We start from the raw sequence: 72,089 nt of genomic DNA on the forward strand, positions 1-72,089 counted from the left end.
GAATATGAGAAAGAACTTCTTGAATGTGGGGCTGATTGAGCACTGGAACAGGTTGCCCAGAGAGGTTGTGGAGTCTCCCTCACTAGAAATATTCCAGAACTGTCTGTATGCAACCCTATGCCATGTGCTCTGGGATGACCCTGATTGAGCAAGGAGGCTGGACCAGATGACCCATTCTTTTGTGAAAAGCTCACAACAGCTTCATGGAGATAAAAAGCACTCTGCTGAAGCCAGGCAACCACGTGAAGACAAAACCACAAAAGGTCTCTTCAGTTCTAGTTAGCTCACAATCCATCAGATATCATGGGCATGAACACTGTTGAGAGCTTTTGAACTTGATTAATTTGGCAAATTAAACTCCCAAGTATACTTGTTTCTAAGGAGATTCCCATCCACACTGAGAATGGCTATCTTTTTGACACCTCCAAATCCCTTTCTTTTCTAGTGATTGTTAGAAGTGTCTTAAGCCCCCGCTAGGGTTTGGGCATATTTTTGAGAGACAGTTTCTCTAGACAGATCTTGCTGAAGCAGCGCAACCTTCCTTCCCTCTTTGGTGGTGACTCTGAGGAGGTTTTCAGCATCACATATCTAATTAGCCAACCACAGACACCCAAATTCTGCTTGATGACCATCCATTGATTTATACAGCTTCTCTCAAATATTTTCAAGCTGCACTTCAGTACTTTGGTTTTCTCAAGTCACAGTTCCCTGCCTGCTGATCTGCGTAAGATTATGTGGAATGACTCAGCTATCACCCCATTTGTATTATTTCAGTTCCCATTTCATAGTACCTTGTAATGGAGTTCAGATGGTGGCTAATTTCCTTTCTACCTGCATCTTCATTTACTTAGCTGTACTCTTTTAAGAGGACTTAGAAATTTCCTAGTATCTGCAAAAACACTGAATCTGTGGTATATAATTTTTCATTCATGCTGTTGGCAATGTGCAGGACTGAATATGATTTTGGATCTGTGAAACCCTTGTGAAAGTATTCTGTGAATATATGCCTTGAATGGTATTAGATTGGCTCTTGTACGTTCTGAAGATGCCAATTACTGATGCTTTCCATGCTTGCTTGGCTTTCCTTTCTTCACTCTTCAGTTTCACAGATATGACAAAGACATTTCAAACCTACAATCAAAAGTAATATGAACTGTGAACTGCACAACAATAAAGAAATCACCAACATCTTGTAAATAAGAGCATCAGTATTAACTGCACAGGGTTGTCCAATGTTGTGCCTTTTTCTGTTGGGCAACTATTTAGAAAAACTATTCATACGGAACAGTGAGCATGTATTAAAAAGCCTCTGCTAAATCACACAAATGAGTCAGACCAATGTACCACTTGTGACTCACAGATGATCTGCAGTGGCAACAAGTAAGCCCTGTTGAAGATGCTGCCTTCCAGATGAAATACAGCCCTGAATTTCTAGTTGCTAATGATGACCCATCTCTTCTTGCTCTAATTACCGGAGGCATTAAGTCTGTGGCATTAGCTGAAGCATGTACTTGGGTCAAGACAGACTACTAGACCAAATGATCCCAACAGATTTAATAATCTCTGACAGTTCTCTTGCCTTCTTAAACTGTTGTCCCATTTCTCCCCATTAGTGGATTAAGTGACTGTGCAAAATGAGTAATTGTAGCTTGAATCCCCTATACCATTTATGCTGTGACAGTCGTTAGAACTGTTCAGCCTCCATTCAGAGGATAGCAGCATAACATAATCAGGCTTTTTGGGGGCAAAAGTTCTGGGAATTTATTTGGGTTTTTTTCCACTTTGTCTTTTAATAAGTTGATATGAGCAAAGGGGATACTTCAATGACAAAAGCCTGGGATGGGCTAGAGGGAAAAGAAAGTCCTGCTAATTCACTGTGACAGCACCAGAATCACATATGGGTGCCAAATTGAAATGCTTCTCCTCTCATTCTCTCCCATTACCAATCAATACTTGGCAGGCTCAAAAATGCTCCAAATGCTTATGCTGCTTGTTCTCACTGCCACACATTCTCACATTAGCCTTGGGTCTGCTCTTCATATCATGGCAAGTTAAAGGTTTATATCCTTTCCAAACTAAGTACAGGATTGGATCAGGTCCAGTCATTTATAAAACCTGGTACCTTTTTTCCATTCGTGGTCATACCAGACACATCAGAAAAAGGCAGACAGTTTTTGCTAGAAATGAGTTCTCTTCATCTGGGAAGAGATTTTAAACCCCGAATTGTTTACAACCTGAATGTTTTCAGGCTGCAGTCTAGTATTTCCAAAGAAAGTGATCACTCCAGGATCACCAGCTGAGGGTGTGGGGGATTCTGAAAAATGCTGAGATTATAATGCTGCTACTCACCACCAACCAGCTTCAACGAGGAAATTCATCAGAATCCAGTCCATTTTGCAGCTGCTGTTAAGCATCAAGCCACTGGGCAACAAATATAAATCACACAGCAGTGCTTCTAGTATTGCCAACATCACTGGGACAAAGTGTGGTGATGTGCCCAGGGTCTGGAAATTTCCAAGTTTAAAATGGTCAGCTCAGAAGATGGCAGGAGAGACAGCAAGCTGGGAGTCCTGGGTGCATCAGCTCTGAGGCTTCCAGGAGAGTTTACTGAGATGTGGGACAGGAAAACTGGCATTTTGAGTTCTGAATCCATGTACTGTCCTCTGAATGTTCACTGAAATAGTGTAATTTCAGTGCATCATAATCTAAACATAAAATATTCTACTAGACCATTTCTAAGGATATTTTTCCTCTGTGTTTTGTCCATCACTAAACTACAACTACTGTTCTACTGTTTCAATCAGGATGTTCCACCATCTTGAAAACCTACCTGCAGCCAACATCCACAAAAATGAGAAACTTCCAGCACTTTTATTTATATGCCTACATAAATAGCCTGCATGCCAAAAAGGAAATACTTGATACCACTGATTTAAACACATGGTTAGAAAAACAGCATCTGGAAAAAACATGTTTGGCAGAGCACAGTGCAACTGGGAAAACTTTTAGCACTGGAAGTCTTTTCAGGTGAGAAAAAGCTGCCTCACTTTTGATGTCAGCATAGGGTTGCTGGTTATTTTCAGGTGTCAAAAAAAGGATTTTAAATTTAGGGGCACAGTAACTTGGGACAGAGAGACCAAGTCCAAGATTTAAAAGAGCCAAACCAAGAAGCATGCTTGCAATGGATGCTCTTTCAAGAGGGGCTGAATGAGACTGGATCACTGCATTTCCAGGAGCTGGTGATTTTTTTCATGACTGCTCTCAGAGCACAATGTTCGCTTGCATTATTTTTACACTTTGCTGTTGTGTCCAAATTGACCCGATTCAGAACTTATTGCTTGAGTCCACAGCAGTTTGAAGTAAATTGAGTAAATTACCAGTGCTAAGTGAGAACAGTCACTCCAACACAAACTCACTTGGGAGAGAGAAGACTCAGACTGGCATCCCTGTTTATGTGCTTCATCCAGTCACTGACTAATAAAAAATGTCCAAGAGTTCACTGGAGCCAGAGCTAGAAACTAGGTCTCATATATCACAGACCAACAACAGCTCCACACCCATAAGATCTACTGCCTTCTCTTGATCAAAATACAATTACTGCAGAACAAACAGGTCAGCTTGAGCAAGGAAACTGAGGAGGTCTCCAGGCCCAAAAAAGCCTGGTCCCCGGGAGCTATTTTAGAGTGCTGGAAGAAATACTTGTGTAGGAGGAGAGTGAGATTAAATAAAAAGCTAAACCAAACAAATAAAACAACAAAAAAAAAACCCCAACAACAATGAAGCAACCCCCCCCCCCCGTCCTCTCCCACCCAAAACAAACAAAAACCCACAAAAAGCCCCCAGCAGAGTGAAGACAGCTGACAATTACATTCTATCTGAAGACAGCTGACAACCACATGAAAAGCAGATGTGTTTTTGTATGATCTTGGTCAGCAGTATTGCCAATCTCCTATAAAAGCTGTCTGATCAAACTCCTCAGTTGCCACCCTATACACAAGGTCAAAGATACCAAATTTCCCAGGTGATCCTTAGGATATGTCAACTTGGACATTGCGTTGTGTCCTGGGGCTAATGTGGCACTGTGGAGAGGACAGAAAGGAGAAGCTGAAGAAGCAGTCAGGATTAAAGGACGAGTTTGCCAATATTCCTGTAGAAGTGTCTCAAGAAAAGCACAGGGGAAGGCCCAGACAACTACATGCTTTGTGTGGGAAGAAAGCAGAGGAGGAGTCACGGGGACTCTGCAATGCATGGGCCCAGAGGGTAACAATTGCCGTGTGGGAACAATTACTGTACAATGAGAGCACTGGCAGAAGTGAGAAATAATTTGCCTTTTATTGGAAGCATGATGTATGTACCACAAAGCAGACCAAGATAATCAGCAAACTAGTGAGAACAAGCCTTGTCAGAATCTCTACAGAGGCTTCAGTCAAGTATTTTCAGAGAATTTCTAGACAGATCAGATAATGACCTCCATAGCTACATACTCCAGCTTCAGTCACTGGAAGATGAGCTTACAGCCTCCAGTCCAAGCTATGTCTGGCTAATACATATGCTATTCTTCTAGACTATAACTTTGAAAATTTGTCATCTGAATAGCAGGTAGCAGGAGAAAGCAAGCAAGCAAGCAATTTAATTCTCAAGCAAACACTTCCTCCTTTATCTCAGACCAATAAAACTATACAGCAACAAGCTAATTCCCATCAGCTGCCCAGCCCTTTCCCCTTTATTGGCTGTTTGTGCAGTCAAAGCCAAACTGCCAAAGGGAGAGAGTCAATCGTTTGTGCTGTATCTGCTCCAGGCAGTGACAGGCCACGGGACTGATATTCAGGGCTAGAACTAGTTAAATGCAGATTAAGGGCACTGAAAACGGGAGTGGGGGAGGAGAAACAATAGTGGAATAAAACCAGAGCAAGTTGCTTGGCCAGGCTAGTGCAGAAAGGAGCAAGCCATCTCTGCTCATTGGGTTTTCATGGAGGGAAGGAAACAAGCAGATGTGCTTCAAATGGAAAATGGGGTGAATAATGCTACCAGTCATCTGGTGGGAGAGGGACAGTTTGGGGCAGGAGGGAAGAACAGCATTCACAGGAGCACAGAGCTCTTCAGTTTCTGCTACCAGGGACTCTGTGCTCTTTAACAAAGCAAAGGCTGGCAGAGAAAACAATCAAATGGCAGTTTAGAATAGAGCACTGATCCCTATTCCCCTACAGTCACTTTTTCCACGTTCTGACAATATTTTCTTTGCTACTGGACAGGGGACAGGAAATGCAGTCAAGCTATTTATCACCTCATTGCCAGGTAATGAAGACAAATGTTCAAATTTTGCCATTCCCTGACGAGATGTTTTGGCAGGAGCACTGAGGACAGGGACCATGGCCTTGTGCATCTGCATCCACTTTAAGAAGGGGTGTTTAAGAGACAACTAGAGCTCATGGGAACCCCCCCCAGTACATGTTAGTAACACCACCACAGACATTTGGCTATGCTAAACCCCCCAAAGTATTTCCAGTCTTTCAACATCAATCAGCACAACCGAAGCCAGTAGTAAATTGATTCTCACATTCCACTGGTGCCAGTTTTTGTTAGAAATGATTTGTGATAGATATGGTGGAATATATTGATTAGTACTGACAGTCCCAGTTTCCCAGGCGCTTTGTAGCACTGCCTTTCCAAAATGACCTGCTTTCCACCTTGTCAATTTTCTTCTGCAGAGTCCATTAGAAATATCTATTCTATTCTGAGAGCTTCATGTCCCTCCAGAAAACAAAACAAAAGGGTCAGGCAAGTAAAAAAATCAGTACAATAAAATAGGTTTGTGGTGTTGCAAAAGAACTTGTTTTTATTGAGACATTTTGTGTCAGGGGAAGAAAAGGCACAAAATAAGTTACAAAGACATTGGATGAACTGTATGAGTCAGAGGCAGTATCAGAGCTGTTACAAATCACCTAAAAGTTGGTTTACTAACATAGGTTAGCCTCTACAAAATTCTTAAAAGAAAATACGTATTTTTAATTATTGAAATAATTCAGAAATTAAAAGAGAAACTAAAGACAACCAACATTAACTTTTTGACTAAATTCACCTGGGCTTACCCATCATCACCCTCTCTTAGTAGACAAAGATCACTGGAAAATATTTAGTATTACAGAATTATATTAAAAACTCATTAACACATTGTAAATTAAGAACCTGGTATTGACTTTTCGTACCTCCAGTGAAGTACAATACATACAGGTAAGGCAGTATGCATAGGAAATACATTAAGAAAACAGAATAGATAAGTGCAATTATTCTGAATATTTCAACATTTGTTATGGCCCCTCACTATGGCAAAGAACATCTTAAAAAGATGGATCCAACAGCTGTTCACAGAACATATGAATATATCACCATAAAAGGTCCACTGTGGAAAAGCTTATGCTGTCTTCAGTTGTGACTTCTCAGATGAAGTATTCTACAAACAGACTTTCCAGCAGTACAGCTCTGAGTTAACAACAGCACATTAATACAGTTAGAGAAAAGAAAGTACTTCCGAAATATATCAGTCCTCATTTTAACATGGGAATGCTCGTAACACTCAGTATTCCATTAATCCAAATGAAATATTTAACAGTACACACATCAACTATATACAACTTCATTTTTGAACTGAATCTGCTCCCCCTGCCCCCATTACCAATTTCCTGTTACTCAGCTCTCAACTGGCAAGGACTTTTGATTGTTAGTTCAAATTAAACAGGAATGAGAAAACAATGCAAAAGTCTACAGCATACAGAGAATACACAAAGATTTGTTTTCATGATGATGAAAGGTGGAGCAGCAAAAAAAGTAATTTACCCCTCTGGTCAAGAAGAGGTCTAAGTTCTGTCTTCTGAAATCAGCAAGGATGTAAATGCACACAGACAGAGCTTGGCTATAAATGTCTGTTCATGTCCTTAGGAGTTACTTGACCCAAGACAACAGCAACACAGAAAGGCAAGACAGTGCCAGCCACCTGTCAGCCTAGGCCAAGGACTTGATGTGCAAGAAAACCCTGTGGAGTGGTGTATGAGCACGGCTGTCAGGGCTTGGGCAGGGTGTCCTGTCAGGGAAGATGCCAGGGACTGCCTGTGCTGGTCCCAGACAGCTCAGCAGCAGCCAGCACAGGAATTACAGAATGGCTGAGGATGGAAGGCACCTCTGGAGGTGGCACCTCTGGTGGTGCCCTCCATCCTCAGAGGAAGGCAGGCACCTCCTCTGGAAGTCACCTAGCCCGACCTCCCTGCTCAAGCAGAGCCAAGTACTAAAGCAGACTGCCTAGGACCATGTCCCAGTGACTCCTGAGTATCTGCACACATGGAGACTCCACAACCTCTCCAGGCAACCTGTGCCAGTGCTCCATCTCCCTGACATTAAAAAGGTGCTTCCCTATGTTCAGATGGATCCTCCTGTGTTTCAGGTAGTGGCCACTGCCTCTCAGGCCCAGTGAGCACTGACCCACTGCACTCCTACACTGCCAGAAGAGCTGCTGGCACTTGGATAAAAGCACTTTTAAAACAGGGCTGTAAATGCCAAGAAAAAGAGATTACAGTGCTACAACAGCACAAGACAGAGAGACAGCTGAGCAGGAGAAACACCAAAGGAAAATCAGCCTGAGCAGAGGCTGAGAGTAGACTCAAAAGGAGCTACAACTCTAAATGGACTGTGGCTGGTGTTGGAACCCACAGGAGAGCAGCGGAACAAGAAACACAGAGCGGTGAATAAACAGAAGCACAACAGACTGATCCCAGTCTCCTGCGCTGGCTGTTGCCTTGCTAAAGGGACTGAGCATGACAAGCAGCCAAGGAACTGGAGGATGGCATGGGTAGAAAGAAGGAAGACCAGTGTCTGGAGAAAAGCAGCAGTATTTTCCTTAAGTGTTTTCATTATTTTTAATTCCAATACCAAAGCAGTAGCAAAAAAAACTCTAATTGGCAATAAATCAAATTGATTAAAGCCCCCCAACTCAAAACTTACTGTTCCTGAAAAGTCATGCCTTCAGCTGACATTAGTATAAAATTAAGGGCTTTCTGTCCCTTTAAAGGCAAACAACACATACAGAGAAGCCATATTCTAACTGTGTAATTATGAAGCTCCTCAGAGGTTTTAAGTCTTTTAGCTAAATTTAAAAAGCCTTTGACAAAACCTTTAAAAGTGAAGGATGACTTGAGGACTAAGTCATGGATTCCCACACAAATAAAAAAAAGGAAAAATTTTGTTGTTTCCCCAAAATCAATTAAATACAAAAGTGACAACAAAAAGCTCAACATAAAAGAGGTAGCCTAAAAGATCAAAATACTATTTGATTCAGGAAGCAAAGGTAGTGCAATAAAAGTATCCATATGAAAAACATACTTCCCATTTCCACATTACTCAAATTTTAACAAGAATAAAATAAAATTTGGGTTGGATTTTGAGGAGCAAAAGGGATCAAATACTAGAAACCAGTATTTTAAAGGTATATTTGAAATCAAAACATACACAATTCTCACCACAAATTCCCTAGCAGTTTCTGCTCTGTAACAGTTTTCATCAGTATCTGCAAAACTGATTTTTCCTACAGACTAACATCAGAAATGCACATTTCCCAATCAGGCTTCCATAATTTAAAAGCATTTTGTTTGGAAACAGATGTACCAGATACCTCTCCCAGGAGATTTTTCAGTAAACACAACTTTCAATACTGGCAAAGGTGTTCTTACCACCAGAATTTTGCCTGGCTTCTGACAAAGTAGGTACAAAATGAGCACCTCAGATGTGTTGGTGGGAAGCAGAAGCATGCATGATAAAGACAGATTTCCTCTAGAAACCTTCAGTGAATGAGGGCAGGCAAGTATTTAAACATATTCCATCCTACAATCTTACTGTATACACCCCATGGTCCCCCTTTATTCTGTACACATAGCAGAGAATGGCTTGAAAGAGATAATCTTTCTTCTGGGCCTAATCAGCCCTTGCTGCAGAAAGTTTTATCCACCTGCTTTTTTGCTGTCAAACATGCAGCCATAACAAGGCTGACTTGCAGTGAATATTAGTTGTAGTAGGGATTTAAAATCCATACGTTATTATTTAGCAATGCCTCAGAGTGTGCATTTTATAAAAACCTGCTAGATCCCATGAAGCTCCAAGCAAACTATTTACTAGCAATGCTAATTTGTAAGATAGATGAATGAACTAACAAATTCCAGTGTGCAGTTTTTAACCAGGTTTTATCAGTCTTAGAGAGTAAACTTTGACACTTGCAACTCAGAATCAAAAGAGGTTCTGCAGATTTCTCTGTAATGGCTACATATCAACTCTGAATGTTCTACAAAAAGAACACTTTAATCCTTCATTTAATTTCTTTGGTTTCTCAGAAACAAAAGCTACTTAAGTGAACTAAGCAATGAAAGACAAACAAAGGTAACTCTCTGTCCCTATAGTTTCAGGGATGCTTGTAAATACCAGTTCTGCAGACCAGTTCTGCATGGATGAAGTCTAAATAAAGGCAGCTAGAACTAGTTTTGGACTATTGCACTCTAGCAAAAACTGTCTTTGGCACACATATAATCCAATTCTATGATGCTACTTTACACATAGTCCCATATAAAATTGACGGAGGAAATTAAAGACTACTTTCACAAAACAGGCACTTCAAATTAGAACAAAAAAATCTGTTCCCTATTAGGCAATACAGGAGCATTTTTCAGAATGACAGAAACAGAGAATAGTACCAAAATTGGGATGAGAAAGTTCAGTAAATTCAGACTACCAGGGTAAAAGTTGTACCCAGCTCTACTAGCCTTAAATAACAGTAGCACCTGGAAAATCTGAAGGCTACAACAGACTAGACAAAATTAAAATACATCAAAATACACAGCATGGAAAAATTATGTATAAATTTGTTCACCCTCCAATTCCACATTTAGATCTGTCAGAGAGGTTTTCTTATGTAGATGTCTTTCTCCCATGTATCTTGCAGTAAGATACAACAAATGAGACTCAAAATACAGCTATACCCTAAGTCTCCTGTTTGGTAAACAGCTGAATATAGACATTTCTGATACAAGCATTGTGTCAGGCCAGACTAACTTCCACCATCAAATGACAGCACTGCTCTTGGGCTTTTCTGACATCTTTACTGCAAGGCTCACAGTCTGCAGTCACAGATTCAGCTGTGTCAAAGAGCTGGACCAGAGAAGCGCTCATGGGATGGGAAAAGGGAGAAATAGCACACAACCTTCAGCTAAATCAAAATACTGCTCACCCAGTCTGCATTCAGTGATTATTATCTGCATTCAGAAGACTCAAGAACAAGAGTTTTAGTTCTAATATTCCCTTTAACACACTCCAGGAAAATTTCCTCACTTTCCCTTTTTCCTGAGTACAAGAAAAACATTCTCTTGCAAACTGCTTTTACATGCTTAGGTGAAATATGCTGTAAAATGTATGGCTCAACTGCATTCCCCGTGGCTCTGTAAATCATATCCTACTAACCTCAGAACATCCACACAGTTTGGAAAAGCTGGCATGGATTGCACACTTTGAGCTAATGAACACATGGCTCCCATCCTTAAAGCCTTGACTGTAACTGTGGTGGAAACAAGCTGCAACCTGCGCCATGTTAGTTGGGTGTCTCTGGAGGGGCTCCTTACTCAGCATCCTGACCTGAACAGAGTCACCTCTGGCTCTCCTTGAACACAGAGCTTCCAAGTTTCTGGTATGTCAGGGGTCTCTGAACTTTCCCAATTCCTCATTAGAGAACACTATCTTTGTTTTCAGGAAAAAATTAAAATTGTATTGTATTAAAGGGTATTTCTACCCAACAGCTATTTTGTGTTTTCACTTACCCTTGCCTAAAGTGTTTCAGTTGAATCCTCCATTTTTTTTTTCACTTCTTCCAGCTCATTCTCCTCCATGCTGCCTCACATGACCTGTCACTCTCCTTCACTCTTAGATCTATTCACTCATCACTTGTGAGCTCCCCAGGAAGGTGAGGTGTGTTTGGGATTCTGCTGAGACCTGACTAATCAGCACCATGGGAAAACCTCTCCTCTCTAGCATAATCCCAACTAAATGAGCTACCTGAAAAAAAATAAAAGAAAAGGGAAAAAAAATCACAACCAAAGGAATCCAGAGAAGAAATTCCACCTTGGGAAAAGCGGTATCTCAGTGCCTGCACAACATGAAAATGGCTAACAGTACTGGTTACTCTAGCAAAAAACATGGCAGAAGATTATCATACTGCACTAAACTACAGCAAGAACCTTGGTCTCAGACTCCTAGCACTACAACATGTAGTAAACTGACGTACCCAGTGTTCTACTTTCCAGCAGCTCCTCATAGCAAACTCACTACCCAGACACTAAGATACAACTATCTCAATATTGTAAAGCATTACATATCATGGGTAAGAAGAAAAGTGATCCTATAGGTTTCTGTACCAGAAGGCCAGCTCATACTAAAAATGAACAGCCTCAGAAAAGAAACTTAATGCACCTAATAGATTTGAACTTCAGAACACAAAGCTGGAATACAAAGTTTGATGATACATTACTGAGCTCCTCCTGCAGGGATTCTCTCGTCTAAACTTTCTGAATTAATTGATATGGGAAAGTAACAATGGAAGATTTATAATTCCTTTTTAAATATTCCCTTTAAAATTCCAAAGGTGAAAACATGGGACAGATTTTAAAGTTAAAAAAGAGCAGCAATTCCTATGCAAAAAAAAATTGCTAATTTTGTCTTCACTCTTGTTTTTGCAATTTTACATATGTATACCAATAACATAAAAGTGCATGAGTAGAGAGGTACATTTAATTTTTAGTTGAAGACTCCCAAAATCTAGCTCAGGTCCTGCAAAGAGTAATCTTCTCCACCTGAACCATTACAGCATCTTACTGTTAAAGAAAATTCTATTGAGGGTCTTGTGGCATTACACAGGGTTGCCAGGAGCAGATAATGACACCTCCTGACTTGTTCCACCCAACATCCAGAGAGGGACAGAGGCAACAAACACCTAAAAACAAACTTCTAAAAACACCTTGGCAACGTGTTATTACTGCCAGGCTTACTGCTGTTTGCCACCAGCAATAAAAAGTCATTTTCCCAGCTGTCCAGAAATTAAAGTGCGAGTAAAAAATTTAAAACTATTTGAATAGCTCCAACTTTTCCAACTATTTCTAAGTACCTTATTTGGTAAAATTTCCTTATACACAAAAGGGCCAAATAAGGCAGAAAGACTACCCACCTGGGTTAAAAAGTGCCACATCTACAACAACTATTCAACAGTCTGGTAGGGAAAAAAAAAGTGAAGACCATGAGTGAGAATTCTTCCAGTGAAGAATAATACAGGCAAAAATCACAACAATACTAATAGACTGTTCATAGGGACTGAACTTCCCAATTTTGCTCACAGTCAACACCTGGATGAAGTTCACACCCAATTGGAATGCTGCATGTGTCAAACTGCAGACTCTGGGCTGCTCTCTGCACCAACCAGGGCAGTTGCACTTTGCTCAGCATTACAGTTCCCAATGAGCAAAGTTCAAGCAGCTAGCTGCAAACTTCAGATGCTGGTTACTTTCACTTTCTTGCAGAGTAAAGGAACTTCCCTCTTTAACCAGGAAATATTCAGCAGACAGCTTTCTGATATTTTTAGACCCACCTTTTTTAATTCTAAGATGTGCAAAAATGACTCGTGAGCCTGAAAATATATTTACTGCCATTGTGTGCCACTTTGCTAGGAACTCAAAGTAGGAAGACTAACATTTTATGGAAACCAATTTTAACAAAGAGAAAGCCACAGGTTAGAGGATGAAGATGACAACGTCATAAAGAAAACTGAATCTCTGTAAGGCCCCATTTTTGTAGTTGGAACATTCCACATGTTTCACACTTTGGGATTCCATATCTCTCTAATGAAGCACTTACAGAAAGTTCAGTGAAACAGGAAAGTGAAGCTGTTTTCCTTAACAAGGTCAAGTAACCAAGTGCTTGAGCAAGCATTGGTTAGAAAACATCAAGTAACCAAAAAGGTCCAAAGAGATTTGCTGTCTTTTTACATTAAAACCTTAGCTACACACGAGATTTTAAAATAAACACTAGCAGCTTCCTGATAACAGCACCCAAAATATAAAAGCACTCCACAGTTCCTCTTACCATTTCAGAGTTAAACCTGTTCCAGAAATAAAGACCCAGACAAGTCCACAGAAGTGAGCTATACATTCTACCACACCACACACACGGTATGTGATAAATGCCTCACCTTTGTTGCACCCAGGAAATGATATCCATCACAGAATTATTTCACTCCACAGAGAAGTTGCTGCGCTTCAATAGTTATGGCAAAGTGAGGACAAGGTAAAAGTAGGCAAAGCTATAAACAGCCATGCTGAGATGTGGGGAACATGTGGCAAACATATGCACAAGACCAAGAAAAAGCTTTTTTGTATGAAAAGAAGGAAAAAAGTCAATAACTTTCCTTATGTTCGCAGGCTTTGCGGCTGCTCTTTTGCATAGTCCTTCCTCCCAACCCTCCATTATCACTCAGTTAAAGCCCAGCTCATGACTAACCACCTGCACCTGTAACTCTGCACAGGTGTGCACACAGAAACCTTTTGTTCACAGCTGCCTCTCCTCTATTGAATATGCAAAAGCCATTTTAACATACAATTTCAGCAATTTGTTCCCATTGGAGTAGCACACAGCACATTCTCTGACCCACTTTCACTTCCATCTTATGGAAAATACAGTGGTTGTTTCCAAGTTTACCAATTTGTACTGAAATAAAATCCACCACCTTGAAAATAAAATACTAAACGTGTACTGATGATCTGTCCAAATCTGTCTAAGCCTAGGGTATACCCTGGGCTTCTGAAATACATCATCTCACTCCTGCTGTCTCACCTGGCTTCAAATGCAGTCTGTGCACTGTATTCTGAACCACAAGAATTGGAATGGCTGCCTCGTATGGAGAGCATCAGTGATGTCATCAGTCTGAACAGTACTCAAATCCCTCTCCAAGCAAGGAAAAACACAGGCACTTGCCCAATGACATTGCCTGGCAAGCAATATTTGTCATACAGTACAAGTACTTGTCATACAGCTGGACTGACTGGGCAAGAAGAGGCATAAAATAGGCCAGTGTTTCTTCTTTTCATTACTTGATCATGTGAGTCTCTTCATCAGCATCATAGAATTCCTCATCTTCACTTCCACTCCCTGTGGAGCTGTCTTTGTCTCCAGACTAGAAGCAAAAAGGAAGTTGTTAGTTAGACTAAAGCCACTAGATCAGTCTCAACATAAAGAGCATTCCACTTCTGTGGAATGCTAGTATAGAAATGTAAGAAAACACAGGTCAAACCACTGTATTAAAACTTTATAAAAGACTTTACGTGAATTCAGATTCAAATCCTTGGTTCTTCAAAGTATCTTTAAAAGACATGGGGTTGTAGTGGATGAACTTTCTCTGCTCCACCAGTACACTAGAGAATATATGCAGGAGACTGGCTAGAGTGGTTCTGAAAGGGCAATCTACTAAGCTTTCTTAAATTTAGTCTAAAGGGCCTACTCTGTGGAGAGCTACTGCCAACATAGTAGCTCACCACAGCTCAGAACACACATACTACTTATTTAGGTAAAGCTTCTCCATCCCCAATTCATACTTTTCCTCGGCTAGCATGGACATTTTACTCTGCAAGTTGAATTAAAAAGATTCCCCTGCAATGCTAAATGAAAGTGTTATGGAAAAGGGAAAATCATTACCATGCTGTATGTTCAGAAGGTAAAATTCCTATTATAGGCATCCCTACTCCAGTCAGAGTCCTTTTCACAACATAATTTATACCACATACCCAAAATAAATACAGCTATTATAGCTAATTGATTTTTATTTGGCCAGTATAGCATTTTTCCACGGAACTGACACAAACGATTCCAGTTAAAAAGGTTCTCCCGCTAGTATAAGCTCCATCTCATTTGATTATTTAGGATTTTTTCCCCAATATGCTTGCATCCATCCTAAGACCTCTGCCCGCCTGTCATATGCTAAGAAGGGTGAGAGAGAGGGTGAAAAATAGAGAAATGGAAATAGTGCTCCTGACTGACAGTACCATGCAAGCAAAATCTGTAGCTTTAGATCTCTCTTCAGAGGAGCTTTGCTATAGCAATGTGCGTTAACTGCAAAGGAATTTCAAACAGTTTGAGCACTACGACCTGTCAGAAGATGTAAAGGGAATCGTGTTAGGCTTCTTTTTTCTAGACTTCTAAAACTATTTGAGGAAAGTGAGGCTATTACTGGATGCTGTCCAACTTGAATATCACATTCATGTATGTTAACAAGAACAAAACCTCCATTCTGGGCAATCAGAACACATGTTATCTTGAAAATGGTACAAAAGGACAATGGATTCCACAGGGGGAATTCAGGGTATGCCAAATAAATTCTAAATCTTTCTCACAACAGCTTCATAAGACCTCTCATGGCCTTGTCAAATAGGGTTAATGTTTAACAGCTTCCCATTTTATCAGCACTTTCTTTGTGAGCTTTAAAATAAATCCCTAATGCATTCCAGATATAACTTCACTGAAGTTACAGGATTAGTTAAGGCCCGAACCAATGACATTTTCATTCAGATTCAGTAATTTTAATCCATCCTGGGCAAAATGTTCCTGAAAACCATTCAGAACAACGCCCCCTTTTTGTGGGTCCTGTTCAGGTTGGGATTTTTAAAACGCCTACAGAAGGACAAGCAAAGAAGATTTAAACTTGACAGGACTGACTGACATAAGCTAACCAATTTGTGGGAATACTAACAGACAATACTTGTCACCTCAAAGGGCAACCAACTAAGGACTGCAGTTGGTTAAAGAAGAAATGAAAAATGTGACTTCCCACCTGTAAGCTGGAACACCTGCACTGCTTACAAAAATTGCTTTCGTTGGTAAACCATCTGCACAATTGAGATGTAATAATCGTGTAATTACCAAAATAACAGCTGATGTCAACGTATATGATGGATTTGTGTAGTCAGCAAGAACATGGTGCCATAACACATTATCCAGTATGGTTGAAAATGTTTATAAAATAAGCATGTAAAGTAGCTAAAATATAAAATTAATGGTTACAGGGCTGCCTTTTTCAGCCTTTCTTCAAGGGTGCTTTTGTCACTAAACTGTGCTGTCCTATCAAGAACTATTACAGCTAAACCTGGTGAACAAGGCAACGCATTGAAGCTTCTGATAGGAAGCAAATGTCCCTATTCTAGAAGTATGTGACTTCTGTGGAAATAAAATTAGTAAAATGTGAAAATGAGTACCTATGAATGTCAGAGTGCTTGACCAACAACTATTCAAATGAAAGTAAAGGTGTTAAAATGATCCTGTCTCATCTCAGCCTAATGGGGCAACTAACATTGTTTGTTATGAGTTTCCCTTCAAGTCTTCTGACCACTTATTCTATTTCTGTAAGTCCCTTCATACTTCAAGTTTTAGGACCAGGATTTAAACTTTAAAACTTTACCCAGATTCAAACATCCACTCCCAGCTCTCTAGCCCCTTCTCTCTAATCCCACGTCATTCACAGAGAATTAACCATGTCAAAAAACCTCCACGTGAGTGGAAGATACAGAGAGGTATCCAGGAAGACACCCAGAGAGGTGTCCAGGAGTTTAATGAAATAAAGTGATGTGAAAATCACAATTCAAGGAAACCTCATTGAAAAACATCCTGCTGCCACATTTATTTATGCTTATACCTGGGAGTTTTGTAGTTCCAGTGTTTTCAATGAATCTCATTTCCCAAAGTCAATAGTGGGAGAGATCTCAGAGGTTAGTCTGGCTTTAACCCATTCAGAGCCTGTCTAGTACAGATGTGCTAACTGGCCCTGCAGAATAGCTGGGGCAGGTCAGAAGTAGTCTGCTGCCTTTGAGAGCAGCCCTTCACAAGCAGGCTTCTGGTTTTGTTAACATCTAAGGCTTCTCAAGCTTCAGTGTCCAGCTTTGGCTGAAACACACTGTAGCAATCAGTCTTTGAGATTAGAGATGCACAGACATCACTTTATCCCAAAGGGAAATGTTGTAAGCTTGTGGCCTTGAAGGGATGAATTAATCCAGCTATATTTCAGCCTGCATCTCCAGAAAACATTTCAGATGTGATGGTAGGACTGCTACACTATCTTCTCCTTGGGGCCTAATCTCCACAGGCTAAGAATCACTACCCTAACCTATTTAGAGTGGCAGATTCAAGCTGACAGCTGAAATAAACACAACAGAAAAGTGCTAGGAAAAGAATTAGTATACCTGTGAGCCATCTAGGGCTTGCAGTGACATGGCTTCATCACCCAGCCTCCAATAGGAGCACACCTGCAGGTCTGAAATAGTTTCTAGCAAAGGGCTGTTTAAGGTCTCTGGCAACAACAAGCTTAAGAGCCCAGACAACAGACCAGTTGCTCCAAACACAATGTAAGGCAGAGACCACTGTACAGATTTCTGGAAAAAATAACAGTTAGGTTGAGATTGATTCCTTGTAGTTGCATATTAAAGGACCTAGCCTTTACAACCATTTCCCCTGACAGTGTTTGTGTTTCTATTTAGCACAAAAGTCATCAATCCTTCTGTCGTGGGTTTTTTTGTTTGTTTGTTTGTGTTTTTTACCAGTATTGCCAACTGTATCTTGTCAGTACTATTAGAACCCCACAGATTTTGTAATGAACTTCAATAAAAGAAACACCTGCTGAATTTGAACTCAATTCTTGCCTCTAATGTATGTACTTTGTAACAAATGTAACATTGCTCTATAGAAGGGAATAGATACCCCAGAAACACAGACGAGCTGCTTGGAGATCTCTTGAGGTTATCTAGACAACCACCTACTCAAAGAACAATTACAGCCTCAATTAGATAAGTCAATCACTGCTTCACATAATCAAATAGCAACCCCCCCCCCCCCCCCCAGTAGATTGTTCCAGGCTGCATTATGCCTCTCAAAAACATTATTTTCTAAATTTCTTATATAACCCCCCAAGCCAAAATTTGTGATAAACATATGATAACAATGTGGGATAGCCTTACAAAAGCTTTCCCTGCTCTCCTCCCTTTCCTCATCCATATTGCCTTCCATGATGAAATGGCTGACTATCAAATCAAGCTGGCTGAGAAGGAATTGTTCTTAATAAATCCATGTTCACTGATCCCAATTACCTTCCTTGCCTTCACATGCTTATAAATAGATTCTCGGAGGACCTGTCTCAGTCCTCCCACAGACTGAGTTAGAGGTGCTCAGCCTGTCACACCTGGGTTCCACTTTCTGATATTGAAGACACACACAGGATGAGCCTTTTTCCTCCCACAGCTACCAGTGATCCTTCACTATAATACTGGTTTACCACAGATGATGAAAACACTTGCTCCACTATCACAACCATTCTTATGGAATCTTACCCCATGGAATGGAAAGCTTTCAGCTGTAAGTGTTCTTGAACCTACTACTCCTCCTACTGTTTGCTGGCCTTCTGCTTCCTCAGCTGTGCTGACAGGCAGAGTATTGGAGAGAAGCTTTGTCTCTCAAGACTGAAGCCCAAGTACTTCAGCTTATTCCATGTCACCCACCAACGGGATGCCCCTCCCATTCATCCACAGGCATATTTTTCTTTAGCTGACAGAACCCCTATTTATGCTCCTGGCTCGTTTTAGCTTCAACGGAGCTTTGGCATTCCTGGCATCACCTGTAACAGCCCAAGCAATGTTTATACTTCTCTTCTGATGCCTGTCCCTGTTTTCACAGTAAAGAAGGCTCATTTTAAAACAGGGAAAGAGTTTAGCTGTTTGTTTCAAAAACTCACATCGTAGAGAGCAATTCTAAATTGATGCAAATAACAGGCTGTGATCAAATAAAAGACCAACATTTCATCTCTTATCTCAGCAGTTAACTTCTCCTATTTTTACTATTATGAGATCTCCAGGCAAAAGACACTGAAAATTCTTTAAAATACCGGAAGAAATGGTGAAACACAAAAATTACTGATTATTTTCTCAAATCAGGGTTCATTTGTTATGCAACCAAAGCTACTTTCATTTTCATGGAACCCCTTCACACATTATGATCCAAGATTTGTGTTTCATACAGTATCAAATGTCTGGCAGACACAACATAATGAATGCCCCAACTGCTACATAAAAGCTGCCTATTAAATCCACCTGGTAGACGGGCAGCACTCTTGGCTTTGCCTGTTGCTCCCCAGAGGTGCTCACGCTCTCACCTGCCCAGTGCTTCGTTCTGCAGATTAAAAGACTCTCTGTGCTCACCTGCCCTTTTAACCTTCTGCCTCACATGTAAAATGGCAAATGGCAGAGAGGAATATTACCTGAGATGAAATCTGTCACATTAAAGGAATTGTCACAGGGCCTCAGCAAACAGCTGGGAAAAACTGGCACACTTTTTCCTGCATACACATAACACACTAAGCACAGGAAAGTAACAGTATCATTCCCATGTTTTGTTCTTTAGAATCTTTCTTTGCCTTGCCAGTGCATCAGATCTCCACATCACCTTCATTTACTGAAAGGCAAACTGCTTTGCTGATATTATAACCCATGGATATTTAATGAAGCGTACTGACATTAAAACAAACTTTTTCTCAAAAATATGAGTTATTGAGCCCATATGCTTAATTTGGATGCAGTAGTTCTTTTAACCACATGGGTGTTTTGTTATTGCTTGTGCAGGGTTTAAAATTTGGTATCACCATCTTGGTGATTTGAAATAATTATATTTTAAGATCCACTAGCTGGGTCCCAAAATTCCTACAGAGCTAAAATATCTTCTAAATTAAATAATGCTGAGGTTCTGTCTAATCACACAGAAGATTCTGCAATGCTTTTGGCCTACCATGATATTTTAAGATAGGCAATTTATGTATCTTAATTTATAAATGAAATTTATCCCACACATTCCCATCTCTGGTGCACCAGAACCACAAAACAAGAATATATGTAACAGAAGTTCAGACAAACCAATGAAGGGACAAAAGGCGCAATGATTCCACCAACACGGGAAAACATGGAGCAGGCACCCATTCCAACATTCCTATGAAAAAAACCAAAAATAATTAATCTTTTGAAAAGTGTTACTGAGCAAGGAAAAAGACTCATCAGTCATGACCCTGAGCACATTAACTGGCAAAGAAAAGTCAAATGTAACTGAAAGCATCCCAAGACCGGAATGAAACATGATTTTTGTGATTAAAATGAAGCAAAAATCCCCTTTAGATTCAAAATTTTTACATACACACATAGGCAAAACAAGTGTGATTTCAGTTCATACATCTTGCCCACGTCTGAAACTCTGGCTGAATTAATTTATTCAAATCCTACTTATCATCAGATTTACCCACTCATGAAAAACACCACAGTATGGTTTCACTGGTGGCTGACCACCACATGCACCTCTATGGCAGAAGCTCCTGTCTTCCCTGTCAGCAAAAGCAGGGGGTGCTTCTGCCCCTACTGCTGCTCACACACAGCCTGTGAAGCATCAAGTTACTTCAACAAAGTTTACTGACCAGCCATCTTCAGTGTTTCTGGTTAAGCGTGTATGATGATAGAGTTGTCTGGTTTTATAAAGCACTCATTAAAAGAAATATCTGCAGTGCTATAGTTATCCTCATTAGTAGAAGGAGTTGTAAGCAGGCCAAGCAGCTAAGGGTCTATTTTACCGTTACATAAAAATACAGTCAGTCTGAACAGAACACTGCAAACTTGATGGAAGAGGGAGTGAGAAGATGATAAGGGAAGAAATTTCAGATGTAAAACTACATCTAACCCTTATATGTAACTGAAAAAATCAAATTAAAAAGTATTGTTAATAGAAAAAAAAAGAGAAATAAAAGATGATCATGTAAGAGAACCAGAAAAACAAAGACTTAAAATTAACTTGTGTTACCTTATGACTGTGGGATAAAGTTCTGATGTGTAGATGTAGACAATATTAAAAGCAGCACTGATTGTCAGTTTTCCCAGCAAAGACAGAGAGCGACTGTTCACCACTGCAAACACTCCAGTATCTGAGAGAGAAAATGTGACCCTTGTAAGGTTTTTGAGCACTCCAATACACCTCAAAGCATTTCAATCACACAATAGTATGGTGTGAAAAGGAATCTAGTGAAGAATCTAAAAGCTGAAGCTATAACTCAGTATTTTCAGTCTACCACTAATTAAATACTAAATGAGTTCTATCAGAAAGTTCAAGAGGAGTATAACAGATATCTCTTCCAAAAGTGAGTAAATTTTTTTTAAACAAGAGTCCTATTCATTGTCATTTCTATAGTATGACAATATTCTTCTAACATTATTACTTTGAAAGGAAGATGCTGTGAAGAATCACACTTAAATTTCCTATCCAGCTTAGTTTATCAGAACAACCAGTGCTTATCTGCTTTTAACAGGCAAATCAGAGCTCATGCCCAGTGAAGACAGGTGCTTGCTTCTGGCCAGTGAGCCCTTTCAGTTCCCCAAGCACTTCAACTTTGCCTGACTTGGGCAGTTCAGTACACAGATGATTTCCTGGGGTGGGGGTCTCATGGTTCCAAACCAGAATATTTCCAAGTGTCCATGCTCAAGGACCTGGAATAATTCTGAAAACTTGAGTTGCATCCCTTTAAAAAAGCTTTACCTATTAGACCTACTGCCACCTAGGGCAAATTCTGTACTCTGTCATAGATGTTTAATTTCTTGAATCACTCTTCAAGCATTTGAAACATTCTCTTACTTTATGAAAGGTAATATACATCCACAGATCTTACAAGCAAGGTGAATTTATCTATCTGGTTTTAAAAAGAAAAATTGCTACATAATCTGAAAATTAACATTAGTGCATCTTCACACAAAAGATCTTTAATTTCACATTTTTTAAAGACTCCCCAATTCAGAAGTTTCAGAACGCTCTCCTGAGCTGTAAATTGTGTAGCCACATTACTATTACCACAACCACACTACTTTTGAATAGTACAGAGCAGTGTGGGAAAGATGGGAACTTGCTCCAGCACTCAGTTCTTCACATCTTCTAATACTGATCTTCCACTTGGAGAGTTATATCCAAGTTTTATGGGTACTACTTACACTAACCTGTCATCTAGCTATAGGAGATACCACAAGAATATAATTCATTGGGATTATGTCAGAAACATTGGAAAGGAGCAACCAATGTGAACAGAAGTAAAGGGCAGAATCCAAAGGCAAAAATTCAAATCCAAACCTTACTAACAAGTTTTCTCTAAGGTCTTAGGGAGGTTAATGCTTATTGTTCTTTTTCTAATGAGTTGGCTCATTAGAAAAATGAGCTTCTCCAGCTTCAAAAATTGAGACTCACATATGGAATGAGCCTAATCTTCCAGCAGCCATCAAATTGTTATGCTGTAGGATGCTGCTTTTACCAGATCTTATCACATACTCCAGAAACAAAAAACTACTTACCTCTCTTCTTAGGCAGAAACATGACAATAAGACAGGCCAATCCTCCCAGGAACAGAAATGCACTCAACGTTCGCTTCCGACCAAACCTGATACACAAAGGTAACAAAGGTTTATATTCTGCATTAGGTTTGTGGGTTGCAGAGTAATGAATCCTCTGAATTCACACTGACTCTTTCTTTGCAGTTGGGAATTCTGAATTCCATCTTCCACCAACACCTCCTCTCACACCGTTTTTAAACAAGCTTCTGCTGCACACTTAACAAAATGAGCGCCAACTTTATACAGCGACTGACAATTTCTAGGATTTGGGGTTGCTTCCCGCTGTGTGTGACATTTGTAAACCTCCTCAGGAGACACAGAGCAGAGACTGGGAGGAAATTCTACAAAAACTGAGAGACACTGGACAATGGCTCTCAATGTATCGTGGTTCAGGAAAAGGCAGAATATCTGCTCTGCTCTCACAGTAGCTCAGAGAGGTACTGCTATTGAAGGAGACCACAGGACAGCCCGGGCAGAGTGGAGTAGGGATAGCTCTGTCCCAGTAGCGAGGATGGGATCACGGGGCAGCGGTGGGAAGGACGCTATCTAGTGTTAGCCTGCAGGCAGCGCAGCTTCCTCCGAGCTACATCAAACCCACCCAAGCCAGAGGGATGGCTCACCGTGAGGCGAGCGACTGAAAACAAGTTATAAACTGCTATTTGAAATAGACATAAATGGCGCTTTCACATCGAAGTGGGAAGCCCCACAAAACAGATACAAGCTAGCAGGTGTGATACACAAAAAAACCTATCTTTGAGAAAATTTATAAGGAAATCCTGAATGAGTTAATAAATTCCATACTTACCATTTTCGGTTAATCAAGTAAATACAGATTGGGTACGCTGGGATTTCTATCAAGCCTGACAGGGCTAAATTGGCATAAATATTTCCACCTAAGTCACCCACATTAAGGGTAAGACCGTAGTAAACCAAGCTGCACACAAACCTGCAAAAGACAGGAGAAAAAAAAAAGTGAAATCAGAGCTGACACTTTGCCTGCCAAATCAAAGCACTGGTCTGGCACAATACACTATAAACTATATCTAGTGTTTCAGCAGATAGGTCTAAAATGTTTCTCTGTGAGTGTATGACGCCTACTAGGGAAATAAACCATTTTGTCCCAGCAAAGACCCAATTCCTGACTTACAACTGAGTAAAACTTAAGTCTATACTTACAAACAACATGCATAAACCAGTATAAAGTTAAAATACAACCATGACTCTATTATTTGACTTCAAAAATGTCCTTGTCCCTTTTGTTTTTATCAGGTTACACTTTCATCAACACTTTTTCCAGTTGTGTGTAAACCAAATTTCTCAAGCAGTTCAAACAACACTTCAACCTTCTTTTAATTTCTACACCCTGGTCCCATTTTATTCATTTGTTCTCCAACTCTGTTTAACTTTTCTTTTGTAACCCTATTGTGATGTTAACCCCTATAAAAGGGAGTTGTCTTTACAGAGAGGAAAGAAACCGGTCACTAATTCATTCAGCAGAAAATCAGCAATTCTCATTTAAGGAACAGAATAATCAACTATTTATTCAGCAGTAAGTACTTTGAAAAGCAACATGAAAACACTCAGTGCTGTATGCTGACAAAGCCATTTGATTTATTCTTAATTGATATATCTTTCCCAAATATATGCATTATAAAAGGAACTATATGAGCAGTCATGCCCAAGAACCTGCATACAATGTCGCACATAAGGTTTTTTTAAAGAAGCAGCAAAAGACCTCAGAGCTACCAAGATATCTGAAAAAAAACAGGCACTTTTGGGGTTAAATTTCTACTAGTAACTGGAGGGAGCATCATGGGCTCCTGGTCCTCACTGCAGCAACAGCAAGCATTTTCTCTTAAGAACTGTTGCCTACAATGTCTACTCATTAGACAAGGTAGGCCACCCACCTGCTAATGTGCTCCTTACACACAAAACAAGAAATAATCCATGAGAAGAGATACTGACAGCTGTGGGCCTAAGAGGAGGACACTGTGACTAATCTCAGCAGCCTTGTGGGTCAGAACAGGAGGGGCAGTTCTCAACTATTTTGAGACTCAAAACACAAGATAGAAATGCAGAGATAAAACGCCTCAGAACTGGACTGTAAAAATGGCTTTGTGCTAGCAATGTACTAAGGAAATACTCTAATAGATACTTAAATAATATAAAGGATCCTTTTTAGGTACAGTGTCCCTAACAATCTGTAGGATGAGGCAATTCTCAGCACCACATTCTCAGACTTAAAGAGGTCGCAGCAGCACAGCTGGGCCTACAAAGCATTTCCAGTACCAGGTGAACATCATGATCAAGGTGCGTCCCAGGAGAATCCTGTACCGGAACAGGTCCAGAAAACTGCCAGCCTCTCTGGAGCTCCTCTCTGCTGGGAGTTTTAATGAAAAAGTGCATTTCTGCTTGCGGTTCCTCTTTGCAATGAGGTAGAGGGCATCTTCTGCCTCGTTCAGACGGCCCTGGGAATAGAGCCAGCGGGGGGACTCGGGAATGAATCTGAAACACACACACACACACAGACACCTTTAGGGGTTTTCTTCTCCATGAGGCTGGACTTGTCTAAAGGAATAAGACTGAAATGCACTTCAGTATAATAAAGAGTTTTCGAACAACCCTTCAGGTATAAAATTCATGTACTGAAACAGAAACAAAGCATGTTGAAAGGAAACGTAAGGCGTACATAATTTAGATACCAAAATATTACACTGAGTGCATACATATATACACACATAGAACGACATTACAAGTATGATTTTATACATATATATATATATATATATATATATATATATATATATACACACACACATATACATGCAAGTATGATTAGGATCCTGTCTGTGGAGAATACATAATAAAGGAGGCACACATTACTACAAGTAATACAGGATGCTTTTTTAAGACCCACTAGTTCCATTTCTCATTTTCCACAAGACCAACTTCCACTTCCCAGATTTCAGCTTTTTACCAAATTCTCTCCTATAGATAAGAAGGCAGAAATTGTGCAAAGGTCATGCTCCTTGTGTGCACTCTTCACCTGACAGGTCTGTAACTCCAACAGTATCTACTACACACATCTTTTATTATATTCAGGCTTCCAGACCTAATTTAAACTTCAGCCTTTGGCCGGAAGCTTTTTATGATTTTTGTCTCAGACCAAAAATTTTATTTTTCCTCTAAATTTAAAAGAATGTGATTCTGTGTTTTCACAAAAAAAAGAGCTTAGAAAAGAACATACTTTCTTCCCCAGGATAAAAATCTGATAGTATTTTCTACATTGAGTAATTTTTAAGCAACGTGGCAGGGAGGCAGTGTGAAATTTGGAATTTAAAAAAACCCTTTTCTTACAGGAAAGACAGGTTTCTGAGCAGAGCTCTGAAGTCATGAGCATAACTCACTTCAAAAAGTTGTACATATCAATCTGAAAGTTAATTTTTTTTTCCAAGGGTGCCTATCACCACAAGTTTTTAAATATCCAAAGTGTCATCTCTGCCTTTCACCTCATGAATAGCCTCAAGGACCCTTCCCTGAGTTCTGATGCTTCCTTTGAAAGGGTTTGTGGATTTTTTGAGGAGCAAAAGTTTTATTCAAAGAGTTACTGGAGTGAAATAGACATTGGAAAGGAAAAGACCTCTAGTTTAAACAGCAGCTAAAGTAATTTCCCTCTTTTAGTTACTGAGATTTAGATGTCAGAAAGCAAGTAAGAAAAGAAGACCACACTGCATCACAGAGCTTTCAGTGCTGAAATTCACAAAGCTCCTACTGTCACCAAAAAGATCACATTTGAAAAATTAAAGAGAGATGCCCATTTTTTCTTTTGCATGTCACTTTTAAGACTGGACAGGCAAGCAATTTTGATGCTGTTCCCTCTGTGTAAACACAGGAGAAGCATCATGTTATCACATAAATATGAGACCATTCCTGTATCTCTTATCATGTATTCAAAGTGCCTCGTAGCACACCAGTTTAGGTCATCTACAGCACACCAGCTAAAGAACAGGATGTGCTTCTCTTCCACCCTAGAGACTGTTCCTATCTACAGGAATACTGCACACACAGTACAGTGTGGACTTACAGGCTCAGATATTGCAGCACTACTATTTGAAGAAACCACATACCATGTGGGGAGGAGGGGATGTGTACAAGTTGAGAGAAATACCTTATTTACATCATTTCATGCCATCCTAGAAAGGCAACTTGAACTTAATAGTTTGGGTACTCAGTTTAATTTTTTTTTTGACATCTTTCTTTATGAAACTCAGTTTGGACAACTTACAGAGAGAAGAGAAAGACGACTGCTCCTTCCAGATTAACCACAACAGCCAGAGTCCTCCAGGAACGAATGAAATACCCTAATAAAGCATATTGGGCAATTCCAACAGCAAAGAACAAGCCACCAATAGAACCTAACACACAATTAAAAACAAAAAACATCAGCACTTCTGTAAAAAACACTAGTAAATCTCAACAAATGGGATCAGACAAGAACTAACTCTTTACTAGCAAAATTCATTCAGCAATTCAGGCAGAACAACAACTCTTTGAACAAAGAACACCCTGTCCTTCATTCATGCAGAGCAGAAGTATTACATCTAATTGCAAAGATCAATAAAAGCCCCTTCTACATCCTCCACACCCAACAAAGCCCTGTGAAAAATGAAGTCTTCTAATTCCAAATATAAGTATGTGTATGTATGCAGCATAAGTATGCACCTTTCTATGTGTAAAAGTAAATACTAGAAAACATTGAAAAACTGGTAGTTTTAGGAATATGTAGTATTCATTTATAGCTTCCATGATTTATAAGACATCCTATTTTAAAACAGGCTCAGCATAGCACTTCTTGGGTTTTGCAAGTCAGGCCCTGGAGCTCTAGTGATGCCTTAGGTTTTAGCTTTCATATTTTTCAGATTCTGTACTGCTTTAGTGTGTAGTTCTGAACTTCATATTAAGGGATGGTAAGCTCTCTTCACAGAATAGCTAGACAAAACAATTCTTTTCTAGCTTGGAACCGAGGACCACTGATCCAAATTTCAGGCCCAAGAGCATAAACAACAGTGGACTGAAGAGAGAAAAACAAGAAAGATGGGACTTATAACCTAAAGCTATAGTTGGACAATTAACTCCAATATGCAAATGGATCAGAACTTATAAAAGTGAGAGACCCTGTGACTGGTCACACGTTTTTGTGACCATTTTGGTTCATTTTGGGTGTAGCCCTGGCTGGGTTCTTGTACTGCCCCAAGGTGCATCCATTGAGGCCTTTTAATAAATACCTACTTTATCTTTTAACTCCATCTAGCCTCTCTTCTAGGTCAGCCTTCACAAGGCACCAGTAGCAGTAGAGGTTACACACATTTCTGAAGGACAGGTCCAACACCAGCAATCAAGACAGTTAAGGGGGTCTGTATCTTCTAAATTCTAAGGGCAATTACTACATGGTACTTTTTTTAATAACATATAAACAACAGTTTTCTCATCCTCCTATGATATAAAAACACTTCTGATTTCTTTTTAAGAACTGCCAGGAAGGAAAGAATTTATATTTAGTGTATGAACACTTGGCTGTGTTTAACAGAGTCCAACATTGTGATTAGTAGAGCTCAGTTGTGACAAACTTTGGATGAGTATTTAGCTAGTAACATTCATGGGAGAGGTTTCAGCTGGATCTTTGTCAACTTGAGTGATGCAGAGATCTGAATGGCCCCAAGTCATCTGCCCTGCTTGTCCAAGGTTCATATTAAACAAGCAGAGTTCAAAGGCTGTGATCAGAGATATGCTCAAGCGGAGCTAAATTTCCAACTGCTTTGCATGCCTCAAGTGGTGTGTGAGATTGAAATCTATGAATTCTGACAATAAAGGCAGTTTACCTGCTAATGCCCAGTAGGCTGTACCCACACACTCATTCAGTAGAACAAAGGCTACCAGGGACATCCCACCATTCATCATCCCTACCAAGAATCGGGAAACGGCAAAGAATTCATATGAGGGTGAGAATCCATTTGCGATGGCAAACAAGATGTCAAGCGCAAAACCTGGAAAACAAAGCAAAAAGTTTCGTTTTAGAAGGGTACCTAAAGAAACAGAAGCAGTTACTGGTATCTTGATGCCCAGTGACATCTGTCCTAAGGCATCATAGTAAACACTACCACCACAGGTTTGGAAAGAAATTTAAATACCTAGAGTCAGTATCAAAAAGGAGGGGACACAGAAGGAGTGGTTTTCTGCTACATAGTTTTCAGTTTGAATCTTTAAATTCAGTTCATAGCAGGCATTTTTTTATACAGTCAGAACCATTGTCTGACTCCTGTTACAGATGGCTTTATATTTATCCCTAATACAGAAGCCATAGGTTAAATATATGACCAAATATCCCTCCTCATTTTTAGAGAGCAGTGTCTAGAAACCAGAGAAGAGAAACATTGCCAAGGGACAATACATGGTGGGTTTGCATGCAGAGCAGACCCACCTTTTTGTGCTTTGAACGAGTGCTGTTTCTTCAAAGAAAAACAAAAAGCATAAAACATTTCTTTAAACTCTACATGCTCATGCATTGACACACAAATTTATACATACACAAAACATGCAGTTTCAAATGTTGTTTCATCCAGGGACAGTTAGAAAGTTTATGAGCTTCAAAACAGTATGAGGATCACAAATACATAAAAATTAAATCATGCAGTCAGGGGATAAAACGTGCAACAAATTCCTAACAGGTTATACAGGTAAGAATGCTGTTACAAAACTACTAAACATACTAATTGCAACTTGCAGAGATCCCATGAGCACAATGTTGCACAAGTGAAAGCCTTTTACGGTGTGACTCACAAACCCAGAACACCTCACAGAAATCCAAATGGTGACTGAACAGTGAAATATTGATTTGTCGTCTCAACTTCTATGGCACAAGTATATTGGAATGCCAAAACAAACAAAATCACAGCACATGATTTACAGCTGCATATCAAGCTCTCAGCAGAAACTGGGCTGTTGCCACTGATCTTCAGGGACACGAGACCTTTGTGCCATTCATTCTGTCGAGGGGTTACCTGTGAGATAGACTTTCTTCCTCCCGAAGCGATCGGACAGCTGCCCAAAGGAGATGGCTCCAACAAACACACCACTGAAGTAGAAAGAACTGGCAGCACTGACTTTGTACGATGCATTGCCAATTAAAAACCACTGGATGGAGGGGGAAGAAAAACCAGAAACAACAAACCAGCAAAAAGGCAAATTAATCAGAATCTGAACAGTTCACCAACAGCTAATAGCTGGAGGGGATGTTACAAATTTTAAAGAAGATCAAACTCTTCATAAATCTCCTAAGCATCATATTCAGTAAATCACCAGTCCCCACTGCTGTCTCCCAAACTCCTTGCAGGATACTAACAATTGCAGTTCTCCCAAATCAAATGCAGTCTGTGGTTCTGAAATCAAGAATAGATTCCTCACAATACTCTAACTTTTGCAGCTTTCTCCCACTTTCCTTCTTCTGCCTTCTTTTACATAAAACTGTTTACTTAAACCGATTCAGCTCTACCTATTGACATGTGTCACTGCAGTGTGTAGAACACACATTGTGAAAAAATAGAAGTGGTTTATGTACTCCTGCACATGCTCCTCTTTATGAACTGTCTTGTCCCTGAGCAATACTTTGGTAGCATTAGACAGGCTAGTCAGGTTTTCTGCACACACTCATCTTTTTTACAGTGTACTTCATCACTTCCAATTCTCTTCAATTCCAGAACAAATACATCTTGAAATGTTTGATTCTTACAGACTTAATGTCTCAAGTTGAACCTGACAAAAATTCTTTGGCCCACAGAAGTGCAGAATGAAAATATGTCATGCTCTCAATGTTCAAAAGTTATTTTCTTTTGTATTCTAAACACTCCACATCTTCTGTTCTTTTCTTTTACTATTCCTCTTGCACCTTGAGATAATGTTTCCTTTTAGTGACAACCAACTCTTCTTCCTGTGCTGGTAAGCTGGTGATTATGTCATTATCCCTGCAATAACTCTCTAATCTTCTCCTCATAATCTCCTCTTCCTCTACCAAAATCTCATTAAATATCCTCTCTAGCAAAGCTTATATTATTTCAAAGCTCAGTTATAAACTACCTCATCATGAGAACAGAGCCATGCAATTAAACCTCACAAAGATTAGGATGCTAACAAAACATCATTCATAAGCTCCAAGAAAATAACTTGCTTACTTTCTATATCTGCTTCATTTTGAATTGTTACTTTAACAGGAAGGTAGTTACTGATAATAGTAGGAAATGCATCCATAAAGTGCCAAGACTGACAAAATTCAACTGAAATCAACCATATGACCATAAATCAGCTTTTGAAGCTTCTGCAGACTTCAAAAACAATTGCCAGAAAAATGCATATGTAAAACAATTGCATATGAGATTAATTTTATCCTGGAATAACATGGTCAGTTTGTTTTATAACAGCTACAAGAATCATGCCCTAACTTTTGGTATAAAAATTTAAAAAGCTGCCAACATGAAAATTGTTGACATGAGACGCTTTCTGAATCATTCAGGGATTAAGGGATAATTTGGTTGTAAAGCAAAATTTCCTCTCAAGATTTATCTCAATGTCTAAGCCCTTTAGAGAGCTCAAGGCTTTTCTACATAAAAACATGCTACATATATGCTTATTCAGAAATCAAGCTTTTTACATCAGAATCTTTTTCAGTGTAAATTTGTAATGGTCATGCTATCAACGATACCACAAGGTTAAGCATTGACATGCCCTCTTTCAATGTAGGAAAAAACTTCTTTACAATCAATCATGAAATTAGATTAATAATGAATTAGTGGTGAAATATTCTCCAGCTATGTATGTTCTCTCTCAAAATGCTTGCGCTTAGCACATAACCTCCAAATACACCAAATATTCAGCTAACAAATTCATAAAAATTGTACTTTAATAGGGGAAACAGAAGGGGTATGAAGATTTTATTCAAATGGGCCTCTACTGAAACATATGCTAAAGAATTAGAAAGCAGACTCTACACAAGTTGCCTTGAGGTTGGGGTTTTTTGGGTTTTTTTTTGGTTGGGGAGATTTTTAGGGTTTTTTCTTGCTCAAGCAGGCTTTGTTCTTTACCTGCATTTCTTATTTATGCAACCAAAATGTATAAGATCAGTATAAAATCTATGTCATATGCTAGGCTCTACAAGCATGTCTGACTTGTCAAGTTTAAGAGAGCAAAAGATTCTTTGGCAAGTTAAAAAAAAAAAACAAAAAAGAAAAACCCCAGAGAAAATTTAAAAACCTTACTGAGTTTTAAATAATGCTTAAGAAATCCACCATCCATTAAAATTTTAATTTAAATGGTATCATAAGTACTCATATCCTCTTTACTGAGAGAATAAGAAGCAATGCCTTTTGTACACAAAGACTTGGTACTGTTCCAAAGCTGGCCATTTTTATTAATATGCTCCTAACCAATAAACTGCTTTACAGGAGTAATCTGGATAGCATTAATACCTCAGGATAATAGCCACAAACAATCAAGTGGTACGACACTTGACTCCACAGTTCAGCTCTACATTCAGGCCTTGTAACCAAAGCACTCAGGGCTCTTGTAAAGAGAAATTTGACATTAACAGATACTGACAGACCCAGGAAGGGCAGGTGTTGCACACATCAATGCAGAGTCTGGAATCATTCCTGTAGGGACTGTGGCTAGACCATGAAAGAAATCACCTAAAAAATACAGAGGTTGTACCAACAAAGCCAAAGCTTGTCTTGGAACAGAATGTGATGGAGCTGCTTTGTCCACCTGACTCCCCACTGCCCATGTTCTTGCATGTGGAGCTGCAAAAACTGCAGGAGCCACTTCCTCTCCAGTTCCTCCAGTGCTTGCTAACTGCATGATGGATGCACTACATGCACTGGACTCAGAAAGGGGATAGCCAGAAAGCAGCTCAGAGTCCATAAAGGATTTTGAGCAAATTAGTAAAATGAATGTCATGATTCCAGCTCAAATGTGGAACCAGGCTGCAGGATGCAATATGTAACCTCCAAACAGAAAAGGTGGGAAGTTTTGGAGCAGAACACTGATCAAGATCTGCACAGCAATATAAAGCTAGCTTTTGTTGCCAGTAAAGACATGAGCACATTACCTGGGCTCTAACTGGAGCTAGCATATTTAATTTGCTAATCAAAACATGCATTAGTATGCAAGAAAAAAGCAGTACAAAGAGACCCCCAAAACCATCTCAGTAAGATTTACTATTCACACACAAGGCTGCAAAACACACCTCAGACTCACCTCAGAGACTATGGATGTGAAGCTGCTGTCGAAGTGTACGTGCTTACGCACCTCGCTGCTGTTGGCAGTCAGAAGCCATTCCCCAAAAGCTCCCTGCTCGCTCACTGAGTGGTTGCCATGGCTCTCATTAGCTGAGAGCCCTTGGAGATCCCAATGGTAGGGAGGAGTTGCACCCACCAATGCGGTGAGGATGGCTTCAGTGGCCACATAGAGCTGGCATGAAAGACAAAAAACATCAGAGATGCTCAGCTTGAATCCAAGTAATGTCTCCTCCACAGCTGTGTGAAAAACGCCAATCACTTGGTTTAAAATTTTAAAATTTTAATAGTAATAAAGTGGTTATAAAAATAGTAATACAATTAGAGAATAATAATTTGGGTAATTTGATTTAGGACAATATGAGACAATAGAAACAAAGAGTTACGGACGTCCGGGTACCTTTTTCTGGACAGCACAAGCCCGAAAAAGGACACCTGTTAACAGAGGATTAATCCTTAAAACCAATTGCCTGTTGCATATTCATACACCTCATACATGATGCATAAATTACATTCAAACACAGAATTCTGTCTGGTCATGGTCAACTTCTTCCTCATAATCCTAATGGCGTCATCCTGCCCGAGTGAGGCAGGAAGATGTTAATTTCTCCTGACAATGGAGCAATAAATTCTCTTTCTCTGAAAGATTTAGGTGTCCTGTGACTGCTACCTCAGTGTGAGTCCTTTCTTTAGAAAAAAAGTATCCTACATAGCATAGTTTCTATTTTAACATTTTGTTATAACCTAAAATTATATTTAACACACTACTTAAGAGAATTAATACAGCATTACTTTCTAACACAACACATATAATATTCATTTTAATATTTGCGAAAAGCCAATCATAAAATATGCATTTTTCACAGCCAGATCGAATCAGTATTAAAAACATTCCTACTTTTGTATTTGTCTTCTACCACTATGAGATGCCATGTATAGCCCTTATCTACCAAACAGCACACACTGAAGAACCACAGCTCTAACAAAGTGGTTCTTGCACTTTTTATGTGTGGGATATTTGAGAGAAGTTTCCCTCCTGACACCTTTTTCCTCAGTCAGACAGCCCCAAACTCCCACCCACAGCAGGTTCAGATCATGGATGAAGGAAAAGCTATTTGATGTAGCGTCTCCTCAAGCCAGGTCTTATAAGCTCTTGGAGATTTATATCACACCCAAGATAGCTCAGCCACCTCAGGTGGCATAAAATCAGCAGGATGGCTTCTGTGGCAGTGCTGGAAACAGAAAAGTTTTAATAAAAGGCAAAATAACAAAGCTCGTTACAAAGAAAAACCAAGCCAGGGCAAGAGGTTCTTGTTCCTGGTAAAACACATCACAAAAGCGATTAGTTCCTTTGCTCTCTTCTTTTTCTAGTAAATTGCTTAGGTGGGACTTTCTGGATTCTGTCCAATTGGCTGTCCTTAAGTTTGAGGTGAAGTTCCCAAGGTCCTATGAGGTGTCTTTTTACCTAACTGAGGAGGCAAACTTCCGGGCTTTTTTACTTTTTTAGGAGACAAAGGATAGTTTTGTTACTCTGTCAACAGGGGGCACATTCCTACAGCTATTAGATGTGCCAAGGAGGAGAAAACCCCTATTCTTTAATGCAATATATTACTCTTCTATCCTCTCCTTCCACCTGTGTTGCTCGCTCCTCTAATTTGGTATTTGGGCTAGATCTCCTCCTCATGTTTTAATATCTAATCCTTCCTAGTTCTGACAAAATGAATTCCTTGCTGGCTTTCTAACTTCTGTGGACCTGTTTTACTTTTAAAAGAGACAGGAACAACACACATGCTTTTTTAATATACCTAAATAATAACAGATACACACAATGTCTAAATAGTGATCAAGTCACTTTTGTTTAGGAAAGAATAAAGAGAACTGTTGGAAACCCACACATTTCAAGTCTGATCCAGAGCTGGGCTGCTGCTGCTTGCTGAGAAGAATATTCATAGGTCACATTATAACTACAGCTCAAAACCCCATGGTTTGAGACCTGTTTGAACACAGAAATGGCACAAATTTGCAAGAGAAGATGGATCATAAAGTCTTCAGAGAGACAAAAGGCACTGTTAGTAACAGCCCCACACTCTCCAAATAAAACTGCTTTATCTCAAGCTCACAAGAAAAAACCCTTATTCATGCCTCTCCATCCTTCAAACCCTGCTTAGGTGCCTCCTGAATAGTCCTTGCTCTGCTCCCAGCATCTCCTCCCCATGCTCCTGGGGAGAACATACCCACAGGAAGTGCGTTCTCTCAGAAGGCTGCTTCACAAATAATTCACTAAACCGGGAGAACCATGGGTACAAAAAAAGCAGCCTGAGGACCTCTGAATTCTGATGCAAGCAACATCAGATAATATTGCTCTGAGCAGCTGAGCAGCTGCAGTTACACCCAGATCTAAATGAGAATTATTACTAAACTAAAACAGAGCCCCGAGTTATTTTCTGAAAGCAATTTTTACCATTAGCTCCTCTTTGTATTCTACTTGATAAACTGCTACTTTAGTGGCAGGAGGTAGATAAATATTTTTTTAAATAATTCTCTTTCAATTTTCCATTTTCAGAAGAAATTTGGAAAAAAAACCCAGTTAACTGTTATTATTTAAGAACAACTACTAGATTGACAACAATGAAAAGCAAAAGAACTCATCTGGGAAAGAAGGCAATGACTAAGATCACTTGGGAAAAGAGGTTTTAAAAAGCTGAGTGACCATGTTGCTAGGGATGTGTGGATACAGTACTCTCAAGAACAACTTGAAATTACTGAGAAATGAGAATTACAGGTCATGATGTGTGGTGCATCCCCCTACACTGACTCACTCAGACAATTATGTGCCAGGGCTAAGTGATAACATCCTTGCTTTTGTCCTGAAATAATAAGCATACTTTTGAAGTAGGTCAAGAAGCTAAATCCTCAAGGCATTTGGTTTCAAGAAGGAAAACATAACATTTTTCATTTTTGCATGAGGTGAAACCAGCTACAGAAAACTGAATAGAAAAATAAGTGATTGCAGGCACATGCAGAAACACTACAGGGCTTTTTCAATATAAAACCACCAACAATCAGCCTTTGACATCCTAGTGGGTGCAGCAACTAAGGATATCACAAAGATAGAAACACTTTCAATTGATTTGTGCACTCAGCAAACCACATGAAGATGGAGATGTGTTTTGATATTATCAAATAGTATTGTTCTATACTCAAGTTCACTGAATCACTGCTGACACAAAACTCTCTTTCCTAGTGGGCACCTGCCTTGTATTCTGGATAAGAGGTACAGTAAACCCTATGTCATAGTGGAAACAAAACAAAGCCCACAAAACACCCCCCAAAATTCATTGACAATTCTTAAGGTCAGAAGCATTTTCTAGAAGTGATTTTAAAAAATTGACGAAGGAAACTCTAGACTTAATTACAAAATAAAGCTTTCATTTAAGTAAGAGTTGTGTTAATGAATCTGAAGATTTCTCCCTTAAGAACTCTAAATGCTTGCATTTAGTATTAGTAACATACTTGTGCAGACTGGTGAACAACACAAAACAGTAACAAATCAAATAGAAATGTTATATAACAATTGTGTAAAATATAAATGACTACATTATATGCATTGTGGCAAACAAAGCCCTTGATTTTTCATTTGTTCTATAACCCAAATCAAGTCAAATATATGTCATTTAGTGTATAGTTCCTGTTCATAAAATGTTTTAATTGGCTCTATATGTATATTAACAGTTCCCTACCAAATTCCCTGCACTGATCTGTATTAATCAGGATGAATACCAAGTACAGGGGGAAAGGCACCAGCTCCCAGTCACTAATGATGAGATGCTTAGAGTTCTATTAGTTGAAGTTTCTCCTATTTGTCAATATTCTATTTAGGTTAAAATTTTATTGTCTGCCTAAATTAGAAGACTGTGGTGTAAAGGAATTTATTAAAAGGCAATGCCCTAATAACCTGTAAACTTTCATGTTCCCTGCTAAGTAGAAGGGATTTTAGTTAGCCAGTTAAAGCTATTTCACTAATAGATTTTGAAATTAACTTAATATTAATAGAAGTGACCAGCTTTCCAGATGTTTGCTTTCATAATAAATTACATCCAAGAAAGATGCAGAACCTCGAATAAGACTAGCAAGGAAGAGGGAGAATGAATTTAAAGTTTCATTTGTGTATAGTGAAATGAGCACAAAAATAATTTAAGAAACTCTTTCAGACCTCATAATTTACCCATTATGAAGCACAAATGAAAAAAACAAAAGTGAGACTTTGATTCTAGGAAGAGGAGCTTTCTAGTTTTTAGTCAGTTTTTCAGTCAGCTCATCAGCAATTCTCAACTAGCCTGGTCATTCTAGACAAGTATCAGTGGAAGCATTCATTGCTGAACAAAATAATGAGCAAGACAGTAACTTCTGACCTTTCCAATACAGAAACATTAAAACTGCACCCTGAGGAAAGACAGAAATTAAGGAAGAACAATGAACGACCTTGCTCTGGCAGAAGCTTTTGATAAAGAGATTGTTCTAGTTCAGGATTAGAGTAATTTCTTCTAAACCCATGGCAAGCAGCTGAAAAGCTGGAGGGCAACCTAATTTTTGAAAATCTGATGATCTCATCTGCTCCAAATCATCTCCAAAGGGTGATTTGGCTTTAAATCCACATTATTTTTTCTCCTCAATAACTCCTATGTAGAAAAGCCCTACAACGTCTTCTTGCCGCAAAATTATTCTTTGCTGCTGGCAACACATTGCTCCATGAAAGTATCCTTCCCTTCCTGGTGGCATGGTAAGAGGGAGAACACTGTAAGACAGGAAAAGCTGTGGTTAAAGCGAAGAATCACCATGTGCAGAAGAACATGACATCTCAAGTCCTTACCAAGGCCAGACCCACTTTGACAGGAAGTATTTCCCATTTGCAGACAAATGGAGAAAACCTACACAGTTTCGAGTTTTTAAGCCTGAAACTGCTGGCCTCCAGAATCCACAGCAAGAAGTCCAAAGTCTGTCCAAAACCTTAAATAACTTCACCCTAGAAATTCTTTAACATCCACAATGGAGACAAACACAGCACAGCAGACCATAACTCTTAGAGCCTCACCTCCTACTGATTTGTGGAAAATGTCCCTCTAGCTTCTCCCTCCTGTTCCAAATATCCAAACACACCCCTCAGCTCTGTTTCGTTCTCAGTGTTATTTTGGTGGGCAGTGGCAGCAGCAGGGGTTTGCTCTCCTGCTCAGCCTGGGTGCCCATGAGCCAGGTGACTGCTGCCATACACAGACAAGGGCTGCTTTACTTTCCACAGGCAAACAATGGTGCCTGAAGAGCAAATACCTTCATTGTACAAGCTTTCTGCAACATATCCTGTGTACACACCTTTGTCTGACAGGGCCAGGAGAACACAGCACCCTCACTCACATCACAGGTTGACACATCTCTGAACATGAATAATGAAGTTATTTTTCTGCCTTTAGAAACACAAGGCAAAAAGAAAGCTCACGGACTGGTAAGTTAAAGAACCAAGGCAATACACATGAACCAAAATTACAACAAGAACTATCAATACTACCTCTGCTTCAATAGGAATATTCAAGGAAGGCAAACTACATTAATGTGCAATCAAGTGCCACAACTCCTCAGTCAAGTACCAGCTACATAGTTTCACCAATATCACATCAAAAGTGCCACTCCAGTCTTCTTATGAGGAAAAGGACTTAGAAAAGAATAAAGCAAAGAAATGCTCTAAGTTCCTATTCCAGTTTACGAATACAATGCAAAGCCCAGGAGTGGATCATCCCAATGGTATTATAGGGTAACAGGAAAAAAAGTCAGCAACTGCTGGCAAAAAAAAAGCAGGAACTATGGGCTGACAAGTATCAGGCAGGGTTTAGTGCTGCTTCCACAAGCACGATTATTGTTTTGTCTACATTTCATGTTTGCCCCTCTTTCTCTCCGTACTTTCCAGCCTGTGTTGGCTATAAATTTATCTGAGTCACAGGCAGTATTTTAAGAGATCAAAGTCCTCATCTTTGCATGACATTTTGGGACACTGCCAAGGAATATTGGATGAGCATCCTGGTCTCAGAGAGGCAGTTCTGCTAAGACTATAACAAAAGCATACTCTTGGCTAAAGCATTTAACTTGCTAATTTAGTGATTACTTCCAAAGTTTTTGTTTAAGTATCCAGACTAAAAGACAATGCTGACATTTGTATAAGCTACTTTCGTTTATTTATTCATTTTAAGGACCTGTCTGAGGGCAAGCAATTAGATCTACTTGTGTTTTATGGGCTTTTTTAAACTGAAAAATGTCTTCTGTTTACTACTATTTCAGAGCATGAAATAGTAGTATGATGCTCCAGAACTGAAAAAATATGTTTTTCCAGTTTCATTGTGGAACTTGCTAAACCACTGATTTTCAGCTTACAGCCTACAGGCCTCAGAATTCCCTGAATGACTTCTTAAAAGTGCTCAGAAAAATAATTAAGAATTACAAAACTGTTTCAGCACTCTTAAATTTACTGTAAAAAGGCATAACGTCTTCAGGAAGAAGTCTGTCAAGGGTTTACAAATGGAAAGATATTAAAGGGCCCTGGTATTTATACATTTTTAAGACACCAGTAACTAAACATCACACCACAAAGTTTTGTAAGCTATACACACACTCGCTCCATCTTTCCTTATATGAGGATCTCAAAACCTTCATCGAGCCTTCCAAGGCAAATTCTTAACACCCTTTCACCCTGAGCCCACCATGATTGGGAAAATGACCAGGTAAACACTATGTTTAACCAGGTTAAACTGCAAACTTAGTCAGAGATCATACTGTAAACACACAAGACCTAGAAAACAGATGTTATTGCTCCAGAGGGACTCCAGTCCCACTGGGCTAACACTTGAAAAAAGTAAACAGGTTTTGCTTAATGTAAACAATACACAAGAAGCACTGTCTTAAAGTAGTTATATTAACTACTCCAGTTAAAATAAGAAAGACACTTGAGAACACAAAACTTTATCAAAAATAAAGAGCAACTATCTCATGCAAGTGGCAAACAACTATTCTGAGTTCAATGACACACCTACTAATTCTCTCACCCAAGAGGAAAGGAATTTAGAGCCACTAAAATGGAGACGTGTCAGTGAGGAGTGCCTTGATATTGCTAGTGGAAAAACACAGGTAATTTATTGCCTACAAAACACATCAAGTTAGAGACTGTGTGTACACAGGGGCAGAAAAGAAGGAAGAGGAGATAATGTGTCATAATACAAATATTTTTAACCCATAGTGTTTGCTACCCAGTAGAATTATGCCTGTTAACTCCCAGGCTGCTATTCCAAGGGTGCTTAGAGGACAGACTGGCTAGATGGATTGTAGTTTGCCACACTGAAAGGCAAACAGCAGAAGATGGGATTGCTTCAGCAAGTCCAAATATGATCCCATAGCACCAAATATTCTACATAATAACAACTTCACTATTAATAATTTGAAAACATCTCCCCATATGTACCACAGCCCATACAAAGATGACAATCACTATTGACACTGTGCCTGCAGGCACCTTCAATTCCCCGTTGTTAAAAAGACTTTGCAAAAACCAAGGCATTCAGCCACAGATCCAGCAAAGAGCCCCAGAGCAAGTTCCTTCTGACAACTTCACTCTACACACCATGCAGCCACCTTTCTTCTTTTTTTAAAAAAAGAAAGCTGGATTTTGGTTTGCTTTTAGGGTTGCTTTTTTGTTGTTTTTTTTTTTTTTTTTAAACAGGCAAAATACTCTACTACATTCCCTCTGTAGGTAAGCCTTCAGAATGTCTGCTCTGTGCCTCTCCCAAAACTCATGCTTCTTGCTATGCCCATCAGCAGTAGTTCTGTTAAGTCTTCACAACAGCACACTCAACAGGCATCTTCCTGGACTGAACTGCACAGAAGCTGAAGTCAGCCTTGTATGTTAAACTGCAGAAGCTGAGCAGAGGTGTTTAGACAGATAGACATGCACAGAATGTCTGGTTTAGTGTCACAGTGAATGTTGTAATCATTACAAGAGCAAGAACATCCAGCAACTGGCACTTAAAAACACCCATATATGAGCTCAATTGCATGTGCTTTGCAGTTCAGATACAGCTAAAGAAGGTAAGGTCTTGAAGTTACAGCTCACATTTCTTCTCTCCTCAAGCTTGCTCTGACCATACTCTTGCAGATAAATGTAAAGCAGATAAATGTGTGTGAATGATGCACTAGTTTGATTAAGACACAACATAACTTTAAGGGAAGATGAAGGCGTAGGTAGCTGATGACATATTCCTAACTTCCCTCCACTAGGGATTCTTTTTTAAAAAACAGAAGCAAGTTAGCTTTTTAAAATTAATCAGTAAGGAGGCAACTGTTAGCATCCAGACTTCTGCACTCTATCTGAGAGTTAAGGACCCCACTGCTAATAAGGCATGTCACAGCCCAGAATTCTTATTTCATGTTTTCTGCAGAAAATACTACAATGTCTGCATCAGCTGCATTCATATTTTTAAGGTTATAAATATAATAACATTAAAGGCAGGTGATCGTCTCTCTTAAGGAAGTTAGTTATGGATCTGAAAGAAGGCCAAAGAGACCAAGGATTGTTGGTTAGCGCCACTGAAATCAAATGCCACGTGTGAACCAAGAACTACCTTTTTTTCTTGAAAGATTCGCCCCATCCAATTGAAGTACATGGTAGGATCTGTCTTCACTTAGCAGTTCCATCAACTTTCAGATGGAAATATTCTTAGCTAAATGAGTAGCAGCACATCTTTATGCATCAATAGCTTACATACTCACACCCACCTCATTTACTTGTCCTCCGAAACAGGAGTATGCTATACCAGAACAAGGATTTATATTCAGTGATGCAAGTACTCTACAAGCCTTCATCATATTTACATGGAAAGCAACACCATCCTTCAGCATAAGCATGTTTTGAGTAGGATACAATGCACAAAGAGATGTGAGAATACAAAGCTTTCCTCAAAAAACACTTGGATCCCTACATCTTATGTTTGTATTCATGCCACATTTGAAATCTCTCCTCCACGGAAGTGGCTGCACATGTCTGACACACATTCTGCAACTGCTTAATTGAGAATCAGACAGACTTAAAACTCATACTTCTCCCACATACAGAAAACAAAACAAACATTGAGGAAATCAAACTCAAAAAAGATTACACGGAAATTCTGAAAATCCTTTTTATATCTGCCACCTTGCTCACTTACCTTACAGACACTTGTACTTGAACTGTGTCTAAGTTACAGTGCAAGTAACTTTGGGGAAACACCGTACCTGTCATGATGCCCCTGGAACAACTGCAGCATGCTATACAGAGCTGTAATGCAATTTGTAAAATACCCCTCTCCTTTCTTAATTTTAAATTTTTCATTACATTTCCAATTTGTTTTGCTCTTCCTATTCAGATAAAGTCCAAATAGCATACATCATCAAGGACTGGGAATAAACTGTTCAGTGTACAATCAATTCTGGCTGGTTCAAAGAAAAGTTTAAAAAATTCAAGCAAATGTAAGTATTAAAAGATTCACTGACCAACTATTTCATTACTGTCATTGCAACTACAGAGTGATGTCTCATGCCATTAAAAGAGGCAGAGTATGTACAGGGCATAAATAAGAAATGTCAAGAAACAGTTAAGCAAGGCTACATAGGGGATCACATCTGCATCCTGTCTGAAGACAGACACTATTTCTTCTGAATTATTTCTAGAGATTTGGAATGTACTTAAGCCACATGCTCCAGAATGTGCTTTCCCTCAAAACATTTGTGCAGATGGGATGATTAAAGACCATCTTTCTGCACCGGGATATTGTAATGACATAAGTCCTACATGATATTGCTGTCAACAGTAAAGGGACGTTAGCAACACCACTCATTACAGCTGCACTGCATCACAAACAGTTTAAGGCACAGGTATCATTCATCATAGCAACTTGATGTAACTATCTTAACTGTTTTTACATCCTCCCCTCAGTTAGTAAGGAGTTCCCAAGATGGATGGGAACAACCACCCTTGGTAATTATCCATATTACTGTGCAAAGCACATTACTCAAGGCAAAGGCTTTTTCAGCTGTGCAAACAAGAACTCCCTTCTGAATTTTAACATGTTTTTTAAAGCCTTTTAGTAGAGACACAGTAAGAGCACATCTCCATTCTGTCTGGGCTTGGGCAATCCTGTCGCTCCGATTCACTGGCACAGGCCAGACTCATTCAAGCAGATATGTTGAACCACAAGAGACAAAGAAACCTTTTATTTTTAAGTATGTTTCTGTGCTCTCAAGCATCTGATCATGGTGTGGGATTTTGTCTCACATTGCTACACACACTAAACACCAAAAGACTGTTCTTTAATAATACTTCAGTATAATTTCTTCAAAACGTTGCGACAACCTTTCCAGTAATCAACAGGTATCAAGTATTTACTTTAAGCTCAAAATAAAGTCCTAAGTATTTTAAGAGTTATCAGATCCCTTTGTTTCTTCCTCACTTTCTTAAAGACATACTACCAATGCAAGACTAATCCAGCCTTAATTTCACATCATTAGTCAGTCTTCACATTCTTCAGGTTAAGTCTGGTGTTTCTGTAATTCCATGTCATTTGGAAAAACATTTCTCTGTTGTCAGCTATTGTCAGTCCATTATAAAGTCAGCAACTATTGCTACAGAATACACCAAAAAATCTTCCAAATTCCTATTAACTTGGTAGTGAATAAGCCAGACATACCTTGATATAATAACAGCTCAGCAGGTTAATGAGTAACAGCAGCAGGTAGTAGAGGATAATAGAAATCAGGGAAGATGAAAGAAGGAGCACACAAGACTCACACTTAATCTAGTTTTACACTGATAACATAGAAAAACATTTTTCTAATTAAAAGCAACCTGGAGATTTTTGCCAGAATGTCAGTAAGCTCATTCCACATAACAAGTACCAGTTCATTCAAGCTCACCTGAAATTGACTCATGTGTAAGTCTCACCCCTACAGACAAAAGTGTTTGGCAGAGCCTGACTCAAAGAAGTTCTGTGAACTAAACTATGTCTGTAATTAGAATTCAGAGACCAGATACACTGGTATATCACTAAGGCTACTTGGTGGTAGTAGCTTACTGTAGAAATTTATATTAAAAAACCCACTAAAATGAAGGAAAATACTTATACAGTATGAAACTCAAAGAGATTAATAACATGCAGAGATGAAAAAGCATAAAAGCCTACAAGAAAAGCAAGTGCACCTGCTGGGAATCTCACTGGGAAGGGAAAGCAGTCTAAGCTCTGGATATTGGCTACAAAGATGAAGGGACTTGACACAGCGGACAAATATTTTCACACATTGGGTGTTCTTACCTTTAAGAATGTAGAAATATTTTTTATACCAACAGGCCAACAAAGAAATGTAGGCCAGCTGAGGGAGCACATGGAAAGGGACAGGGAAACTAGCAACAAAATGGAATAATCATGGCACAGCCAGTGATATAGACTACCAGGAATTCTCATTCTGCTGCCATATGCTGCATCTAATCCACTACAGGAGCCCATGATTACCTAGATCAACATTCTACATCACACACACAAGATACATTACTTACCTTTGGGTCCATCCTCCAAAGGCTGATGATAAACCAGACAAAAGATTAACACCAGTCGTGGAACCTGCCTTCAGTCTTGCTCCCGTACTTCCCAGTGACACATTATGTAACTTGGCACCAATAAAGGAACACAAAGAGCAATCAACCACCCAAGCAGGAACCAGATGAATAAGTCCAAATCTACTCATGAACTGAAAGACGCCAAGCTTCACATCTAAACTCCTTACAGACTCCTGTGTCTGCAAGATCTGAAGTAAAGAAAGCCTACGAATCAGGCTATCAGCCTACGAATGAGGATGATACTCATTGGTATAGTTCAAGAATTAAAGATAACATGAGGAGAAAAAAAGCAGACCTGCACACCTGCAAATCTGCTATCCTCCTTTATTTATTCTGAATTAGTTCCAGAATTTGCAAAGATTCTTCTATTTACTTTTCCCGTGAGAAATGCAAGTTAATCCACTAAAAACAAAACAAAATAATACAAACATTACCGAACAAATGACCCATACTAAAAATTCTGGAAACACAAGAGCACTTGTCATGATTTGCAGTTCATTCCAGAACATGACCAGCACTGGAAAAAGAAGTAACTATTGCTTCCTTAATTCTTAATCTTCAGTGAACATATACATTTTCTAGCCTGCTGGCCAGCAGAATAAGCAGTGTCTAATTTTAATGAATTAATCAGCTAAATCAGTATAAATGAAAGAAAGAAAAAAAAAAGAAAACAGTACAATGAAATAGAAACCTACAAAGCTTTTGCTGTTTATCATCAAAACTTTTCAACCAAGTATAGAGCTCCCATCCAACAGGACCGGGCATCTTAATCTTCTTTGGTCATCTCATAAAGCTTCTTAGTATTTTGGTCAGTCTAGGGGAAGTAGGGGGTGCCATGAAAGGACCTCTTCAGTCTCACAGCTCATGACTGAAGTTCTTGATTAGTACAAAACGGGTCAGCAGAGGAGGGAGGACATTTACGATCCCCTCTTCCTTCCTGCAACTATTAAATTGCGACAGCGGAAGTAACCCAGCACCTGCCAGCCTAGCTGAATTCATGACAACGAAGTTTTTGATGCTAACATGGGGTAAACCAGACTTCTGTCAGATTCAAACCATACTTCAGTCCTATGCTTGACTGTGACAGTTCACATGATATTCTTGTCTTCCTTTCCTGTCCTCACAGGAAAATGCACGAGATGAAATGAAATTGAAAGGTGACAAATATGGCAGCAGAGCACATCACTTGTGCATGCAGGCTCTGAAACTCTCTCTCCAGAGAGCCTGTCTCTTCTAGAGCACTAGAAGAGTGTTCTCTTCTAGCACTCTCCTGTTATTTTGGACTCCACTTTTATCACGAAACTTAAGAGAGTTCCAGGTTTGTATCTCACAAACCTGACCATCCAAAATGCAGGGCCTCATCCAGTACCTAATGGAGTGACACTGCCCCTGTACTCTAAGAGTTAAGTCGAGGCAAATCAAAGCACCATAAGCAATCACAACCTGTCAGCTGGTTACACAAGAGCTTCTGCACACAGAGGTATCAGTGGCCACCTGTCACTTTATCAGTGACAATCAAGCCACATGCAACCTAGAAATTCCCAGCCTAGCCCATTAACTCTAGGTTGCGCAGGATTCCCAGCAGAGCCTCTTAGAGAACTCCACGTCTTCCAGTCTAGGTCACGGAAACTTCAGTTTAACCTCAGCCAGCCCTTCCCCTGACCAGCTCCTGAAGTGCTCCAGAGTGGCACAAGGCGTAACCGCCCAGGAAATGCGGCGCAGAGAGCATCAGCTGCCTTCCCCAAATTCACTCCGCACAACTGAGCGCTGCCTTTGGGCAGAGGTCACATGTGTCCCAGGAGCGCAGCACGCTGCTGCAGGACAGACCCAGAGGGGAGGACGTGTTAGTGGCACAGCAGCCCTCAGCAGAAGCCCTCCCACACCAGCCTTCGCACCGGGCAGCACTCCCCGCAGGGACATCCAGCCAACACTCTGGGAACAGCTGTCCACCGCAGCCAGAGCATCCCCCTCCCGGCACTGCTTCCCCCTCGGGACAGGAGCGGGCGGGAAGAGCGGCCTCTCACCTGGAGGAGCACGGCCAGCAGGACGCACAGGTACACCTGGTAAGGGCCCATCTGCCCCACCAGCGGGAACGCCTCCTCCACCTCCATCCCGCTCCCCGCCCGCCGCGCAGCTCCTTCGAGCAGCCGCCGAGCAGCGCATTCCCGGGGCGGGGCGGGGCGCGGAGCGGCGGCCGGGCCCTCGCGGAGCTGGAGCAGAAGGAGAGGGAGGAGGAGGAGGGAAACGAGGGAAGGGCGGGAGGCGCGATGCGGCGCTCATGCGCAGGCTCCGGGGAGAGCAGCCGCGATGCGGCCGCCTCCTGCCTTCCCGGGCGCCCGGCGGGGAAGCGGAAACGCGCGCGGCCTCAGCGCAGGCGCGCAGGACGGGATTCAGCGGTTTGGGATGGGGCGTGAGGGGGCAGCGCCGTGAGGGGCTTCGGGCCGGCCCTCACAGGGAGCTCGGCACTGTGGGGGATGTGCCTCCTGCGGTCACACCTGGGCACAGCTCTTGGCAAGGGGAAAGGGCACAGAGGTGTTGCCTCTGCACCCTTGGTTAGACCAGGGCAGCACGCTGGCCCTGCGAGCTGGGCGAGAAGGCTGCCCTGGGTCCCTGCTGGCGAGGTGTTCCCCGTTCATGGCATTGTCCACGCAGCAGCTGTGCTTCCGCCGCCCAGGTTCATCCAGCAAGGCACAGCGGAGTCACAGTGTGCGCTCAGCGGGTTTGCACCGTGGGAAGCTGTACCCACAGGGTTACGTTCTGTCAGTTCACAGCGGACCCCAAAATATTCTGTAATGATGCTTCATAGCCTACCTGCCGATAGTTGGGGAAAAAAAAAAAAAAAGCCGAATCTGACATTCTGACATAAGGCTATTGTGTAGGTGCCACTAGAGGTCAGTTCGGCACCCACACAAATCTTACTCTTTTTGATTTAATGCCTGGTGAGGACGTGCCTCTCTCCGTTACACCAGTTTCCACAAAACTATAGTTGTAGTGTATTTTATGGAAAAAAATTTTGAGAGCCCACATGGGGTAGAAGTTCTCACTTAGAAGTAATGGGACTGGTTTGGGAAGGAGCATGAACTCTACTGCATAGAAGAGGGAAGGGAGATAAATACAAGTGAAATAGGCATCTTGCAAAATGGTAATGATCTTTTCATGGTCCATTTTCATTACACCTTTACAATAAAGCTCCAGGAACATGAAAAAACTTACATTGTTGAGACTTTTTTAACGTAGCGGTACAGAGAAGCAGCAGCAATATCTTTATGCTTGTAGCTTTTATTGTATGAACAATAGAAAGGAAGAGAGTTGTCATGAGCTGTGACCTTTAGGACCATGCCAGGAGCCTGGGAAATAATACCATTTCTGTGCTGAAAAAATCTTGGCAAATCGACAATCATCAAAGCAATTTACTCTTAAAATGAAATTCACCTTTGCCCTAAGCACTTCTTTTCATATTTGAGGCTTAGTACAGATTGATTAAAGGCAAAACAGCAAAGGATTTCTGAAATGTCAGGACCTTTCTGCTGTTCACCCAACTGCACTTGTCTCATTTTATTGCTCAGCTAAGATGTGGAGGACATGTTCTTGTGTTTGGGAGCCCTGCACTCTTCTCCCTTGCACCCTTCCCACCCTCGCCAGCTCAGCCACACTTTGTGGCAACCACAGCTTTATTCCAGCTTGTCCAGTAACAGGGAGCTTTACCATCAACACCCAGCTCCTCCCTGGCTCGAGCCAAGGTGAACAGACCCTAGGGAAGGAGGTGGTACATGTCTCCCTGTCAGGATTGTACTGCCCCCCGAATTGCTGAGTGTACCCTGCATTCCCCAGGCACTTCTCATCTCTGTCTCCCTTGGGACGTCCAGCACTCCTGCCTGGGGGTTTTCCTCCCTATGCTCCCTGCTTGCTTACAGCCACCCAAGCTCCAGGCTCTGCCTGCTATAGGGGCAGCAATTAAGAACTGCCAGCTTCCTGTATTCCCCTCCATGGGGTGCTGCCTTCCAGCAGATGCCTCTGCTCTGCTCCTGCCACGCCTCTGCTGAGATAACACCTCTGATTCAGCTTCCAGTCCCATAGTGAAGTTACAGCATTGGCCTTACCGGTATCAACACCGTGCAACAATGCCCTGTGCCTGAGGAAAACAGCTGTCAGGGAGCTGTCTCCTCTTGTGCTGCTGCTTCCCAAACTGAGTCCAGCAGAGAGCCATGAAGGGGGATTAAGGGACTGGAGCATCTGTCATGAGAAGAAAGGCCAAGAGCTGGGACTGTCTAGCCTAAACCTAAGAAGGCTCAAGGAAGAACTTCACAATGTGTGTAAATAACCTAATGGAAAGGAATGAAGAGGAGGAGCCCAGGCTCTTCTCAGTGCTGCCTTCCAACAGGACAAGAGCCAATGGGGACAAGTTAAAAAAAACTCACTGGCAATGAAAGGCCAGTGTCCCATGAGGCCAGTGGTTTTGGAGAGGATTGGATGCAATATTTAGAGGTTTCAGTTAACAATAGTACTGCACTCCACTTAGCCAATGATCTGCCCTTGCTGGAGCCCTCAGATCTTCCCAGAGAATTATTGTCTGTGAAGTTCATTAATGTACAATTTGCTCCCTCCTCCTCCTCATTAATAACCATATCAAATAAGAATACTCTTAATAATCCTGTCTGTGGGGAATTTTTCTTTTAATGAGAGCAAATCAGGCTTCTTACTCAGCCATAAATGTGGTGCCCTCTAGGTTTTTCCACATTGCTCCCAACCCTCTCTCTGTTACTACTGCTTCATGGGTTTGTTCCATTAGAGGCTTACACATCAAATTCATCTGGGCAACTCAAAACTGAGACAGCTGCATGGCTTCTTTTTCAGCATTTCTGAAATAATTGTTCCAGATATGTTCTGCCCTTTTCTGTCTGTATGTAATGATGACCCAGAGCATTCAAAGTAGTAGATATATGTAAATGCAAAGGGATAACCCTAAGCTATTCTTCTCTCTGGGAAACAAACAAACAAAAAATTTAAAATAATAGTTAAAAAAAAGTAAAATAAGAGTTTTAGAGCTAAAAACTCATTCTAGTTCACTGATGTTGTGTTTCCAGATTTGCTATATTCATTTGTAGTAGATTCTGATAATGGCCAGTAATTTTTCTTTGGAAACACAAGCAGTAGTAGTTTTAAAAAAGACCTTAAAAGAACTTCTGATGTTCCTACCTTCTGGCTGGGGATTGCTTACCCATTCAAAGGTGTCCACACAAATTGTTCATTCAGCATTTGGCACAGATGAGATCTAAAGAAGTTCTGTTCCTGATGGAGGAAGTTTCAGGTCATCCATGAGTGGATAGTCTGAGTTAGATACAAAACTCTGTAGCCAGACTGCTGTAGATGACAGAAGATAAATGGTTTCAAGTGAAGGATCAACAAGTACTAAACAGTACAGAATTCCTCTGAGGTTTATCTAGAAAAGGAAACATCTCTGACTCTGAAAAGTCCTCAGGAGACAAACTGTTCAAAGCAGATATCTGAAGGAAATATTTACCTTCTCTTGTGAGACTCCTGTGTAAGCATTAGCTTTTGGCCATAGCAAGAGACAGCATTTTGGCCAGAAAGGACATTTGCAGTCCTGTTGCCATTTTTGCAGTCTTGCTCTTCATCAGGTTCCCATCTCCTCATGGCCTCCCCCCCCACCTCACAGGACGTTTCTACCACATCAGCTGTGCTGAATGCTGAACACTGAAAGGCAAAAGACTGAGCTCTGACTGCAGCTGTGGGAAGAGTGGAAATCTCTTCCACAAGAATATTAAAGGGTTGTGGTTCATAAAACCTGTTATTATTAAACAAGTCCAGAGCTAAGAAGGTGTCCCTCCTTTAGGATGAAAATAAAGCAGAGGTTCTCTTGATCTCTTAACTTCATCTGGTCCACAGCACGATGACAGGAGCAGTCAGAGGGTTGACAGTATCTGCCAGAATGCTTGCCTTTGCTGGCCCCTTGTTACAGAAAATGAAGATTTTTTCCAACCAGACTAATCAGCTGCTCGTTGCAGCTGGCTTACCCCATAATACTATGCAAAGCTAGCATATGGCTCATTACAATATACCCTGACTAAGTGTGCAGCCAAACAATCCACCAAGGCATTTTTGCTTCTCTGATGTGTTGTTTGCACTTTTTGCAAACAAAGCAACAAACAATTCCTTTGGAGGCACTTTTCAATTTTAGATGAGGCTTGGGGATACTGAATTTCTGTCTGAACTGCGAATGATGTTAAAAGCTGATTCCCTGTCCCTTCCTAGATGGACAGTTGTCTGTTGCAAAACAGATGCAGTTCAGGTTCCTGAGAAATCTGAGCTTGCTCACATATCATGTATCTCTGGCAGGGAGAGTTGCTCTTAGGATGTCTGCCCTGGTCATGTCCCAAAGTGCACATCTGTGACCAACACCTTCTTGGCCAGAAGCTGCTGTAACTCTCAATCCTGCTCAGTTTCCCATCACTTAGACATTGCCCAGTGTCCGTCCTGGGGTAGGAGCTCTGCTTTCATCACAAAAGGGGGTTTCAGGTTTGAGAGGGGTTTCAGGTTGAGCAAAGGTGTTTATGAAGCCCACCTCTGTGTTTAAACATAGTAAAATCTTAGACATTAAAAAAAAATAAAAATAACAGTGTAGTCTTAAGAAGCAGGATTGGCCTCTGTGGCCTTCCAGCACTGACTGGGACAGAGATGACAATGCTGAACATAAAGGTGAATGCTTGTACCTCTAAATGCCTCTCTTGAACACTTGAGCCACACTGTCTTTGGGAGAACCCATGTGTTCTCTGTAGGTTCTTTTATTTCCAAGCAGTCATCATTTGGCTGCAGTACTGCTTATAATCTTGACATTTACACCATTCATTCTCTGCCATATCACCAGCATGCAAAAGACTTGTTTGGACCATGCCTCGCTCTGGAGATTGATGAAGATCCCAGAGAAGCAAGCAGAAGCACTTACAGGTGGTTTGTCTGGCAGAGGCAACAGCACTCCGGATTTGGAGGCAGAGAGGGCATTCGGCAAGTGATAGCTTTTTCACAATTCCCTCAAAATGCAAAAAGTAAGGATAACCTCATGGATTTCAGCAGCTATTTCTATCCCAGGTGTGCCATGTAGTGCAGTACTGGTATTCTGCTCAGTATGTTTTACCCCCCCATTAAATTTCTTAATTGTCTCTGCTGCAGGTTATCACAGGAGTAATTTACTTTCAACAGCAACTCCAAACTGAAAAAAATTTGTTCTTGTCCTGCTCTTACAAAAGAAGTGTGATAATTTAGGAGCACCCCTCAAAAAGGAAGGTGTAAAGACAGCCAGACACCAGGCAAGTGTTGCTGAGTATAAGGTAGAAGCTCATAGTCAAAATTATCAGAAGTTTGGAGACCTAGGAGCACTGTAACAGCACCATGGAAAGTCTGATGAGGACCTGCTTGTTGGACCTGATGGGCAGGCACAGACTGTGTTATATGGACTGCCAGGCTCTGGCTGGCACTAGCTCTGGGCTATCCAAAGTATGATCTAACGAACCATGTAGATGTACCTTAGGCTTCTGCACAAAACAGGGGAAGCATGCATGGATGATGGGATTCTGTATATTTAGCTCTAGACTTGGGAGGTGGGGGATACTCATTATGTGAATAAGCAGAATTCCACAAAGAGGTTTTTTGTAGGTAGTAGTAGGGCGTTTCTCCAGCAAACAGATTTGCACCTTGGGAGAGTTCCAAAATCACAAAGGTCTTGTGGAATTTGTTTCTCCAAAGAACTGTAGTTCTCAAAGTGATCTTGTAGAGCATCTAAAAAAGATGTCAGCAAGAGAAGACCCTCACTCAATAATACCAGGAAGGGACAGTAACACAATCTGGGTTTTGCAGCAAAGAACTCTTTTGAAATTTATGCATCTAGGCAGTGGAAGAAGATGATCCCAGGTGCTTCCCTTGCTACCCAAGGAAAAAGGAGGTTTCAAGTCATCCTTGTGTTCTGACATCGCAGTTCATTTATGGGTTAAAAAAAGACACACAGGGCACAGTTTCATTGCATCATATAATTGTTAAGGTTGGAAAAGACCTCTGAGATCATTGATTCCAACCATTGGTGCAGCACTGCCATCTTCACCACAAGACCATGTCCCCAAGTGCCACTTCTGGATGGTTTTGAACATTTCCAGGTCCCTGCACAGTCAGTTGCAATGCCTGACCACCCTTCCAGCGAAGAAATTTTTCCTAATATCCAATCTAAACCTACCCTGGTGCCACGTTTCTCATGTTTCTGCTCGGCACCCTCAGCAATTGGCTCTTAGGGTAAAAGAGCAGGGTGGGAAGGAGGCAAAAGCGAGCCCCTCTGTGGTCAGAGACTCCCTCCTGGCCCCCAGCTCTGGCCCGACGCGGGTGGAACAAACGGGAGGGCGGAACCCTTCCACCCAACAGAAGGCAGGAGCCGAGGAAGATGCCTAAATCTCTTTTAAGTTCGGGACAAAACCCATCAATAAATGACCAGCTGGCGGAGGTTCCCTGCGCGCCGCGAACAAAGAGCGGCTGCGGCGCCGGCGGGGGCCCGCAGGGGGCGGCCGAGCGCTGCCGCGCCGGGCGGAGCCGCGGAGGGGCCGCGGAGCGCTGCGCGGGGCTCTGCAGCGCCGCTAATTAGTGCCCTGCAAGCCGCTTATGCAGGGCGGCACTCGAGCATCAGCCCTCTTGGCGTGTCTCCTGAAGCATAGGGCATGACAGCAACTTGCACATCTTGCTGCTTAAATGTGCTATTTAAATAAGGCACGGCTGAAATCTGGGCTTGGATGCTGTACCCTGGATTAATCTTTGACAGAATATGAAAGCGGTCTCGTCGGATGTTTCTGGCAAAAGATATGCAAATTTGCCATTCAGACTTGTAAAGATCTAGTTCTTAATTGCTATGACTATTAGTCACTGTGCCCATCACTACATCACGCTATTCCAGCATAGAGCTGTGATATACAACAAAAGCCAAAGAACATTTTTCTACCAGAGGTGAGAGCAGCAGCTGCTCTGCAAAGGGTTGACTTCCACAACGTGGCAATGATAAGTACCAGTCTTACCAGTATATTGTCTCTTGGCCATGATGGTCATGTTTTCCAGACTGCTGGGGTGTTTTAAATTGTCGTAACAGGTACAGAGTAGCTGCAAAATTTGTTTATGTTGGCAAAACCTAGGAGAAGGGCAGAATGAGGCCCTTCCCAAGTCTAAATCACATAGCTGAATTCATGAAGGTAAATGCATTTGGCAGTTTTATACATTTTTAAGTCTCTGGGCTACTGCACAGAAGCAATTTTATCTTGAGTTAGTGTAGGCTGAATGGGAGAAATCGTTTTAGAAAACTGAAATGGTAGAATCCAAGTCTTATGCAGCAAACTCAAAGACTTTTTAGAAAATCTGGATGATGCTAAAATCTGAGAATCATTCTTGTCCTCCAAATAAAGAAGGATTTCTCCACATTAAAAATACAATATCTTCTGAATCAACATGTTCTAGAGGAATTCAAAATACATTCAGAAAGAGGCAACCACATTTCTGGTCTTTCTGGATTTGTATGATAAAGGAAAGGGAGATCTTATTTCCGCTGGTATTTCTATTGTGTAAAATTGTGGGTGATTTCCTGAACAAACATGGTGACTCTGCTGCATTAATTCCAGGACAGTTTCTGTAGTCTGTAGATCTGCTGGAAATGTGAATGCCTCTCCAAAACATCATGTTGCTGTTGTGGGTGGATTTCAGTAAAAGTTGTTACACAGCTCTATAGGGGTGGGTTTGGATGTCTTCCTCAATCCAGAGTCAAAGGCCACTTCAGTTCCTGTGTCTTATGGCCACAGGGAAAGCCCACTCCACCTATGCTGGCCAGGGCGGGCTGTCTGACTTGGAAATGAGCTCCTTCAAAGATCCACCGAGTCCCATTGACCCTTGCCAGTGTCATTAGTATGCACCTCATACAGAAGTAGCTGTAGAGTGTCTCAACAAAGATCAGTCCTGTCTCTACCATTGACAAGTTGCAGATCCCAAGGTAAGACTATAGGAAAGGTGGAAAGTTTACCACAACATTTCCCAGGCCCCTTTCCCAGTCTTCTTGCAATGTGTGTCTGGTTCAACCACAGCTGATGCCTTCAGGCCTAGTAGGTCTGGATAGGTTCTCTTCCATTGTCCAGTCCCCTTTGGATGTCCTGCCCACTCTTTTGTTCAGTGTGTCTTGTAGCAAGGATTTCCACCATGTCACTGCATATTCTTTGAAAGAGGACTTCCTGTTGCTATCCTGACACCCGCCACCTGCCAACGCCATGTTCTTCATTTGGTGAAATTGGAGGAGATTTTGCATCTTCCATGCCACTTATAGGTCTGTAAACTTTCACAGAATTATAGAATGGTTTGGGTTGAAAAGGACCTTAGAGACTACCTAGTTCCAAACCCCTTCACCATGGTCTTCCACTACACCAGGGTGCTCAGAGCTTCATCCAACATGGCCTTGAAAACTTCCAGGAATGTGGCATCTACGGCTTCTCTGGGCAAGCTGTTCCTGTGCCTCACCATCCTGAGAGTAAAGAATTTCTTCCTAATATCCAATCTAAATCTCCTTTCAGTCTAAAGCTGTTCTCCCTTGGCTTTTCACTACATGCCCTTGTGAAAAGTCCCTCTCCAGCTCTCTTTTAGGCCCCCTTCATCAGGTACTAGAAGTGCTCTAAGGTCTCCCCAAAGTGTTTTCCTCTCCTGGCTGAACAGCCCCAGCTCTCTGAGATTGTCTACTTTGTTACATCTGCTATTGTTTTGGGACAGTGCACAGAGAAAGGATTACCTGGGAAAGCTCCTCAGCTGGAAGTACAGGGGAAAAGTGCATAAAAGGTTCTCAGAGGTGTGATTTTCTGTAACCAGCTCCCAAAGTACTTCTTTCAGTCCAGAGCTGACCATTTGGAGCAATCTGATTTAGGGCTGTTGGTATAAATGAAGTAAAAGCACTTTATATAAGTAAAAGTGAAGGGGAGCACTTTTGCTGTCAAAGGTGGTGCTGAATTCAAGCTATGCAAGCTTTCGTATCTACAGACTTCTAGAAGAGGTTGTAGACAATGTTCCTGCTTGATTTCTTCCTTCTGTGGGAGCTCTGGACTGTGAGAACAATCCATCCAGCTGAGTTTGGTCTCCCAGTCTAATTCTTTCTGGTAGTAACAAGCATGCATTTCTTCTCCCCAAAATCTGGTTATCCACAAGCTGTACTTATCAGTTGGCCTCAGACCCTGCAATTCTTGATGGGATTGCTCTGCTGATCCACCCTCAGACTGATCTCCAGGAGACCTGTGTGGAGCCAAGGAAAGAAGTTTCCTGAGCAGGGGACAGTTCACACAAGGAACTATATTAGATTCTGGTGCCAAACAGCCATCAGTAGGAACTGACATCAACTCCAAGCCCCAGTAGGGAGCAGCAATAGAGAACTTCCCTTCTTCAGTTTCAACTGCTGGCATTCAGGGCCTGAGGCCTCCTCTTGGAGACTGGGTTCATTCTCCATCACTTAGCTCCTCATTGACTCAAACTGCCAAGGAGGACATCTGGTAGCAAAGGGAGGTGGTGCTTTTTCTGAGATGGAAATACAGTGTCTTTATTAGCTGCTGCATTTAGACTTCTAACTAATTTCATCTAGGCCACTGAACAGTTGGAGAATGACAGCAACTCCACTGAGTTTTGAGGGTACAAGTGTAGCTAAAGGCTTCAGCTGTATTAACATGTTTGGCTACTGTGTGACAGATCTGCCGTGGGGTATGAATTCAGGGATGGCATTCTAAGAGGAGCTGGCATTTTTGATCGGTTCGTTGGTCATGACACCTGAGGCAGGAGTTTGCATAAGTCTCAAACCCTATTTCCAACGCCTTTAATGATTGCAGTCACTGAAGTGCTTTGTGTCGAGGGGGCAAAGGCTCCAGTTGGAGGGATAAAGGAAGCACAAGTGTGAACAGCTGCGTTACTCTTCAGTGAGGCTGGGATATCCATCCTAACCCCAGGGTGGGCAAGAGAAAGGGCTCTGAGCTTCGCAGCAGAGATAAACTTCCTCACTGCCTCCCAGTTTATTTTTCAAATCCTCACGTGTGAGTATGGGGAATTGAATTCCTCCCTAAAGTACCAAATGTCCTAGGCGCTAGGGTGGAGCAAGAATTCAAAAGTCAGTTTTAGGAGTCTTAGGGAGATGGAAGCCATAAGCAAAGCTGATTTTTGTAAGCTCTGTGAGATGCACAGAGAGTCAGCAACAGTGCTGGAAGATGTTATGAGATCTTTTTTCAGATCTTTTGCCAGTTGTGAAGTGGACTGCTACCATCCCAGGTCTTTTTGTAAAGACTGGGCTGGCAACCTTCCTGCAAGGAGGGGACCAAAGGTAGAAAACTCACAGGATAGACACATTAGGACAACAGATATCTAGGAGGATAAAATAAAGTCCCTGTTGGGATTTTGATTTTAAATAATTTGTGAGATGCACAGGGAGCCAGATGGGTTTTAAACAAAGATTGTAGGGACAAGCTCACTTCTCAGTCAAAGAGTAACCTGATCCTGTTGATGCTTCAGATGTGTGCCACATTTTTTATACCAAGTGGAAAAAGAAACCCAACTTCTTAGACTTGACTTGCTTTGCCTCCTGTGAAATATGTTTCTAAGGATCAGTTTGTGGAGCTGAAAGAGATGCATGGGACATGAATGGAACATGGTGCAGTGAAGCTAACACACCATAACATTTCCAGTACTCTGAATCGAGTTTCTCTGCATGGCACAGTGTGGACCTGGCAGTTCATTCAAAGCCAGCTTACGACTCTTAGACTTGATATGCACTTGCATACCAGACTCAGCCATTCTGGCCTTGCTAAGCGGGACTTTGACTGTTGTTTCTTCACTGAACATTTTTTTCTCAGTCAAAAACTTCATGTCAGTTCAGCCCTGTTCCATTCAAGTTACAGTGTTGAGAGAGGGAAAGCTACCAATGTTTGCTTTCTGTACTGAGAACAATAATGTTGGAAGCACTAATGAAGAGAAGGAAGGGTGTTTTCATAGAAAACATGTTGCCTACGTTCCATCTGAGAATGCGAAAAAACTGTGGCTGCCAGCTCTAAACTTGACAGGTTGCTGCCAAAACAGAAGCATTGCCAATAAAAGCAAGGAGAGATTTGCTAAGAATACAGGCAGAGCTGATTTTGCTCTTCGTGAGTGGAGAACAGTTGGAAAGTGATTAGTCCACAGTGCCACTTGAAACAACTTTATCATATGTGCCATATGGACTTCAATACAAACTTCTCTATAGTTTAATACTTGCTAATAAAGAAATCAACAGAAAGAAGCTAAGTGAGAAAAGTTACATCTATGTCTATGTAGACTGAAAGAGAAAAAGCGAAAATGGAAATTCAGAAGGCTTTTTTTGGCAGAGATGCACTGCTAAACCTACAAGCAAATAGTCAAGAGGTGAGAACCACAGATCTGCCCATGGGGAGGACGGGAAAACTAACAATCAGCCAGCATGGATGAAACACCTCCCAGGAAAGGGAAGGCAACACTTGAGGTAAAATGCAACACCCCCTTCCTCAAAATGTGCTGTAACTTTAGTCATCTGACCAGAGTTCTGTGTTCTCCTCTGTCATTTTCTGGCCCATCATGCCCACTTAAATTACATTACCAGTTACATTATATATGATCAGTTAAGTTATATTTCTAATACCAAAAGAAGGAACCACACTCCATAACTGAAACAAGGATCTATATTTTCAGTTATTTTAAAGTCAATAAAGACTTGTCAATTGAATCAATTGAGTGCTGTGATCAGAGGCAGGTCAATCTTCTACAAAACACTTGAGCAAGTCTGTTCCTTGATTTTAGGTCTGGGGATTTACTTTTTCTCTATACCAGGAAAATCTGGGGTCAGATCTAGATAATCTAAGATATTTTCACCCCACAAGTCAGAACGTAGCTTTTGCCACCCATTCCATCCGTCCGTCCATCCATCCATCCATCCATCCATCCATCATTAATGCCTCTAAGCAAGATTATTTTAAATACACTCATAAATTACTGATTTCTTTAGAGTTCCAGTTAGGATTATTTATGTTCCATTCCCAGTTATCTGTAAATAAAATGTAACAGCTACAAAGACAGCAAAGGAGGGGAAAGGCAGAAATGGAAGAGAGAATAGTCAAGAGAGCTTTTTAGTTTCAATTAAAATAAGTTTTTCCTTAATTCATGCTATATCAAATCCACATGAGACTTTGGGATTTTTTTAGATTGAAAAGTTTCTTGAAGCAATTTGAATTTTCATTTTGAAGTTTATCCCTTTTCACATCAACTAAACACCCTCATGCCAAGCTCAGTACTTAAAAGATCTATGCATTTATCTAGTGTCAGTCTCAGATTATCCAAGCAGCAGCAGACAAGCCATCTCACCTCTGTCCCTCCATTCCTCCTCTTACCCTTCAAGAGGAACCAGAGTATTCTTCTTGCCTACATGCTAGGATTTTCCAGAACCCGCATATTTCCTTATTTTGTCACTGATCCAAAAGCTACTTAAGGTCAATGCAGAGATTTCAACTGATTTTTGAGCTTTACCTTAGTTTATAAATATACTCACTCTGAAGGCTTTGGACAAACAGCACTGTAAAAATGCACTGTTGGTTGCTGCTGCATCTTACACTGTCTCCCGTCCTTTCTTTAGCTGGCGATAGTCCCACAGAAGACAGACTGAGTGAAAGCCAGGTGTCAAGCTCCAGATTTCACCCATTGTCTTCTAAAACAACTGAGTTGTAATGCAAATTGTTCTGCTTTGTTAGGAATGAAGTGCAGCAACTCAACAGAAGTGTTTATTCTCAGGGATATTTCTTGATAGACAAGCTGCATTGCACCCAGGCAGGGAGATTTAGCTTTTTGTTACATCCTAGACGGTGCAAGCCAAAAGGGAGCTTCCTTAGTGAGCAGAAGTATCCATATTTCCTAAGCAGGGAAGGCAATGACACTTTAAAGCCAAACTCCCGTCAGACAACAGGAAAACTCCCATTAGCCTCAGAAATGCCCAGATTTATCTAATGAATCGGCAGCATAGGCAGGGAACTGACCCAGAGCTCACATGAGCAAGAATAGCTCTGCAGATTGGCCCCATGACTCTGCTCCTTCTTTTAGCATTGTTTAAATGCCTTGCATTCATTTAGCCATGTTGATGAATGGCTGTCAACTTTCGCCATTCATCAGTGCTGAGGCTGGGAAACGGCATGGAGGCGCTTCTGGCCTTTTCGGTCCCATTTGGTTTAACACTCATCTGCTGAGGTCTCTGTTTAATGCTTAAGGCCCTGATAGGAATCTTTCTGTGGTGAAGATCCAGCACTAGTTAATACTGGAAAGGAATCCCGCCAGACAGAGAAACCCTGCAATGCTTCCTCGGTGTCTCCCAGGCTAGAAGGGTTTACCTCTTAACAAGATCGCCGAGATGAACAGATGTGCCCTGACCCGAAAATTCTCAGCGTTTTGATCAGTGTATTAACACACAACACTTGAATTGTCAAAATCATTTACACCTCCAAACACATTCCTTTTGCCAGGCAGTTGGAAGAAGTGTGTTGAATGTTTAAACAAAGGCACTGACCTGTGTGTGAGACTCAGCAAGCTCTTTGGATCGCTCACCCAGTAATATTGCTTGTCAAAGCAAGACAGAGGTAGGAGTTCCCAAGTCTGAATTGCCACTCTGGAGTCACACAATACAAAACAGACATTTCTTTCTGGCATAGAAATGGTGTCATGTGCAGAGAATCCTCTGTAAGCTCGTGCAAGTGCACCGTGTCACGTGGATAAGCCAGGAAGGTCAATCATGCCACTCCTCGAGGTGTTTCCCAGGGCTGGGCAAGAGGGGCAGCATTTATAGTCAGATAAAGGCCAGAAATCAATAGGGTTTAGGGCACATTTCTGTGATCTGTTAATAGGCAAGATCATCTTCAGATCCTTTTACAATAGTGTGTTGCATCATTCTTCATTGAGGGTGGAAGGGCAGAGGTTGAAGATTTTAGTTTCTGTAGCCTGGAATATTTTGTAGAAGCTGCCAATATCTTATTTCTATCTATCAAGTGATCTACCAAAGCCATTGGTTCATCTTGGAGAGTATCCAGGGAATAAGAAAGAAATGGGTAACAATAACTCATTATTAAACCTGGGTTGTTGACTCCTTCCACCAGTGAGTAGTTTAGATATCAGGGATCAAAGGCATTGCTTCCAGCAGGAGGCATTTGCACACACATCTGTTTGGCACTAATAAAATAGCTGCTAGACAAAGTGGAGACTCCAGCCTTTGAAACCTATCCATCTGTTGTTTGGGGCTGAGGGCTCACAGTTCCTTGGGCAGCATTTGGAGTGATTTTGAGGATCCAGCAAAAGACATCTTTTCTGATGTAGCAGTCTGTGTCAAAGTGGGAAGGAAATATTGGAGGAACTGCTAAGTCAGTTTGCGCATGTATTTTAATGTTATTTGTAAAAAGACGTCTTCATCCCTAAGGACTCTTCTTCTCTTTTATAGCTGGAACCTTTCTGGTTCTTACCCAGTGAGCATGTGGCAATATAGAAGAGGATGACTGCCTGCAATCCTGTGAGATCTACAGCAAGAATGAGACTATATGGAAAGAAAGCAGCTTGCAGAAAAGGTGCAGGGGTAGTCTGCTTCAAGTCTCAAAATTATGTGCCCTAGCCTGCAAGGAAGTGTTCCTGCTTTGGTTTTTTTATCATCATTGGTTATGGAGCACATGGACACAGAAGTCAAAGCTATCCCTTTCACATCTCACTGTAGTAAAAGGTTAAGTAGTGAGTGAGATACTCTTGTTGTAAACAAGAGTAACACACTCATACCCCCATGCTATAGGGAAGCCTGCAATATATTTGGTGAGTACAGTAGCCCCAGTGCAATAAGAACTGAGAGAGCTGCTTTTAGGGAAGTTACAATGTATGGGTGCTTATACAAACATACCACCCAGAATAAACATGGGCAGAGGAAGAAACATCAACAACAAAACTCTCAGTGAGCCTCACTAAAGATCCTGCAAGTGATCCTACCTGTGAACTGAGAGAACTCCAGCTTGCCCAAAGACACAAAGTCAGAGACAATTTAGAGAAAGCGTAGCATGGGCTGCTGAACGGAACAAAGAGCAGCATCGAAACCATGGCTGATGTAGAAGAACATGTGTATTTTCCAGAGCTAACAGTTTTCATTAAGCAGGAAAGCCAAATAATGAATCATAATCCAGGACACATCCCACAGAAACAATTCAAGAGATAAGGTGGATAACATACAGGTCATGAGCAGGAGTGGAAGAAGCTAGAGAAACAGCACCATTTCACTTCCCATTGGGATCTCTTCTGCAGAAGGAAAGCACAGCTGTATAATGGATGGTAAGGTACATGACACAGACTTCCAGTGCAAAGGATTTCTGTAGTGTGACAGCAGAGCCAGGGAGATTCACATATGCAAGGCACATCTCTGAAGGCTGCCATTCATCTACCATTGTAGTAACTCTGCTCTGAGATCAATGACCAGCGTGATTTCTGCTGGACTGCTGACCCAGCTGCCGTGCAATACTGAGAAAAATGATAAGCAGGAAAATGAGCTTGGAGAAATACATCCGTGTGCTGATTATGCATTGGCCAGTGGAAGGTAAATGCAATTCATAGTAGAAAATGCATTATTCTGTACAAGAAACAGCAAACTATTATGTGCTGGAAACAGCTAAATATCCTGATCTCAGGAAAGATTCAAAGAAAGCAACATGCTTTAGAAGAGTCAAGCAGACCCGCAACAGCATGCAGAATTTCAGTATTGATGTGTGCAGTGTACTAAAGCAAGGTTACCTGGGTGCCAACATCTCCCTGAAGGTTATAGGCATAATTACTTAATTGTCTCTCTAGATCTACCACAACAATGTTTGGCCATTTCTCCTGATAAGCTGGCTCCTTCCATTCTCCTGGAAAGCTGGCTGCTTTTTATTGCTATGGAGTTGACCAAACAGGATGTGCCTGACAGCACCAACACAATACCTGTCCATGAGCAGCATGATAAGGGCTGCTCTGCTAAGAAGGGCAGGCAGGAAGCTGGAGGTGACCTCAGCATAGGCTGAACAGCACCTTCACCCACATGGTCTCACAGTTCTGGAGCAGGACAGAGCAATGAGAGTCCACTGACTGTCCTAGACAAGATGAAGAGGTCAGAGAGCTCAATCAGAAGCTGCAGGAGATGGGGTCAGAGCTAGGGCAAAGCTGGTTACAACACAGGTCTGGAAAACCAGCCAGTAAGGCAGGATAAGGCAGAAGTACAGCTCAGTGCATCTGTGCCCTGAGCTTACCTTGGGTCTGTGGCAGACAGCCTAACAAAGGCTGTGTGAGATGCTGGTACTCAGTTTATTGTATGGGATCATGGGGGAATGCCAGAACGTCCTTGTCATACGTGAGGATGAAGAGGTTATTGTAGGTCTTACCCAGCTCTGTACCAAAATACTTCAAGAAGGTGCAAACCCTTCAACACTAAGATAAAGTTAGATAGTAACCCCTTTGTGCCATCTGTGAGACTAATTAAGCTGAGAGTTTTGCTGGCCTTGACTATAAAGCCAGAAAACAATGAAGAACATCTACAGATGTTTTCTGACAACATGAAGAGAAAAAGACAGTGGCAAGAAGGTTCCTGGCTCTGTGACAAAAATGAAGTATGCAGTCTGTTACAATTCATGTTCATACACAGCATTAAAATTATAATTTCTGTAAATGGCTGGACTCTTAGAAACTGAGATATGTTAAGGATGTGATGGAAATCAAGGACCTTATGAGAAGATGCAAGAATCAGGCCTCACTCTATGTTTCACGTGCAAATCTGGGTATATAATTAAATCAAACATACTTCATGTCATCAGTACAGACCTAATTCTGCCTTTACTGGGGGCAATGGGAGACACAGTTTCCAGCCTGAGGCTGCCACCATGATTCACATGTACCATCACAGTGACACTGCATGAACTGTGTTGGGCAGAAGAGACCTCTGTTTGATCCTCACAGTGCCACATACCACAAGGGCTCTGGTAATTGTGATCAGAGAAATCATAGGCTGGTGATGGACATGGAGCAGGGTGAAAGAAATGCACCACTTTGCAAAACCAGTTTTTTGCTCAATTCCCAAAACAAGAAACACTATCAAAGGCAATGCAAGAGAACCAGCAGACAGCACACCCAGAGAGACAAGAGCCATGTCCAGAAATGGGTGCACTTGTAAGTAGCCTCTGCCATCAGCTTACTTGATGGGGAGTTAGGAAGAAAAAGCTGTGGGAACAGCAAGAAGAATCAGCTAAATGGATGCAGCAAGAGGAAAGAAAACATCCATCTGAAAACAGGAACAGTGCAAACAATGAGTAGGACAGGGATCCAAAGTCTGGCAGATTTGAAAGGCAGCAATAAATGTTCTTCTAGAGGGATCTGTGTGTTGGTAACTGCAGGTTTGGCAAGGCAGCAAACATTCAAACAAAACAGACCAACAAAAGCAGCTAAAAAGCAAGAAACAGCAAGTTGTGTGGGCCATGGAGCTGTGAGTGCAGGCGTGGAGCAGCCTGGGCTTTGAAGAATGCACTAGGAAGTCTGTCCAGCCACATGCAGACGCAATGACTGCTGTTGCTGCAATGCCTCTAAAACAGCTGGTGTTGGTGAAGCACAGGTTTACTCTTAAAAACATTGCACTTTTCTTTGCTGTGGGTCCTACTAAGCAGTGCATGAAGCCATATCTAAAGCTACAGTCCAAGATGAACATGCTGGCAGTGCCCCCAGAGACATTTAAGGCTCTTTCTTATCTTATACTCCATCAGCTCCAGAACGGTGCATGTGTCTAGAAGAACCCCAGGTCCAAACCATACCAGGATCCCTGGTTTTGATGTTTAGGCTGCTGAGAGTGAGCAAAGTGTGTGATAAGACACACTGGAACATCTGACATGAAGCCCGTCTCCAATCCTTTCAAAACAAATAGCATGCAAAAAAGGAGCAGGTTTTAACCAGCCTTGGTCTGCAGCCAACATGGGCACATGGTTAGCTTTAGCAGGACTGGACAGCATATGGCACAGCGACCTGGCTTGTTGTGAATAATGGAGTATAATAAAACCTGTCAAACTGCTATTGGCAGCTAGGGTGAGGAAAAGTCTCAGTGCACAGACAGTTTGAGAAAACCTACTTGTCACTGCCATGCAAAATATTTTATGGCAGTAAATACACATCATAAAGTGCCTCTCAGCCCCGCGTGTTTTATCCTCAGTCCCTGAAGTTCTACAGGAGTCCAGCACAACTGTGGTGATAGCAAAGAGGGGAATGCTAACAGCTGGGAGGAACAAAAAGCAGGTGCACGAGAAGGTGAAGAAGATGAAGAGCCAAAGTCCAGAAGCAAGAACAGCAGGAAGAGTTAGAAGGGGTAGTAGGAAGACAGAGGAGTGTCATGGCACCAGCAGGTGTGTTGGCTGGGAAACACGAGGGGGCTGCCTGTTGGCCCGGATGGCAGAGGAGGAAATGGTGTGTACTCAAGGCAGGCAAAGGGAGGAGGAGGCAGGATCCTGTTGGAGAGGGCAGCACTGTCTGGCTCTAGGTTGGAGGAGGACTTTGTGGCTGATGGGAGGGCTGCACTTTGTGTGTTAAAGCTTGAAGGCAAGGAATCGACAGGGGAATTTATTTACTGTTCCACCCGCACAGCCAGCAGTGAAATGTGGGATGGGGAAAATGCAGCTCTTTACCTATAAAAGTTCAGCCAGTGCCTGGCCCCTGCAGCATCTCTGCAGAGCATGTGGGGCCATGAACTAGGCTTTCAAGGGCAAATCCAGCTGACATGCAAGGACTCCAAGCCCCAGTTCCATCCCTGGCCTTGGAGGACTGTATAGAATTCTGCCAGAGCAACGCAGGTCAGAATTAACCTCAAATTTCCATGTCTTGAGTCATCAGCCTGAGCTTAATTTTAGGCTGCGTCTCTGGAGAAAAGTGAGTATTGCAAGGCTTAAGGGCAGCTCAGCCTGTACTTCTTTGTGCCCTGCAGTGCTGTTCTCCCTCTGGCCTTGGATTTGTCTGGTTTCTGGAATTGTCCTGCTCTGCAAGAGCATAACAAGGAAGTAGAAGCACTGCTTAGTCATGATATCCTGCCATTTCAAGCATCAGTCTTGGGTTTTGTTTTTTTTTTTTTTGTAAGAAAACACTGAAAGTACTTCCCTTATAGACTTAACTGCCTTAAATATTGCTGCTGCTGCTTGGGGTGCCTTGTTTGTAGTATCAATGGCCTGCCTTAGCTGCACTAAATGCACTTACATGGGAGCAATAGCAACAATCTGGAATTCAGAAAGTCTACAAACAGGCAGGCCTGTTTTAATTAGTTGAGTACAGAGACTAATTAATATGCAAATGAGGAGCTTACCAATATTAATCATCTGTTTTACTAGGCTGCTTTACTAAAGAGTTTCTAACGAATTTGCAGATGAAGTTTCCATGACATTAAAAATCAGCTAAACACCTACCTGAGAAATAGTCTCCCACAATAAAAGGGAAAGAGAGAAGGGGAGAGTGATGCTTTGGTTTTTTGGAAGGAAAACATCAATGACTGAAACTAATTTTGTCTTTGGCAAGTGTCACATAGGCTGACTGAGTCAACTGCTTCCAAACCCTAATTGAAAGCATTTCAGTAAGCGAGACACCAAAAGGCACTTGGACAGTAGCAGCACACACATGTCCATGTGTGCATATTTCCTTCTGAGAATTCACTAAAAAATTGCATTATTTTCTAAAAAAATTGCATGAGTGACTAAAAGATTGCTGCCTACCTTTGACATCTCTCAATAGCTGTCAACCCTGTGGAGCATAACTCCCAGGTAAGACACACTGGGTTGTACTTTCTGTGTATTTTCCTATCTCTGCTCCTGTTACCAATGACTTAGAACACGGTAACAGAAATCCTGCCCCTGAGCTACACCACTCTTTCCTCTGTTAGCTTTACATTTTGCACTTCACTGAGCTTCTGGGTAGGTTTGGTGGAGCTTCTTGTCAAATTCGCTCTCTGATTTTCATACTTTATTTCAATGCAATTGCATATGGGTTCCCCTCACTGCCCCAGGGAATGCAGAAATCAAATAAAGAATGTTTTCATCTCTAACAAATCTGTCAAAGTATTTCTGTACCTCCTGGTTTTCTTTTCATATACCTTTACCCCTGTGTTTCCTCTATTGAAAGCAGAACCTAAATTCTTGGTGTGATGTGCCCCTTTAAGTAGCTGAAAATGTGAGAATGAGATTTGCAAATCTCTTCTTGAGTTACAGGTGAGACCAAAAATCCGCCAGCAAGATACTTCAAAAAAAATTAAAGACAGTCCTAAAAATGAATCCAAATCCACTGGCTGATCTTCAGGGCCAGTGAATGGAGCTTGGCGGGTGGTTTGGATTAAAGAGGTTCCTGAGGTTGCAGAGCTGGAAAATGGAAATAGCTCAGCAGCACCTGCCATCACTCCTGAGATAGCCTTCTCCCTCCCAGCTGAAAATGTGGAAGATACACATTTCATTTATTCAGAAACAAGACTGGGGCTGAAGCTGCCCTTGCACTCCATTCACCTGCACTGAAATCAAAGCCAGGGGTATGTTTCCTTCCTGGGCTGGGGATACTGAGATGAGAATAGCTGAGTCCCATCCTGACTCCCAGCATCTCCTGAAAATTCCTGCTGCTGCTAACTGGTAACCAGTTTTTCTGTAGCTGTCTGAAACATGGAAAATTGCTTTAATTTCAGTTTTTGCATTTAATGTGGGAGCATTGTTTATTCTTCATCCTAGCACCAGCTCTTTTTATCACTCCTTCCATGATGCTTTTAGCACATGACCTCAGGAGCTCTTGATGCAGTGCAGTAGGTGCCAGGAGAGCCCCGCAAATGGAGGTTCCAAAAGGCAGGACCTTGTGGGGGACAGGACAGGGGCAAAGGAGATAGGATGGGCTGTGAATCTATTTCTGAGGGAGTAAAGAAGGGAAGCAAAGAGGGGGAAGTGAGGAGTGGGAGATGTCATGTTAGTGTGGGAGGGTTTAAATCCACCTCAGAATTAGGATTTAATACCAACTACCCCACCATTGTTTCTGCTTGAGCTCCAATAGTTCTCATTGTCCTAACAACCCCAAATCTGGCTTTCATGGAAAGAACTGTGCACACCATGGAAAGAGGAATGCTCATAAAACAAGGACGCTTCCCTGAATGGTTCAGATCCTTTAAAGGGGCTGGGGTATTTGCCAGGTGCATAACCCCATCCTGGACCCCATCCCCATGCTCCCACACACCTCCCACATGCATGCAGGTCTGAGCTTCGTTCCTTCAGGTGTTTGTGGCATATCCCATCTCATCTCCCTTGACGTGCTCCCTAATTCTCCCTGCCTTCAGCCCTCCAGAACTGGAAATACCAATCCTGGCACTCACACGTCCTGAGTCTCAGCTGGGGATGGAACAAACATAGAGACACAGGGCTGGCAACCTCCCTGTGTTGGTTCAGGGTCCTCTTCTCCATGCATGGTGCCTCTTCAGGCACTTCAGCCTCAGTACTGAGGTGATAGAAGTGTTTCCTTCTACAGAACTGCTGAATGGCTTGGAGTCATCTTTCCTAGAGAAATCCACCTTTGAGTGGTCATGAGAAATGGGCAGACTGCAGCCTCCAGAGCAAACATTTTAGAAAGTTATGAGTGACTGAAGATTAGTGAACAGAACAAACTGTTTTGCTGACTTTAGCTGTAGCTGTCACTAGCACAACACCCACATCAGCAGGTGGAAAGGAGGTGAGTGCAGGAGTTGGAGAGGTGTGATACATACAGCTAAGTAGTTGAAAAAGCAAGAGCTATCATTTTGCTGATACAAGCGATTTAAAGTAGCCTCAGAATTTAGGATCTCTGAAATGAGCTCTTTCCATGTTTAAGGCTAATAGTACTATTCTCATGGGGGGAAAAAGACCCCATTGATTGGAGAGAATTCTAACAGGAAATGTTTTTTCTCAGTAGTAGTAATGCAAATAAAAACAGAGTGCTAGAGTTTGGTAATGGAAGGATTAAATCACATAGAAAGTCACTGAGAAAAAAGCAGAAAGCATGACTTTTTTTTCCTTTTTCCATGGAAAAGTAAGCAGAACTGAATGAGATTAAAAACCCAGGTAGAATGTTTCAGGCTGTTTATACAAGAAACTTCTGTTGTGCCATTGGCCAAAATTCTGGGGTCATTTTGTTTTGGGGAGTTTTAAGGAAAATTTACAGTTTTTAGTATGATGTCATTATTTTTACAGCATATTAAAAGTTTCAGAGGAAAATGAGCAGTCTTCCTATTCTTTAAAGGGAGCATAAGGACAAGAGAAAAGACAGGAAGAAAAGAACAAATTTGGATAAACAGAAGCAGTGGAGTGTCTCATTTCTGATACAGAATCCCACAAAAAAGACCCCTGAAATGGTCTTTCCAAGCCCTGATGCCCTGTCTGGGTATAATCCCTTCAAAGTAGTGTAAACCTCAGTGATTATTAATATAATTTTGGTTGTTTATATGAACCTTGAGGGGGAAAGGAAGCTTCTGCCATTTTAATTCCTTTGTTAATGTCTTTATGAATGCAATTAGCACTTCATTCACGCTTCTTTGTTTCTGGATCCCATTACGATATGGCTTATGCCAACTTCGCTCTCCCAGGAGAGGTGAGGCATCATGCAGCACTCCACTCAGCTGCGTGGCTGAGCACTGACAAACTCAATTTGCTGGAGGAGAGCATGAGATGACACGGTGCAGTCGCTGCTGCTGTGATATGGACAAATGGCCTCTTTTGTTCCAAGCAAGACATCACCTGTCCTGAGGAAGTGCATCTGTGAAAGTGAAAGAGAAACAAGGTTGATTTACCTGACAAGAAATTAACCTACTGCAGCTGGTTGTAAAATGGAAGTATCTAATTATTTAGTCCCTTTTTTACAATTGCACCATACCTATTCAAGTACCTGTTCAGTTGTTTTGAATTTCTTAAGATGATGCTAAAGTCATCCCTTTGTAACACCATCAGCCTCCACAGTCCTAAACCAGGGATGGATTTGACCCCTCAGTTTTTTTCCTGATTGCTCCAAAGGGCTTTGATGTGAGGTCGATGCCCCAAGCTGCCGGGCAGCTGAGGTTGCACAGCTGGACTCATAGAATCATATGAAGCAATCATGAGTTGGAAGGATCCCACAAGGATCCCACTGAGTCTAACTTAAGAAAGCTTTACCTTTACATTAGCAGAAGCTTGGGTTCATTTGGGGCTGATCCTGTCCTTGGTGTTCATCAGGGGAGGTTAAGACGAAGCCCAGTGAGATGAGTGGGTGTAAAGTTGAAGCCAGGAGGAGCTGAAGCCTGTCATTCTGTGAGGGCAGCTCTCCAGTGCTACATGGGCATTTACAGATGCAGGGACTGTGAGCATCAGGGGCTTGGGCAGCCCCTCTGGGCAGGGGGGAGCCTGTGTGTTTCTAAATATCCCACCAGGTACCAATTCACACCTAAATACTCTTGGAAATGCTGTTCAGGACTTCTCTGAGGTGAGGAGCCAGCCCTGATTCATGAGTGTGTTAACTGAGCACAGCCAAGGAAATCCAGAGAGATTTGAGCCTGTGGGACCCCAGCAATGCTCCCAGCTGCAGGCTGATGAAATTTTTGCCACCTCCATCAGTGAGAGGATTGAGCTAGGTGCAGTTTACCCACAGGACTGATTCTTTAAAATTACCACAATATCCCATGAAGGGTGAAGAATGTCTCTTCCCAAACAGGGATGAGGGCAGTGAAGACATAAGCTATTCCTCCTACCAAAAATTTCTGGTGAGGCAGATGGGGAAATGCTGATTTACAGACAGTGTTGTAGACTCTTTCTCCCTCTTTTTATGTTGATCCCATGCACTCTTTACCATACCCAGTGCAACCTGGCATACAAAGCACATCAGCAGGCACTGAAGTCCAGACACTCCCTTTGGGCTCCAGGTCCCCTTTTACACCGCCCCCACATCCCCAAGCAACCTACTGCCAGGTAAAGGGGATTGTTGTTTCCATCACAAGACAGAAGGGAGGGAAAAACTGTAGGCTGAAAGCCCAAGGAAAAGAGACAGGAATTCTTTATCGCTTATTAAATGTGCAATTCAAAACCTGGTGAATAGGGAGATGAAAAGCTCCTGCTGAGAAATGGAGAGAGAAATTGCATTTTGGCCTTGGGGAAACCTGTGCCTATAATATTAAAGATGTGCAAATAAATAAATAAAGGCAATAGCTCGATTTACGTGTCTAATATCCTTGCATGCCGTGATCAATGTCGATACTTTACTTTTTTATGAGGTTCTCCAAAAATCTATGGCGCTTTCCTTTATTAATTGTTATCCTCATTGCAAAGGTCTTTCACATGTCTCCAGCAACTAGGTCTTAGCTGTCAACTCCATTAAATTCTATTATAATGTGGCATGATTGAATGCTCCAGTGGGATTGGCCAGCCAGTGTGTATTAATATATTATGGAGCATGCAGAGGCAGGCAGCAGCACCTTGCTGCATTCACAAAGATGCTGTTGTGTTTACATTTTTTTCCCCTCTCTGTGCACGTCTGCTGTTTCAGTGGAAACTGGCTTTACCATAAATTATCCCTTGCAAAAAGAACAATGTAAACTGTGAGGGAGCTTTCCCTGGGATGTGGAAGCCAGCGGTCTTTCCTCAAGTGAGCAGATTCTCATTCTCTGCCTAGGATGTATTTGTACGACTTTAATTAGTTTGTGTTTGTACAGTATGAAAATCTAGGAGGCCCATGTTATTTAACATTAGGGAATATTGAAGAGCAGAGGATTTCCCACCCTGCTGGTTATAAGCAGGGATGTTATGCTGTTGGGAGGGAGCAGAATCAGAATTCAATAGGCGTGATCATGGATTTTTTTTTTTTAAACAAAGGAGTTTGGCAGATCACACATAAGCACAGTTTAAGACCTGTGCCTTTTAGGGGTGGTGCATGCACACTGGATAGCATGTCACCTGCAATGACATCCCTTAGACAACTTAATACCATCCTCAGTGCCTATCTGCAGCCTGAACTGAGTGACCCAACTTGGGCACCTTCTGCTTCTACCAGGAAGGCAAAAAAGCAAAGCAAGACCACAGGCTCCAACTAAAAGTCAGTTTAATTCAGAACTGGGAGAGAGAAAAGTAAAGGCATATCCAGTTCTCAAATCTTTGTTTGTCCAGAGGTGCTCTGGTCGGATGCATTTCATAGTTAGCAGCATTAAGTCAGCACTTCTGGATCTCTGGAGAACTCTGATGGGTCACCAGCCTCTCAGCCCATCACAGCCATGCTCATTGCTGCTATTATCTCCCTTTGGCTGTGTTTACATTTGCCATTTCCAAAGCCCTGTGTGCTACCATGAGCAGGAACATGGCCAGGCAGCAGCTGCCCCAGCACTGCAATGGGTGAGCTTTGATGAGCACTAACGCCTCGGCTGCAGCCAGACAACAGAAGATGTAACGTGATTGCCTTTTGGGGGCCATGCTGAGGTCAAATCAAGCACAATTTGTGTTGGACTAGGCAGAA

General features: G+C 41.5%; 1 protein-coding gene across 2 annotated transcripts; it reads right to left on the reverse strand.

The window, feature by feature from the left end:
- Positions 1 to 5,805: 5,805 nt before the first annotated feature.
- Positions 5,806 to 46,780, reverse strand: SLC22A15 (solute carrier family 22 member 15). Of its 2 annotated transcripts, XR_011680138.1 has the most exons (13): positions 46,544 to 46,780; positions 32,805 to 33,017; positions 29,561 to 29,693; positions 28,382 to 28,546; positions 26,788 to 26,917; positions 24,792 to 25,007; positions 23,308 to 23,448; positions 22,464 to 22,549; positions 20,935 to 21,055; positions 20,007 to 20,079; positions 17,295 to 17,483; positions 7,229 to 14,242; positions 5,806 to 7,174 (listed from the first exon to the last, which is right to left on the reverse strand). XR_011680138.1 is itself a non-coding variant. In XM_071433290.1 (12 exons), the coding sequence occupies exons 1-12, from the start codon at positions 46,628 to 46,630 to the stop codon at positions 14,156 to 14,158; spliced, it is 1,641 nt and encodes a 546-aa protein (XP_071289391.1). In that variant the 5' UTR covers positions 46,631 to 46,780; the 3' UTR covers positions 5,806 to 14,155. The 2 variants fall into 2 exon arrangements, 1 of the variants encoding a protein (XP_071289391.1); XM_071433290.1 differs by having other exon boundaries at positions 5,806 to 14,242.
- Between the last annotated feature and the right edge of the window lie 25,309 nt (positions 46,781 to 72,089).

Source organism: Agelaius tricolor, unplaced genomic scaffold (assembly GCF_023055355.1).
Source record: "Agelaius tricolor isolate 1412-34295 unplaced genomic scaffold, bAgeTri1.0.p SCAF_9, whole genome shotgun sequence".
Lineage (NCBI taxonomy): Eukaryota > Metazoa > Chordata > Aves > Passeriformes > Icteridae > Agelaius > Agelaius tricolor.

Bases quoted from the DNA above. Each gene is read 5' to 3' on its own strand.
- SLC22A15 (XM_071433290.1), bottom strand. From the start codon at position 46,630: ATGGAGGTGGAGGAGGCGTTCCCGCTGGTGGGGCAGATGGGCCCTTAC. The intron at 28,547-29,560 runs GTAACCCCTCGA...TTTGTTTTCCAG, and splicing joins GAAGAAAGTCTATCTCACAG to GTTTTGCGCTTGACATCTTG. The intron at 20,080-20,934 runs GTAACACAAGTT...TTTTTTTCATAG, and splicing joins CTTTATCCCACAGTCATAAG to GAATGTTGGAATGGGTGCCT.